Source organism: Gymnoscopelus microlampas, assembly GCF_963454915.1.
Source record: "Gymnoscopelus microlampas genome assembly, chromosome: 11".
NCBI classification, from domain to species: domain Eukaryota; kingdom Metazoa; phylum Chordata; class Actinopteri; order Myctophiformes; family Myctophidae; genus Gymnoscopelus; species Gymnoscopelus microlampas.
The window spans coordinates 29403176-29467196 of record NC_139948.1 but is presented as its reverse complement, the minus strand read 5'-3'; the positions used below and the strand labels follow the sequence as shown (position 1 = coordinate 29467196).

General features: G+C 42.5%; 4 protein-coding genes across 5 annotated transcripts; 3 read left to right on the top strand and 1 right to left on the bottom strand.

Moving 5' to 3' along the window:
• Nucleotides 1-1667: 1667 nt before the first annotated feature.
• ccndx (cyclin Dx) lies at nucleotides 1668-3576 on the top strand (the record flags this gene model as incomplete). Its single annotated transcript, XM_084070707.1, has 4 exons — nucleotides 1668-1940; nucleotides 2125-2340; nucleotides 2466-2786; nucleotides 3424-3576. The coding sequence occupies 4 exons, from the start codon at nucleotides 1668-1670 to the stop codon at nucleotides 3574-3576; spliced, it is 963 nt and encodes a 320-aa protein (XP_083926833.1).
• A 1357-nt stretch (nucleotides 3577-4933) lies between these two features.
• Nucleotides 4934-12059, top strand: nucb1 (nucleobindin 1). Of its 2 annotated transcripts, XM_084071810.1 has the most exons (14): nucleotides 4934-4991; nucleotides 6602-6741; nucleotides 6853-6960; nucleotides 7077-7209; nucleotides 8113-8216; nucleotides 8384-8569; nucleotides 9061-9151; nucleotides 9253-9311; nucleotides 9416-9508; nucleotides 9610-9699; nucleotides 10906-11079; nucleotides 11402-11525; nucleotides 11631-11754; nucleotides 11793-12059. In XM_084071810.1, exons 2-13 carry the CDS (start codon nucleotides 6607-6609, stop codon nucleotides 11720-11722), a joined length of 1389 nt encoding a protein of 462 aa, XP_083927936.1. In that variant the 5' UTR covers nucleotides 4934-4991; nucleotides 6602-6606; the 3' UTR covers nucleotides 11723-11754; nucleotides 11793-12059. The 2 variants fall into 2 exon arrangements, with proteins under 2 accessions (XP_083927936.1, XP_083927935.1); XM_084071809.1 differs by having other exon boundaries at nucleotides 11631-12059.
• A 6837-nt stretch (nucleotides 12060-18896) lies between these two features.
• On the top strand, nucleotides 18897-49914 carry ppfia3 (PTPRF interacting protein alpha 3; the record flags this gene model as incomplete). Its single annotated transcript, XM_084072683.1, has 30 exons — nucleotides 18897-19229; nucleotides 24074-24175; nucleotides 24650-24889; nucleotides 24982-25041; nucleotides 25562-25690; nucleotides 26376-26468; nucleotides 27235-27287; nucleotides 27386-27479; nucleotides 27582-27716; nucleotides 28814-28897; nucleotides 29310-29441; nucleotides 29650-29712; nucleotides 30245-30324; nucleotides 31039-31207; nucleotides 33630-33823; nucleotides 35035-35269; nucleotides 36471-36604; nucleotides 37349-37503; nucleotides 37808-37907; nucleotides 39127-39208; nucleotides 39329-39529; nucleotides 40171-40236; nucleotides 40774-40800; nucleotides 42063-42238; nucleotides 42606-42703; nucleotides 45296-45471; nucleotides 47625-47705; nucleotides 47841-48003; nucleotides 49429-49490; nucleotides 49794-49914. The coding sequence occupies 29 exons, from the start codon at nucleotides 18897-18899 to the stop codon at nucleotides 49479-49481; spliced, it is 3708 nt and encodes a 1235-aa protein (XP_083928809.1). The 3' UTR covers nucleotides 49482-49490; nucleotides 49794-49914.
• A 1883-nt stretch (nucleotides 49915-51797) lies between these two features.
• Nucleotides 51798-61535, bottom strand: ntf4 (neurotrophin 4). The gene is made up of 2 exons (XM_084072674.1): nucleotides 60800-61535; nucleotides 51798-54348 (listed from the first exon to the last, which is right to left on the bottom strand). Exon 2 carries the CDS (start codon nucleotides 54327-54329, stop codon nucleotides 52800-52802), a length of 1530 nt encoding a protein of 509 aa, XP_083928800.1. The 5' UTR covers nucleotides 54330-54348; nucleotides 60800-61535; the 3' UTR covers nucleotides 51798-52799.
• Between the last annotated feature and the right edge of the window lie 2486 nt (nucleotides 61536-64021).

Here is a 64021-nt window from a genome sequence, read left to right as displayed (position 1 = left end):
TGTGTGTGTGTGTGCACAGCAGCAGGCAGAAGGCCAGGGGCTGTTGTCTGACACTGATTTGTAAAGGGAGACAATATGGCTCATTGACCTGCCTGGCTCCACTGTCTGTTGCACATACCTCGCCCTTCCCTCCCCAGTGGATTCACTGCACTTTAAACAGGGGGAGCAGATTGCCACAGGCACAGGGAGGGGAGAGGAGAGAGAACCGGGGGGAGTGTGACAGGCCACAGGTTGCTTTGACAATGAGATTCCACTCAGAATGGTGAGGAGAGACAGAGACACAATCAGAATGTTGAGGCAAATGGAGTCCAAGTCATTTTCTAAGATAGAAGTTTATTACATGAGCTCACGGGTGAAGAACATTAATCACAAAGGTTGGTGGTCAAGTAGTTCTCTATGAAAAGCAGGGATCAGACCATTTAAACATAAATAAGATCTGCAGCCGCAGGCCAAACTGGACTGTAACGATAAATACAGTATATTCGGTATACCAGGCCAGCATACAGTGGAGTCTTGGTTCTAAAATATCCAGATTGCATGGAAATATCAGAAGGAGAAGGACAAATTACAGCTTCATGTCAATGTTGCACAAGACAGCAAATTCCAAGTGAATAATACAAGAAATTATATTATTCTCTCTCTTGAGAAGTAGGGAGAGAGAAGCAAGAGTGAGAGAAAGATAGATTGGGCAAAGAGAGAGACAGAGAGAGAGAAAGAGAGAGAGAGAGAGAGAGAGAGAGAGAGAGAGAGAGAGAGAGAGAGAGAGAGAGAGAGAGAGAGAGAGGGCTCTGTGTGCCAAAACTTTGATGAACACATTTACAGAGACAGATTTATTTTAAGATGATCTCTACAGGATGTTTATTTTCTCAAGGGACTAAGGCAAGGAAACCAATATTTATTGTAGCATCAGAGGCCACTAGATAAGTCACAAATAATTGTTGCATACATACGTAGCTCTTATCTGACAATAGTTTGATGTCACTTTAAAAGAAGAAAAGAAAAACAAAAATATATATATACATTTTGTGCAATCTTATTAATGAATAGTGTATTATCCCACTATCCCAAATGTATATTTTTACACATCGTAAACAAACCCTCATCCTTTTGTATTCCATTCCCATTGTCAGAGTTTGGAGATGACCCTTTCTCTCCCCTCTTCTATGTTTCACCCCATCTCTTTTTCAGTGTCGAGGACAAGCTGTTGCGCTCCTCCCTGCGGGCCACTCCCTCTCTTGTCTGTACATCTCCCTCCCCCTTCCCTCTCTCCTTCTCTTTTTCTCCCTCTGTCCACCTGTTGAAGCAATTGTTGCACAGACTGCATTGTTGTCATCTTATTATTTTTTGTCACTCACTATGTCACCGCCCCTTTCTGCTAACTTTATTGTATCCTCTTCCCTGTCCGTACCCCACCCTCTCAGTCCTCAGGGGGTATAAAACACTGAGAGAAGAGTTGTGGTTCAAGAATCGGCAGAGCACCAGGAGAACACACTCGCACTGAGTTCAGGGCAGCAGGCATTAAGACCACTCCTGGCATATTGGTGTGGAACATCTTGTTTTCTCAGTTGACAGAGAGGGACCACAGCCTTTGACTTTTGATCTCCTCTGCACATAAAAAAAAACGATCCGTCTATCTACTTTACCTGAGTGTGTCGGTAGACAGAGGCATGTCTGTGTCTCTGTGGTGCGAGGAGACAGAGGAGACTCATGGCCAGGTGGAGAAAGTGGAGGGGGATCATGGCCAGGACAGGAGTCAGGGGAAGGGCCAGGCCAGGGGCTCAGCTCAACTCCGGGCCCCCTGGGACCCTACCGTGTCTGGGCATCGTGTGATCCAGCGGCTGCTTCAGATGGAGGAGAGATATATGCCCTCAAACCTTTATATTGCTCTCATCCAGAGAGATCCGGACCGCAGAGAGGAGCTTACAAAATGGTCCCTTGAGGTAAAAATACTTACTCTTATCACAGTAAAATCTGTGTCATTTAACTCTGAGAGCCAGGTCTCACAGAGTCACTGTGATTGCTACAGTTATAAAACAAAATATTCTCTTTTTTCCCCTTGTATTAAAGTTGTAGTAAGTTACTGTGCTAACTGTGATGGCCATTTCTTCACTATCTCTTGTCCAGGTGTGCTGTGACCGGGGCTGTGATGAAGCAGTGTTCCCTCTCTCTGTCTCTTTGATGGACAGGTTCCTATCCGCCTCCTTGTCCTTACCGGTCTCTCCGTACTGTCTGACCGCTGCCTGCATCCTTATCGCCTCAAAACTTACAGAGTGTGAGAACATCACCGCTGATACTCTGTGTGCTGCGGCTGAATACAGCTTTCTGCCCTCCAATCTACGAGTGAGTCGGTCAAATCAAAATGTGATTATCAGAGATAACTTAAATATCTGTTTTGCCATCAGTGATTGTTGTTACCTTTCAATAGACATTTTATTTATGTCTATTTTCTTTCTTTCCTTCACAAGGAAATGGAACGTGTTATCCTTGCAACTCTTCGATGGGACACAGCGGCAGTGACTCCTCAGGACTTCCTCCCACATCTTGTAGCCACTGTGCAGGAGAGGAAAGATGGAGACACTAACTCTCAGGAGCCCCTTTCAGCCTTGCGTCGGCATAGCGATACGCTGGTTGCTATGTGCGTCTGCGACTCTCGTTTCTTGGGAGCACCTCCGTCGCTTATTGCTGCAGCTTCAATGAACTCTGCCCTCCGGGGCCTGAGCACCCAAGGGCCCAGTGTGCTTGCCCATATGAGTGAAAGGCTAGCAGAGCTCTGTCAGACTGACCCTGTAAGTATTGTACCTTAGAGTCTGAAAATCCTTATTTTAGAACAAACTTCAAGCATGAAGCAAGTAGTAACTTATGGCAGTGGTTTTCCCTCTGGGAGCCACGCCAGGGAGGCCAATTAGAAAACATATAATTTAAAAGTATATAAAAAATCGTAGAATTATTGTGCCAGTTCAACTGCTTTCGATCTGTCATTTCTCTTTTGGCAATGCACATCTACAAGCTCACATGTCACACTGCTACAGGTTGTGAGTTTGTAAATCAGCCATATTTGTTTTTTAAAGCCATTTTGCAATAGGGGAACACAGCCAGAGGCTATAGCTATTTGGGGTCCATGGCATGGAACAGTTTGGGAGCTTATGGTGAAAGCAACATTTATTTTTCACATGTTAAACACGACTAATGAAATAATGTGCACACTTACATAGTTAATCAATGTGATTCTAATTCTAAAATATGCAAATTAATAGAATTGGGCAAGAGAAGTGTTTTTGAACCTGTATACAAAACAGCAAGATATTGATGTGGTGCTTGAGTGACATGTAGCAGGTTACTACATGTGACTGTGATTTGTTACCACGGAGTTGCATCTGTTGCAATGATCATACCTTATCTGATGTCTTATCTTTGTCATCACAGGTAGTGCTGGAGTGCTACAGTGAAATGATAGAATCTGTCCTCAGACAACGTTTAAGGAATGGACTTCAAGGAACCCCCATGGGAAAGGATGAAGAGATGGATGAAGATGAACGGGCAGGAACTCCTACTGACATGAGAGAGATTGATTTCTAAACACATCTAAATAAGTAAAGTGCCACATTGATTGTATGAAATCAATCAAAATCTTTCAGGTGCATCAGTCAAACTGATATTAATCTCTCAAGACAGATTCTGCTAACAGCAGAATAAACATAATATGTTTTTCCCTTTTTTTAAAAACTGATTGGGTTCCCAGATTGAACTGATATAAATGCAACGTGACCTCAAAATGTTTGACATATTTAAAATGTTTACAAATAGGCTACTTTATTGGATTATTGTTAATTTATTTTTAACCTTATTTATTGGTGATCATTTTTGTATTTGTGTTATTTGTGCCATATTTTAATATATACAGTACTATTTGTTTTTGTAATTCTAGCTTAGTTTTATTTTAAGTATATTTATACATTGTATTTATTATTATGTGCAATTGATATTTTGTTAATTTATTTCAATACCCTATTGCTTTATGTTCATGTTACAAGAAACTGAAGTAAATATACGACAGATATATTTTTTAAAACAATTAAAAAACATTCATACAACCATTGCTTCCATTAATTATCTATATTTAGTCTAAAACATTTATTTGTCATGCTTTCCATTCAGCTGTCATTGAAAAGTCATGTTTAAAATTGAATCAATATAAATCAGATTGGGAAAACTTTTTTTAATTTTTATTAAAGGAATAACAGCAAATACAGGGCTTGTAACTGAAAGAAAATAGATAACATCATAGGTTAAATGAAAAAAGAAGAAGAAAGAAAGCAAGAAAGTTGGTTGGTCATGGCACCCTGACCAAAGTTAGGTTATAATATAAAATGAAGTGAAACAAAACATTCTGGTAATTCATTTCCCAATATCTCCGAATAAAACGAAACTCTTTACTGTTCAGCTCTTAAAGAAACTGAACTTCCAGGAAGAAACTACAAATCCCATCTCCAGCAAAGCATCGTCTCGTCTTTATGACGTCCATTTCCCGCGACTCAAACGCAAAAGGAAATACACTGGCGGGCGAGGTTCAGTGTTGCCATGTCCGCTTATTATAAGCGACCTTGGGCTTGTTTTTCTGCAAAGTTGCATGTAAACATTGTAGTTGCGGCGGGTTACGGTTTTTTGGGCTTGTTTCTAAATTGTATTGCTTATGTCAATGTGTCCACAGACCCCCACCTGAAAAGAAAATTGTGGCCAGGGGCCCACAAGATTTGTGTTGTTAAAATGTTTCAAACATAATTATTCCAAATTTTCACATAAAAAAAAGGTTTTGAAAATAGCATATCTGCAAGCTCACAACGGGTCACGATGAGACGCGTTGTGAGCTTGTAGATCGGCTATATTTTCAAATAGCCAGTGCTCATGCTTCTTATGGGCTTGTTTCTCTCGCAAAATCTGGCAACACTGGTGAGGTAGGAGGTAGGACTGGTTAAGATAAACACATCATCACGGTAAGAGATGTTCTGCGTTTATGTTTGCTTTAATTTTAATGTATATATCTAAATGATGTTTACGGTGAGGTGACATCATCCAGAAATATGACGTAGCTACCATACAATGTTAGTTATAGCTACGTGGATGTAAATATTTACGTCGCAAAGAGTAACGTTTTGCTTCAGGGGGGGGGGGGGGGAGAATACCAAAACGCTCGCCCCAAAACACAGTCGCCCTGGGGCAAATCCGGCGGTATTCACCTGGTATTCCTAAACGTAACCTCAGTAAACTATGCCTAAAAACCTAACCTTATTCCTAAACGTAACCTCAGTAAACTATGCCTAAACCTAACCGTATACCGAAACGTAACCTCAGTAAACTATGCCTAACCGTAACATTATTTCTAACCTTATCCTCAGTAAAAAAAAAAATACAAGAATACAAGAACCGCTGGTCCGCGAAAAATAATGGGGACGAGCGTGTTTTGGGGCGAGTTTTCCGGTTACCCGGAAGGTTCACAGAGGAAATGCAAGGAAATACGATGTCATGGAAATGAAGACATAACACGTTTGGTACATATATAGTGGGATGTACGTAAATACATAGGTTTTGTGTTGAGCAATTGTATAATCTATTTTCCTGCTGCGTGTTATTCTCACCCATGACGTCCTTATTGCTCCAGTTACCGACATGGCAGTGGTCGTGTAAAGTAACTAAGTACATTTACTCAAGTATTGTACAGTACTGAAGTACAATTTTGAGGTACTGTTGGTTTACTTGAGTATTTCCAATTGTCAATACTTTAACCTCTACTCCACTACAACTCAGAGGCAAATGTTGTACTTTTACCCCACTACAATTATTTGAAAACTAGTTACTAGTTAGTTACTTTGTAGATTTGGATTATTATTACAAACTCACTCACATTACCCACTTCAGCCCTATACATTTTGGCTATTTGAAAATAGCCGATTGTGAGCTTGTAGATCTGCTATTTTCAAAATGTGTTTATATATTTTATACATTTGAAAACATGTGAAATGGGGCATTCTGCAGTGAAAGTTCTTTCAACTTTTGGTACTTAAAGTACATTTTGATAACAATACTTTGTACTTTTACTCAACAACATTTGTAATTCCAGGCTTTTACTTCTAAGTATTTCTACATTGCAGTATTGATACTTTTACTTAAGTAAAACATGTGAATACTTTTTCCACCACTGATACTGTGTCATCCTTACTGGAAGACAGCGGAGTGCCTAAACCCGTGACTAGTAGGGCTGCCATTTCATCATCATCATCATCACCTTTATTTAGACTCTGGAGGACAGTTGAGGGGCAAGCCCTCATTTTCTATGTAGCCGAGGTTACAATAATATTGACAATCAAAATCCATTACAGATTGACAAGGAATGTGAATCAGAGTACAGTTATAAAATAACTTAAACAGTACATTATACAAGTCAACTAAAACAAATTATTTAAGGACAAGCCTGCAAAAAACATATCACTGTCTTTCTCGCTCTTTCCTTGGTTACATTTCACGTTTTAGCCACCAAACAGTGTCTGCCTGAGAGTACTGTCAGACTTGTTGCAGTTCATCATGTGCATTAATGTGTATCCTGTAGGAGGAATGAGGATGAAGTTGAATCCTCGCTGGCTGCTACTTCTGTCCGCCGCGGCTGTTGTCTGCTCGGTGCCTATTGATCGTAATGTGGCACAGCAGGAAGCCCAGCATGTTGAAGAGGAGAAGCAGGAGGAGAATGTGGTACTGCAACTGTAGCACTACATCACCTTATCTCAATTCACTATTAGACACGTTCAACAAGAAAGTCTATTCAATTGTGTTGATGTACTATGTCCATGATATCTATTGCAGGACACAGGCCTGTACTATGACAGGTATTTAAGGGAAGTGATTGAGGTCTTAGAGACAGATCCTCACTTTAGAGAGAAACTCCAGACAGCTAATACAGAGGACATCAAGGTTAGTGTCTGTCTGTCTGTCTGTGTCTCTCTCTCTGTCTGTCTGTCTCTCTGTCTGTCTGTGTGTTTCACAATGAAAATGAATGAAAAGCAATCTGAAGCTCTCCTCTCTGTTAGAATGGTCGTCTCAGCAAGGAGCTGGATCTGGTGGGTCACCACGTCCGTACCCGTCTGGATGAGTTGAAGAGGCAGGAGGTGTCACGCCTCAGGATGCTGCTGAAAGCCAAACTGGACAGCACCAATACACAGAGTGAGTTGTTGTCATTTGAGGAGACCAGTGATGAGTGACTGTGTGCGTACAAGTCTGCTTTGAAGTTGCTGTCCAAAGTAGATGCTTGTGCAGTGTTCGTTTTAGTAGCCTCGATCTCCAGGCTTTTATTGTTTAGTTTTGCTAAAAAATAAAAGCCTGGAGCAGCGCGTTGGTGTACCCGATATAACAGGGGTCGGCAACAGGCGGCCCGCGGGCCGAAATTGGCCCCCCAGAAATAATATCTGGCCCGTGAGATAATTTTGATAAAAAAAAAAATTTGAAAAAAAAATTTTATTTTTTTTTTAGAAAAATATTTTTTGATTTTGAACCCACTTTTGAAATCATGCACTCATAAACACGATGCATTTTAAGGATTTATAACATTTTATAGCTAGATTAGAGGAAAATGGAGAAGAAAAAAAAAATCACCAGAAAAATCGCCTGTGCTGATATTTAAACCGGAAAAAATGTTGATTTATATTGGTCAAACCGAATTAGACCCAAATTAGACCCGAATTAGACTGAGTTAGACCCGAATTAGACCCGAAAAATTTTGCGCCCGCGCGCTTCGCGCGCGGGCGCGTGTTGTGCACGCAGAGGCCCGGCCCGCGATGGAATGTCTGAGAGTGATATTGGCCCTAGGCTTATCTCAGTTGCCTACCCCTGCGATATAGGAAGTGTTTCATTTCCCCAACCAACCAGAGTGCAGTGGGCGTCGCTCGTAATGTTGTGTTGACGGGGCGGGGGCTGACGGACAGATCGGTGAACCAATGGGATCACACGGCTGTTCTCGCCGGAGATGTTTAACACGCCCCTTTAGGTCAGAAAACAGGAGCGCTGATGCAGCCTATCGTTTTAGTGAAGACAAATACAGTATATCTTATGTCTCTGTCTGTTCTCTAGGTCTACAGATGGACCATGCCTCTTTGTTGAAGCAGTTTGAACATCTGGATCCACACAACCAAAACACCTTTGAAGCTAAAGACCTCGAGCTGCTTATTTCAACAGTAACAATTAATTCAAGTCTAACTTTATTTGTTTTATTTCACAATACCGTCCAGATCATATTTGCTGTCTGTTTATTTATTTTTATCCACAGACAATCCCCTCACTGGTATTACAACTGCTTAAATCTGTCTCATTGACTCATTTTTGCTTGTTTTTTTCACTCTAGGCAACCAAGGATCTGGAGAACTATGATGCTGAGAGACATGAGGAGTTCAAACGCTATGAGATGCTGAAGGAGCATGAGCGGAGGGAGTACCTGAAGGGACTGGACGAGGAGAAGAGAGAGAAAGAGGAGAGGAGGATTCAGGAGCTTAAGGAAAAACACAGGCAGCACCCCAAAGTCAACGCTCCAGTAAGCAGAGCTTAAATCCGTCTGGCTCTAATTTTTTCATTCTTGCGTTCCAGCCACACTCTACAGTTACAGAACTGGTTAAGAATTAATTTTTGTCAATGTTCTTTATCAAGTATTCAGCTCTCTACAGCCTTGTTAAGATCCAGTAGCCTCCAGAGATGGATCAAATCACATTAACCTTTCACTAGCATGGCTATAAAATGGGTATAGGGCTGTTCTGCAGCAGCCTTATATAAATCAAAGTGGGTAAGCCTGCCTGACAGATTGTGATAAGAAAAGATGTTCACTGGAAAATAAATTAATTTGTATGTGAATTGTGAAAAATAATGTTATCAACCGATAATGTAAGATTTCAAAGTAACGTTTTTTGTCCGTGCAGCTGATTTCAGGCCCTGTCAGTAAGCAACAAAAAGTCTGACTGAGACACAGCATGTGGCTCTCAGTAGAAGTAAACCAAAATGACTTTCTATTTCTCTCTGTGTCCTGCCCAGGGTAGCGTTGCTCAGCTGCGAGAGGTGTGGGAGGAGACAGACGGCCTGGATCCACAGGAGTTCAACCCCAAAACCTTCTTCAAACTGCATGGTAAGCAGCTCATGTTCCTTTTTACCATATACTGTAACTCTTGGATTCATCACGACCAAGAGGCATTATAAGTTATGTACTTTGGTCTCTGCTGTGCTTAGATACAAATGAAGATGCCGTTTTAGATGAACAGGAACTTGAGGCTCTCTTCACTAAAGAGGTACGGTCAACTTTTTTGAGGAGTCGAGATTTTATCTGAACGCACAATGTGTACAGTATCTTTATTAAGCTGATTTCTTGAACGTATTCTTTACCATCTTTCAGCTGGAGAAGGTCTATGACCCCAAAAACGAGGAGGATGATATGATGGAGATGGAGGAAGAGAGGCTGAGAATGAGGGAGCATGTCATGAAAAATGTTTGTAGTATTTTATTTTTGTATAAAAATGTTTCTCTTCCTGCGTCTTATCTTTCCCATCCACTGCCTGATGCGACCTGTGTATGTCTCCCTTCTTAAAGGTGGATGTCAACAAGGATCGACTTGTCACCCTGGAAGAGTTCCTCAAATCCACAGAAAAGAAGGAGTTCAACAATGCAAAAGAGTGGCAGGTATAGAGCGTAGCCCAAAGTTTAGAGCAGCAAGTTTTCAAAAACTGGTTTTCCTTCAATGTTCCTTCCCCCATTAGCTATTCTGACAGATACTATGAAGACCGTATGAAATCGACTGTCTCAGAGGTCTGTGTACATAAACACACTAGAGGCCGCTAGCCCGCTACCTCCAAGAGAATGTTAATTGCCTTCACCTGTCCACAAGAAGCCTTTAAAAGATAGAATAGTTAAAAAGTAGAAATAAATAAGAAACCAAAAGAAATGTCAACAACTTGAAATCAATTTCAATGTTTGGCATATAGCCACAATTTAACACCAATCCAAAACATACAGATTCTGTTGTATTTTCAGTGGATATATGCAGTTCCATAGTTTCTCTCCAAGGCTGATTGTCCAAAAGAGATTTAGAAGTTACAAACAAGTTAAGTGACATTGCAAATCCACACTAGTCATGACTATCAAACTTTGCCACACAGGATTCACGCAGCTTTTACCTTTTTTTTTTTACTCAACTAATGTTAAACACGTGAGGCCAAAGATTTTGTCAGCTGACAGTCAAATTACTCCACTACATTCAGGGTGCTTGCACAGGTCTGGAAAAGTATGGAATGATGAATTACTGTCTTCTGGGCTTTATAAACAGGGTTGTATTGGTGACGGTAATGGTAATGGTAATGACGTCACACGCACGTCGCTTAACACCTACACACAATGGACAATTGATATGCATCTAGGCTAATTCCTATGTTAATTCATGCTGGTGTGACAACCGGCAGTCGGCAGCCTTTGTTAACTTTGTTGAGGTGTGAATTTAAGGTTGTTTTAGATCTATACATCTGCGTGCGCGTGCTCCTGCTCAAAATAGCGGTTGCACAGTGTGTTAGCCCGTCCCATGACCAACGCAACCCTGCTTATAAAGTATGGGAATTTGGATGAAAGTCTTGAAAAAATCTGGAAGTTTTGTTCATAGTAATACTGAAATAATGTGCAGAAAATATAAAAAAAGATATATCTCCTGCAATTGACAGTCAACATTTTGAAAGGAGGAGAAACTGGTACTGTATGTAACTGGAGGCCCCCTGCTTAATTGCACCAACCAATCGACCAGGCCTTAATTCATGCTTGAATGTGTGCATCCATGTTATCTTGTTACTGTATGTGATATTACGGTACAACCTATATGGTCCTCCCATGCCATCCCTCCAGACCCTGGACGACACCAAGCCTGTGTACACAGAAGAAGAGCTCCAGGGTTTTGAGGTAGAGCTGCGGGGTAAAGAGGAGGAGCTTCAAAGGAGGGCAGCGTCTCTGCAGCAGGAACAGGAGTTGCTTAAAGAGAGGGGCAAGGCCCTGGAGGCACAGAGGAGAGAATACCAACAGGTACTGATCCATCTACATGCTTTATATCAGTGATTCTCAACTGTTTTTTATTTATTTCAAGGACCCCCAGTTTGATATGCATTAGTCCATGGACTCCCATTTAATATTTAATATAGGCTTTCTATTTCTGGAACCCCCAATCTACACTGTAAAAACCCTGGTGTTAATTTACATCTGAAAGTGTATAAATGGAACAGGGTGTATCTTCCATTTGTATGCATACCTCACAGACCCGTAAGGGTTTGTAATCTGTAATTTGCGTTATTTGGTTCCTAACCCCACATTGAGAGCCAGTTGCTACACAATATCTCTGTCCTTTTAGGCAGTGTTAGAGATGTCACAGAGACAGAAGGGCCAACCGGCAGTGGATGGACAGCCTCCAGCAGGTCCTAACGGAGAACTGCAGTTCCATCAAGAACTGAATGAGCAAAAAGCTGAAGATCAAGGTGAAATCTAGATCGGTTTTAGAGATATGTGCTTAGACATCTGATGTTATTTAATTATTCTGTTGTATATGCTTTCAGTAACTGAACCTACTCTGTCCATTTCAGTGGTGAAAGCCCCAGTTGAGCAAGAAGCTGCAGTCCAAAATAATCTACCTGCAGAAGCAGAACCTCCACAGAATCTTCCTTCACACACCTAATGCAGTAAACTCTGACACACACACACACACACACACACACACACACACACACACACACACACACACACACCTGCACACTCTGATTTGCACTGACACACAGTAAAACTCTGAGATTGTACAAATTTAACTAAATGTCTATTTGGGTACATTTGTACAGTCTCTTGAGTTACAGATCGCATAGATTTTACTGTGTATTCACGTGGGCTCTGCAGAATTAATTATGTGAAAATATATGTATAAATTGGGTGAGATTGGCACATTTTATTGTAGCATAATCTCTGCATTTCTGTGGTTTACGTTTCAATAAAGATCTCACATCATTGGATCCTGGTTGTAAGTTATGTGTGCCTTGTCCTTGTTTTTAAATCAAGCATTGTATATCTGAGAGATAATTTTCCCACCCATATACTAGTTCAACTGATTAAACTATTATATTAAGGCACATTAACACTGAGGATTTCTTTGCTCCAATGCCGTAAACGTCAGCTTAATTTCTTATTTTTCTATGACATTCTGTCTTCACCGGTGGCATGGCTCCCTAGAGACTGGTCCTTCTTGTCCCCAGGATTTGGTCCCTCTGGTGCCATACACGGTACATTCCTATCAGCATACCACTAACCCGCTGACCTCTCATGACCCCAACATGACCTCCTCTCCTGGTGGCATGCAGCTGCTCCCTGTCAGTCACTCTGGTGATGTCACTACAGAGGGACTAACCGGGATCATGTCATTGCTGTTTGATCTCCAACAAGATTTAGATGAGAGAAGATGGAAGCGATTCATTTAGTATTTCCTATTTTTGTCTTCATCCACCCAACTTTTACTTCCTTGGGAGTCATATGAAGCTCAGGCTTCATTTGAATAAATGAAAATTGCCACTATACATGATGTTTTGATAAAACTTAATTCAGTGTTAATCTGTAAAAATGCTGTGAAAGACTGTAATTGAGATTTCTTCGCACCTCTCTCACACTTTAAACTTTCCTAATTAGTTTATACAGTATGTGACAGTGGCTTGGATGCAAATGCACTTACCAATCAGTCAGATAGGTATGTATAATTAACATTATGTGTACACAGTCAATGGATATTATGTGCTTGAGGTAAATATTTGGGGAACTGGTGAGTTTCACAGATAAACCATATCATTTAACAGCTCCCCCCCTCGTCACTGTCACCATGCCATGATGACCATGGCAGCCTATATAGTCTATATAAAACGAACATCACTACAATGATAATACTGTGATTTAATATTGTTTCTTACTTTTACACAAATATTTGGAATTGTTTCATTACAATTTTCATTATACCCTGGCCTTCAATCAATCCTATGCAACAGTAATTCTGCAAATGATGCTTCCGTTTGACATTGTGCTGAGCTTTCAGGTTTTGTGTCAAATAGCGTGGGTGTGCTTCTGCTTCCACTGGCCTGAGCTTTTCTGAGAAGACGGATGTCAGCAGTGGTGGAAAGTAGCTAAGTACATGTACTCAAGTACTGTACTTGAGTACAATTTTGAGGTACTTTTACTTTACTGGAGTATTTCCAATTTTCAATACTTTATACTTCTACAAATATTGTACTTTTTACACCACTACAATTATTAGAAAAGTTACTTTGTAGATTTGGATTATTACTAACCACATTCAGCACTATAAAAATGTTGGCTATTTGAAAATAGCGGATCTACAAGCTCATTACGGGTCACATCGCAAAGTGTTGTGAGCTTGTTGATCAGCTATTTTCAAAAGATTTATATACATTTTATACATTTGCAACCTGTGAAATGAGACATTCTGCATAATGAGTACTTTTGATTTTGGTACTTAAAGTATATTTTGATGCCAATAGTTTTGTACTTTTACTCAAGTAAATTTAGAATAGAATGGAATTCTGGACTTTTACTTAAAACAGAGTATTTATATACAGCAGTATTGATACTTTTATTTAAGTAAAACATTTGAGTGCTTGTACCACCACTGGATGTCAGCCATCTCTTTCTCTATGCAATTGAAGCTGCATGTCATGTGACACTTTCTTAATCTTGATTGCTTGTCAGACCTCTTTCTCTCACCTTTCCTGGCTCACTCTCTCTCTCTTGGTCTACTCTCTTTCATTTTCTCTTTTTGGGTATCCCCCCTCCCTCCCCTCATGCAACCAAATATGTTGCCAATCCAATTTAAATGCCTCTGAATCTCAGCCAGTGTTGCCAGATTGTGCAAGAGAAATAAGCAACCAAGTCTAGGAAAACACTTTCGACTATAGTTGTTAGCTTGTAGATTAAAAAACAACCTTGCAATACAGTGTGGAATATTTGGAATTGTTAAAACATTCTAACAACAACACATGCTTCCTGGGCACAACATATTTTAGAACCACTGGTTTAAATAATAATTAAAACATTTGGAAGCAAGCTTGAATAAGCTTGCTTATATAATTATATTCTACACTTTAGAAACAAGACCCAAAAAACTGCAACGCGCAACTACCAATTTTTAACAGCAACTTTACAGAAAAAGAAGCCCAACGTCGCTTATAATAAGCCGACATGGCAACACTGGTCTGAATCTCAGCGTTGGACCTCCGTCTATGGGTACAAACAGACATGTCCGTTCGCGACGGAACGAACGGCCGGAAGTCCCATCCACTCCCATGTTATAAAAAAAACGGAAACGAAACGCGTCCGTCTTTCCGTTTTTTTTTTTAACATGGGAGTGGATGGGACTTCCGGCCGTTCGTTCCGTCGCGAACGGACATGTCTATTTGTACCCTATCAATCTCTGGGTGGGATTACGTCATCTTTTCCGGGACGCTTTTTACCGCCCTGCCCAGCCCTGGGTTTGACTCCGCCTACCGGTGGCATCGATTGGTCGAGGTACTGACGCTTTAGTGACTTGCGATGACGATTGGTCAGTTTCACTGGCTCGTCTGTCAGCCTTCTGTCAAGACTAGCGGGTGATTACATTTTTGAAATTTGGCAGTGATGGAAGAAGTACTCAAATCTTTTACTTAAGTAAAAGTATCAATACTTCAATGTAGATGATATACTCTTTTACAAGTAGAAGTCCCGTATTCAAAATGTACTTGACTTCATCAAAATATACTTAAAGAACCAAAAATAAAAGTACTCATTGTGCAGACATTTCACTGCACAAGTTCAAAATGTAAAAACAATATTTTGAAAATAGCCGATCTACAAGCTCACAATGCGTCGCAAATAGTATCGTGAGCTTGTAGATCTGCTATTTTCAAATGGCCGAAATATATGGGGTTGAAGTGGTTAATGTGTCATGTGTGTTTTGTAATAATAATCAAAATCTACAAAGTAACTGGTAACTAAAGTTTTCATATAATTGTAGTGGAGGAAAAAGTACAACATTTTCCTCTGAGATGTAGTGGGGTAGAAGTAAATATAATGAAATGTGTAAATACTGAAGAAAGTAAAAAAAATACCTCAAAATTGTACTAAAGTACAGACTAGTACTTAGTTACTGATCTTTGGTATGCAGAAAGAAATGTTTACATTTCAACAGATATCATGTACATTCTACACCACACCAATATCCAACCAAAGGCTTAATATAATATGGCAACTTGTGAAACTTCATAAAGTTATCGCAGTCTCGTGGGTGATAAGTTAATGCTTAATATATAATTGAGCTAAACGGTCGTCCAAGCCTTAATGAGAAATTTGCCTAAAACGTCTACATGCAGGTGTATTGCATTTCTCTTATTAAGCACCAGGGGGTGCGATTGCTTAACAATTGCCAATTTACTTTTGCAATATCAGATTTTGATTTTTTTGTTTCTTGGGTGAAAACCGGGTACAAATTTAATGAGTTGAATATGTGTGTGTGTGTGTGTGTGTGTGTGTGTGTGTGTGTGTGTGTGTGTGTGTGTGTGTGTGTGTGTGTGTGTGTGTGTGTGTGTGTGTGTGTGTGTGTTAAGAAACAAAATAACGAGCTGCAGGCACGAGTTTGGTGATACAAAATATCGATATATCTTAAGGAAATGCAGGTTGTTTCTTTAAGAGGCAGCATCTTCCTAGGAGAAGGAGCGCTGAGGAGAGCTAAAACGGTGGGAGGCTGTCCGTGGTGAGGTGTGTGTGTGTGTGTGTGTGTGTGTGTGTGTGTGTGTGTGTGTGTGTGTGTGTGTGTGTGTGTGTGTGTTGCCAGATTGGCCGAGAAAAACAAGCAACCAGGTCTATAAAAACAAGCCAAAAGAAGCAACTATTTTAGGCCACCTGAGCGCTCTATTTGAAAATAGCCGATCTACAAAGCGTCGCAATGTTATGCGACGCGTTGTGAGCGGCTGTTTTCAGAAAAAAATCTTGGGGGAAAAAGTGAAACTTTAGGAATATTCTCAAATCCACAGTTCCACAAATATCTTGTATGGGTCCCTGGCACAAAACATTCTCAGAAGGTTGGGTCTGCAGTCAAATACATATTAATTGGGTTTGGAAATGTTCGAGAACCACTGGCTTAAACAACATTTAGGAAACAAGCCCAATTAAGCAAGTACACTTTAGAAACAAGCCCCAAGAACGCAAACACCAATATTTACAAGCAACTTTACAGAAAAACAAGCCCAAACTAGTTGCTTATAATAAGCCGACATGGCAACACATGCGTGCGTGCGTGTGTGTGTGTGTGTGTGTGTGTGTGTGTGTGTGTGTGTGTGTGTGTGTGTGTGTGTGTGTGTGTGTGTGTGTGTGTGAGAGAGAGAGAGAGAGAGAGAGAGAGAGAGAGAGAGAGAAAGAGAGAGACAGAGCTAGAGAGAGAGAGAGAGGCGAACCGGGCTTCTAACGGGGATAGCCTGCAGCCTCCGTTGGTCAGATGCTCCGATGATGGAGTAATTGGGGATGATAGTGTTTTTTTCTCTCTCCTGACCATGGAAAGGGTAAGAAGATGAAAACCATACAGTATACAGCCGACATCGATAGCGTTTTAGCCGATGTTATGACATGGAGCCGCCGTTGCATTAGAGACCGTCCAGCTGTTTGTGGGGAGGAGGAGGGGGATGCGGGGGGGCGAGGCGACGGGCTGTTGATAGGAAATAAACGCCTTGCAGTCGGAATAGAAAAAAAAAGGAACGACTTGTTTTGTCGACAAATTCAGTGTCGAGCCAAATGGTTGAAATGTTCTATTTGATGTTAAGCTAGGCCTGCACATCATTGACAAAATGATTGGCACTTCCTTTCCTTCCCACAATGATGTGACAGTGTTAACCACTTAAACCCCATATGGGTGACCGGAGTCCCTCAGGGCTCAATACTAGTGTATTTTCGGTTTCCTCTGTTATTGTGGGGAAAGCTTTGGCTCAATAGCCGATCGACAAGCTCACAACGCGACGTCGATCTGCTATTTTCAGCTAAAGCTTTCCCCACAATACCGATGCTGGGGTTTAAGTGGTTAATAAGGGGCTATACCCTATATTGCCTATAAATGCATAACATCGACTGTATTTCATCCAGGCCCTTATTTCATCATGATAACAATGTATTTACCGGCTTAATCAACTACACATAATCAGCAAAATAATCAACAACCTTATCATATCTTGGATAACAGAGGCGTAGAAAGTAGGCTATTTATCGCGGATACAGTCCATAATAATTACAATTCATGATGACACCCTTTTTCATATGAATATATGAAACAGCACCGCATCCTCAACGTTACTAATTGTTCTGATCATTTGTGTTAGAACGTTTTGTAGGCTGATGCTGATGTAAAGGCACCTTTCATGACTCATTTCCGTATATCATGCGCATTCATTATTAGCATTATGACTATGGATCCTCGGAGATATTAAGCGGAGACATGTAGCGATGGATGGATGGATTACTCCCGTGGTTCTCAACCTGTGGGTCGGGACCCCTAGGGGGGTCCCCACATGATTTTGATGAAGTGACAATTTAAGGACTTTTAAGACCAAAATAATTAAGAAAGAAAAGAAAAAGACATTAGGCCTACTGCATCAAAAGTGATCAACAAACTATACTATAAAAACTGGTCAAACATGAGCTAAATTGTAAAATAATCTAAGACAGAGGCAAGCATTTTGAAAATAGCTCATCTACAAGCACTCAACACCTGGCGTTGTGTGCTTGTTCATTTTCACAATATTTATCTGTGGAACCGAGTTAAACTAAATGTAATGCCTGATGCCTCAACTCAAATATGATTATTTTAGGGGGTCCCCAGTTCAAATTATGATTATTTTGGGTGGTCGCGGCCTGAAAAGGTTGAGAACCACTGGATTACTCCAGACGTGTGTATGGAGATGCCAGTGAACACATCAGACCGAATTACTGCAATACCAATTTGACTGATGGTTGTTTGAGGTACAGTAGGCGCATGCATGGCATACCCGTCTCTGGGCGTGCGTAGGAAAACATTGCTATGACTGAAGATATGAGACATTATAGCCTTATTAGCCTATGTGATGGCGGGTGGAAACTATATGCTTACATTATGCAATCATGTTCTGCTATTCCAGAGAGAGTATGTGGCCTCCATGCACAGACAACTCACAACTGTCCATCATCTCAATTCCATGCCTCTTGCACTCTCTCTCTGCCAATCTGTCGCTCACTCACTTACTCGCCCTATCTCCCACTCTGTTCACTCCCATACTGTCTACTATCCTCTCCTCCATAACACCAATTGCCTAATATGACCTATGCCAATCTTCTATTTCCAGGTGCTTCTCTCATCGGTGTGAGGACTGGCCTGGGGGTGCGAGGCCTGCAACACTATGTATGTGCTCTCCTCCCTCTTACCTCTTTCCCTTCAACCATGATCCCAAGTAATCCTGGACTGCATACCACACTACTATCCTGACAACTGGAAACTTTTCCCTCCCCTTGGCCCCTCACTCATAAACACACACCCATGTGCAGGTACATTGATCTTTCTTAAAGCACCCCCTCCCCACAGCACTGGGGCGTTACCTCACCTAATCAGCTTCACTGTTACCTTATGAGCCGATTAACTTTTACTTGAGACAATCAAGTGTTTGCTCAACACATAGGGCTATTCTTGCAGGCTCTATCCGAAAAGCTTCCCAGACTCCCCTCGATCTTGCGGCAGGGGTCCACAGCTTCTTGAGAAACGCCTCAAACACCCCAGTCTCCTCTCTCACTCACGCCTCGCCCTCCCCGGCCTCAAGATGATGTGCGAGGTGATGCCCACCATCTCGGAGGATGGGCGTGGTGGGGGAGGCGGGGGCTCATCTTCCCCGGCGGGGGGCGGGGGAGGGATGGGGGCAGGGATGGGCAGCTTGGGGGGAGGTTACGGGAGTCGAGAGCCCCGGAGCGGCGACGAGGGGGGAAGCACGGGCAACCTGGAGTCTCTGATGGTGAACATGCTGACGGAGAGAGAGAGGCTGCTGGAGAGCCTGAGAGAGACCCAGGACAGTCTGGGGACAGCGCACCTACGTCTCCGAGAGCTGGGCCATGAGAAGGAATCCCTCCAGAGACAACTCTCCATTGCCCTTCCACAGGTACATGAAGAGTGGAGTACTGTACGTTCGTGTGTGTGGGCGCAAGTGTGTGCTTGCGCGTGTGTGTGTACGTGTAGGTGTCCTGACCTGATGGTACTGATGGTACAGGGTCAGTGGCATCATGTCCAGACTTTTTTGACTCGGGTGACCCTATTGTCACCATACGTGTACGCATACGTGCGTGCGCAAACACGCACGCACGTATGCATGCACGTGTGCAGTGCACGCACAGAATTGCATTCATTCCCATTTTTGTCTCCACTACTGCCCAACTCCTCCTATCTCCTCCTATATAATAATTAACATAGGGTCTTACTCTTGTTTAATCTTGTTCAGACAAATGATTCCTTGACAGCACGAGTGTGTAGCACCATACCGATATGTTGAGAATCTCCGATTTCAGAGGGTTCTGTTGACATAGATCGCATAATTTATTTACGTTTAATTTTCCATTTTTGTATTTTGAAATGCATTCAAATTAACGTTAATCTCATGTGTAAACATTATGATTCTTTAGAGTTAGGCTACTGTTGATAGGTTATGAATAGTCTCCAGAGTAGCAAAGAAGCCACAACCATCCCATTTTGCAATGAAACTAATCCGACCGTCATGCTGTCTTGTTGTCACAAATGTTAAACCGGTTAGTGCTGTGCATTTTCCATCGGCGGCGCTCCGAATTTCAGAATGGCCAAGAGAGAGCACCCCGGGTCCATTTCAGTGCCCTCGGAGCAGTATTTCCAAATATGTATTTCCTAAAATGTGTAATGGGATGACACCATGGGTGTGCTGTCAGCCTGGTACAGGGGTGATCTGTGCCCCCTCAGGCCACCCCCTATAGAACCGCCTCTGTACAGGGTTCAAATGCTCTGAGTTTGACTTGAATCTTCTGCCTCAAAGTCAGGAAAAAAGGTGTGCGCATGCACTTTGTGTGCATGCATGCACAGTATGTGTAGCTTATAGGTTTAATAGACCTGAAATTACAATATCAGGCACAGGCCTGATGGTGCTGCGCAGCTTGGGTCCAGGGATATAGAACTTTAAGCTTGAGGACAAAAACTTTGGTCAATAATAGTCAACAAAAAAGGAACACTTGCACTCTGAATGTTGCTCTGAGAATGTTGTAAATGGGCAAGTTTCAGCCTATTGTGGGTCTATTTAGGACTTCTGATAATGAGCTGCAAGCCCTCATCTGTTAAGAACTGGACCGGTACAAACCTTTTCACCTCAAGACCCAAAAGAAAAATGTTGTGTCTCCCCAGGACACAAACGTAAAAAATACTTTATGAATTAATCATTGTGAAAATAGCCGATCTACAAACTCATGTGATGTGTTGTGCATATTGACATATTTCACATATATTGAATATATGTGCAATATGCTTGTTGCATGTTGAGTACAGCTGCATACAACTTGGAGATGGTGACTAAGAGTTGCGCTAATCATTCTGTAATTCCACTCAACATACTACAATGGCTCCATCTCTACTTTCAGACAGACGATATTGTTGCGCGCCTCAGGCATTAGAAACATCTGTGTCTTTGTCAGGAACTACTTTCCTTTGTTGTTGCTATGCCTGACATATCAAAAAAAAGAAATAACAGATACAATAGTAGCAGTGCACATCCTTGCAGAGAATTACTGGACATTAAAAGGCCATATTACCTCGCTGAGAGGAAGATCAATATAGCACACACATGTTCAGTACACACACACACACACACACACACACACACACGTGCGCGCACGCACGCACGCGCACACACACACACACACACACACACACACACACACACACACACACACACACACACACACACACACACACACACACACAGTGGAACACATGGAGTGCTGTGATACATTCTACAGTAGCAGAGTTCATTGAGTGCGTCTGCTGTGTGTGTGCAGATGCTGCCAACATTGAGAAAGAGAGAGAAGGGTGGAAAACGACAACATGGTACAGAGAGAGAGAGAGAGAGAGAGAGAGAGAGAGAGAGAAAGACCTAGCGATATGAAAAACAGAGACCTACAAATCACACCCATTTGCATTCTGCTGCATACTAAAGGTGGCTTCTAAGTTCTGTTTTAGGTATTGAGGATTATGATAGGGCAAATGGAGTTGATTGAAGGGTGAGAATGGCGGTGTTGAGATGGTCGGCGGTTTAGAGATGCAGAATGAGAGAGAGCGGAAAGTGCAGGAGATAAATGCTTAGTACAGTGGGGAAGACAATCATGCTTACATCCTGTATCTGACAGCAGCCTACTGATGGGAACTGAGAGAGACAGAGAGATATGTAGATGATGTGTAAGAGGAGGCCCAGCATAGTGGGGTATTGGTGAGTCACAGGGGTTGTTCCAAGCCATCTTTTGCACAAATAAATCCCAGCGTTAGGCCCAAGTTATACTCTGTAGTACGACAGTGTCACTTGCTGAAGATAACAGATTTTCAAGTTAACAGCGCATCACAAATTGTCGGCAAGAGACACTCATCCAAGCCGCTGATTGCCTGTGGGTTCACTGTGGATCTGACAGTAGCGATGATGGCAACTGAGAGAGAAGGAGAGATATCTAGAGTGTGAGAAGAAGCCCAGCATAGTGGGGTATTGGTAGTTCACAGAGGTTGTCTCAAGCCATCTTTCACACAAATCAATCCCAGAGCTATGAAATTGTTTGGACTCAGCACATGCCATCTGTACATGACAGTTTTCTCTCTTTCATTCCTCATTCCTCTTCTCTACTCCTCCCAATAAGCATCCTCCTTTCACTCTTCCTCTTGACCCTCCCCGGTTGCATCCAAGTTGCTGATAGCCAGTGGGTTCACTGTGTATCTTATAGTTTGTGTACATAAAGCATAATGTGGTTGATGAGAATGTGGGCGATAAAAGTGTTTTGTTGATTCATTGGGAAATTCATCACTGTCAGCCAAGAGCTAAGATAAAAGCACAGCCATGCATTGCTGCTTCTCATAGCATGCGTATGTGAAAACAAACACGAGTCAGTGTACACGTGCTTTCACATTAGCGTAGCAGCAGCATATGGGCTCCATGGCTTGATCACGCATGAGCAGAGACCACAGAGATTGAATGGCAAGCAGAGCATGGCACGGTGGTAAGCGGGCGTGTGCATAGTCATGTGTTAGCTTTACACGCCACAGTGACTTCACAATAGTTAGCCAAACTCGGTTGGAATGTTATGACTTCAGGTATAGAAACACAGGCATTAGCAGATATTCACTTTCACAAGTTAATTGCGTAATGTCAGATTATATCAGTCAAACTCTTTGTTGATGTGTTCCCATAGATACAATGTTGTTAGGAGCAGAGATTATAATCACAGCTATCATGTAGCAACCCTCACAACTATACGTAATTGGAGTAAATTGCAGACAATCACAACTCAGCTGGACTGCCATCAATAGGAATAATAGCAGATTACACGAGATTGGCCTAATTCCTTTGTCCTTTGTTCATGCCTGTTTTACCTCCAGGGTTTCATCTTAATGACAGGCGAACACACACAGTCGGGGACATTAACTCCGCCAGGAGATCATGTTTTTGTGTGTGTGTGTGTGTGTGTGTGTGTGTGTGTGTGTGTGTGTGTGTGTGTGTGTGTGTGTGTGTGTGTGTGTGTGTGTGTGTGTGTGTGTGTGTGTGCGTGCGACGGTGCATGCGTGTGTGTGCTAATATAGCATATTACTAGCTGATCAGCAACTTATTTCTTGTGCAAGCTGACAGTAGGCCAAGGACTTCAATTCTCTAAACAATGATGTCATTTCTGAGAATGGGATACGTGTCCTGTGTAGCTATGGACCGGCACTAGCCAATTGAGCACCTGTTCATCTTTATGGGGTCTATACTACAAACTAGCTAATTACATCACTCCTGTCCCTCCAGCTCATGGGATGTCCGTTGTGCAAAAACAAAGTTCACTCACTTCTTTACACCTGTAAACCAGTGATGTGACACAATAATGTTGATTCTGTCTCTGATTCAGTACTAGCCAGTCACATGTAAATACCCTAGCAGAGACAAAAATAGCCAGCTTATTGTGTAAAACAATTGCATTTTTACCAATTATCCGAATGCCCCCGCCCCCAGTTAACGATAGAAAGCATTACATTATTTTTTTTAACACTCAACTTTTAATTATTATCATTACAAACTAATGAAATAACCCTTGTTGTAAAAGACTAAGTTGTCCTTTAAAGTGAAACTTTAGAAATGTGTAGAAACCCTGTATACAACATACTGTATGTATGTTGGTTTGTTTACTGATGAGTGAGAAAACAATGTTGCACATTAAGCGAATCATTTAGGGACCCTCCAAAATAATTTCCCAGTTTGGGAACCACTGTCATAATATGCCCCAGACAAACAGAAAGATGGAGAGAGGTACGGCATGCCTCCTGGCAGAGTTTTACTGAGCGCCCCTTCACACAATTAAACCACTTTCTGACCGGATTCACGCAATAAACTTAAGAGAATTAAGACTCACTGAGGCCACTGTGTGAGAATGTTCCAGTTATGCCAGTTGCTAGCCAAGCAGTTTTTTGTATGTTTTATGATTGTGTGTGCAGATGCAAAATTCATATGACTATTGCATGAATTGGTCTTTGCAAGTTCCTTACTGCTTCCATGATTCTATGTATGAGTTTTATTTGAACATTTATTCTACATTTCTTGCACTCAACTATTACTTGCTCACTATGTGAGTGCTTGTTTGTTGAAATGATTCATTCTCATGCTGTTTGCACTTTGTTAATTGGGGTATGTGCTAATTTCCATTATCATGACATCATGCAAGAGTATGGAATAAACAGCAGCACCCTCTTGTGTCCTTACAGGAGTTTGCAGTGCTGACCAAAGAGCTGAATGTCTGTCGGGAACAGCTGTTGGAGAGAGAGGAGGAAATAGCAGAGCTGAAAGCAGAGAGAAATAACACACGGGTCAGTACACCTCTTGGTCCATATAGAAATATTACATGCTTACAATAACAACAACCAACTGTGCACTTGCTGTGATTGTTTGCTGATGGGATGCTTACATTTGATAATTATTTTCTTATTAATAATTATAATATGATTATTTTTGCTCTAAAGATTTCACACTATACATATCGTTGCTGTCGGGTGTTAAACGTTTTTATTATTATTTGATGCAACGCCTTTGTGAGCTTGTAGATCGGCTATTTTCACTACTTTTCTGTGATAGGCTACTCTTGTATGATGAAGTAGGGCATTCGTTTTGAAATATGGAGATACAAGGACAACAACAATATGTAATGTACTGTAAAATCTGGAGCGGGTGTCCGTCATAGTTAAAGAGTCACAGACCTCCTCTCAGAGATAAATGAGCACTTTTGCACCAGGCCAACAGAAGCGTATACGTGAGCCATACGTTAAGTGTGTATGCACCAACAGCTTCTGCTGGAGCACCTGGAGTGCCTGGTGTCTCGCCATGAGCGCAGTCTGAGGATGACGGTGGTGAAAAGGCAGGCGCAGTCTCCTGCAGGGGTCTCCAGCGAGGTTGAGGTCCTCAAGGCCCTCAAGTCCCTGTTTGAGCATCACAAAGCGCTGGACGAGAAGGTACGGGAGAGGTTACGCGTAGCTCTGGAGCGGGTGTCTACCCTGGAGGAAGAGCTGCAGACCTCCTCTCAAGAGGTGAGAGGATGTTCCCTCATTCTGGTGTGTCACCATGCACGAGCTGATGAAAGCGCTGCACATGACTGATTCTCTGTCCGTTACTGGTTTAGGTGCTGTCTTTAAGGGACCAAATCAAAAGAAGACAGCAAGGACTAGAAAATGGCAAAGAGGTAATGCAATATAGTTTACTTGCCATTATAGTGCACCAGTAGTAATATTAAAAAGCTTATCTATTTGTTTATTTATTTATTGTATGAACTGTGTGCTCAAAACCCAAACCAAAGCAAAACTGTTTTTGTCCATCATCATTGTATCACACGTTTCGCTGCAGGAACTTTCCCTGGTAGTTAGTTCCCTGTAGTTGCCCGTGCCTCCACCTCTTGTTCTTCTGAAGTGTATTGTAGCTCATACATACTGTATACGGAGTCAAGGAAGTCCAGCTTTATAGTTATTAAGCTTGTATGCAGGTGACATAATTTATGTACACTACTCTAGAACTTTGTGAAGCCTGTTTTGGAGTCATGGGTTGAACTCGCAGCCATACAGTATATTTCATTCATATATATGTCTTCTAAGCTGCATGCCTTCGTCAACTATGTGCATTCATTCCACACAGATCCTACGTACAATCTGAACACTGTGCATAACATTGTGACATCTAACTCCAGTTTTTATTTATTTTGCACACAGCGGCTTCCGAATGGACCTTCCTCCATACTGGATGATGGAGAGGTCGACAGACAGAGAGAAGGAGAGATAGAACGACAGCGATCTGAATTAGGCCAGCTGAAAGAGAGACTGGCCCTAATGTGCAGACAGGTGCTGAGTCTGCTGACGTTTACACACCTTGAGTCTAGGGCAGTGGTTTCAACATGGGGTATGGGGACCCCCAGGGGTCTGAAAAAGTCCAGTTGTGGTTCCCAGCTAACTGATTGACAGGATGAACACTCAGGATTTTCTATTGCAGTTTGTGGTCCAAGAGATCAAAATTGTATCAAATGGGGGTCTGTGGTGTAATGCATATCAAAATCTTTGAAATAAAAAAGATTGAGAATCACTTGTCTAGGGCAGTGGTTTTCAACCTTTTCAGGCCGTGATCCCCAAAATAATCATATTTGAACTGGAAACCCCACAAAATAATTATATTTGAAGTGGGGACCCCCCACCCTGACAAGTACTTGGAATTGTAGGAGTTAAGGCATTACGTACATTTAGTTTGACTCGGTTTCACAGGTAATTATTGTGAAAATAGCAGATATACAAGCTCACAACGCCACCCGTTGTGAGGTGCTGTGAGCTTGTAGATCGTCTATTTTCAAAATATGTGCCTATTTTTTTTAGGTATTAAAAAGGTCTTAAAAGGCCTTAAATTGGCACTTTACTGTCATCTGGGGACCCCCCAAAAATCATGTGGGGATCGCCCTGGGGGTCCCAACCCACAGGTTGAGACAAGGCAACAAACTAAAAATGGAAAACAACAAACTTGTGTCCACCTTTACTCCAGGTTGGGGAGATAGAGGAGCAACTGACATCAGCCAGGAGGGAGCTGACCAGATCAGAAGAAGCCAACCAGAAACTTCAGAGGGACGTGAAAGAGGTGAGCTTCTCTTCTGCTGACGGAAGATAAATCTGCCAGTCTCAGTCACACTGGCACAAATACTCTATTTTGCCACACAGAAATATGTAACAGTTTGCTATGGCAACAAAGCCATTTGCCTACTTGGCAAGAATAATTGCTACTGTACATGAAAGAGTGTCTTCTTGCCCTGCTGTAGTCATGGTGACAGTGCCATTGCTAAAGTGGCAGACATTTTGCATGGAGGTGGCACTGCTAATCGCTCACATTACTGGTTGATTGAAATGCCTGCAGTGCAGTTTGGGATGCAGCTCAGCCAGTTTACCCACCACACCAATTGGCTTTTCCTTTGTTGCATGACCATTCTGACAAACATTATGTGCTGTCGCCCCCAAAAAAGTATAAATGAACCGTAACAAATTACCTCTATTGTTTTGGTCTCTTCCAGTTTACATGTTAATTTCAAATTAATTTCAAAGTTCCCCTAACTTCAAATGAACTTACCCATCCCACTGCTATTCGTCTGTCCTCCGACCCAACTCCATTCCTGGACTTGTGCAACAGCTTCATAAGTGGGAACTCCTGGAAGCTGGCAAACAACAACTCTCAACCAGTCATTATCATTCTTCAGTTAATAGCTGTTCAAATGCTGTGAAATGCTGTGAAACGCTGTGAAACGCTTCTAACACTTCCTATCCATCGTTCCCTCCGTCCTATTTTTATCTCCATGTATAAAACATTTTTTTTGGTTTGTGTTCTTATCTCTTTCCCCTTCTTTCTCTACCAGGCTTTGTGTCAGAGAGAAGACATGGAGGAGCGAATCACCACATTAGAGCGCAGGTTACCGTCTTCTACCATGCCTAGGAACTCTCTGGTATTTCCACTTTTCCTTATTGGTTTGTATTGGATTCATAACTGTCTGTGTGCCTGGCCTGCAGGTACCTGAGTGCCCAGAGGGAGGCGACGTCTCTCCATGACACAAAAGACAAGCTGGAGAATGAATTGGCCAGCAAAGAGTCCCTCCACAGACAGGTTTGGGAATGTGTCTTTCATCTTGCTGTGGCAGAGTGGCAAGTTTAGCCACACTTTGCATTCTCTCCTCTTCTCCTCACCGTCCTCTCCTGTCCACTACAGAGTGAGGAGAAGAACAGGCAGCTACAGGAGCGTCTGGACGATGCCAAGCAGAAACTGCAGCAGACTCTGCAGAGGGCAGAGACCCTGCCTGAGATAGAGGCCCAGCTCGCTCAGAGAGTGGCAGCGCTCAACAAGGTGTGTTTCTGTGCCTGCATGCATATACACCTTGACATTGACATTTGACAATTATGAACATGCCCACAGACTTAAACACCATGAGACGTTCACACAACATTTGCTGTGTAACATGCATTGAGTATGCTCGCATTGATGGCAACTGAAGTAATTGCCATCATTGTTTTTTAGACACAAATAATCAGAAATGGCTATACTGCACGAATAACCATGCACATTGACAAATGACAGTTGCTTTAATATCAGTCTATTAATTTATTTATTTCAAGAACCTAAATATACAGGAAAGTATAAACGCGTCGTATACAGACAAAACCAGTGGCACCCAAAATTACGATATTTATAGGTCCTTCTAAATTTCTCAAATGAGGATTTCTGAGAAGCTTATGTCTCTTTCAGGGGAGCCTGTGCGTGCGTGCGTGCGTGCGTGCGTGCGTGCGTGCGTGCGTGCGTGCGTGCGTGCGTGCGTGCGTGCGTGCGTGCGTGCGTGCGTGCGCGAGTCTGAGTGTGTGTGTGTGTGTGTGGGGGTGTGGGTGTGGGTGTGGGTGTGGGTGTGTGGGGGGGGGGGGCTGATCATGCAATGGATGAAACAGATATTGAGGCAGCCAGTGACAGATACTGTAGATTCCATAAATCTTTATCCTGCTGTGCCAGAAACCCACAGGCAAACAGTCTAATCTGATCGGCATTTCAGATCACAGAATCTGTTTCATCCTTGGGTACTCACCAAGTCATGCACTGTAAGCCGCATAAATTCTTCCCAAACGAGTTAATTGCTCATGTTAACCTCTGTCATTCATGTAAATACACTTTACACAACTGCATGTTAAGTTCTTAAAAGGCTACATTTTGCTTCTACGTGTTGGGACAAGATGGCTTCCATGGAATGATAAAATTGATGTTGTGTAAGACACGCAAACAAGACAAAATTGGAAGAAACAAACTTCCAGCTAACACTGAAATCTGTATGAGCACGTAGTAGCTAATTAGTAGACTGAGTTGACAAGTTACTTCCTGTGTGTTAATTTGTATCGGCGTTTGTTTGTGCCATGATGACACATGTTGTAACCCCGGTTCCTTCCTCTCCAATTATTCAGGCAGAAGAGCGCCATGGCAACTTTGAGGAGCGACTGCGACAGATGGAGGCACAACTGGAGGAGAAAAATCAAGAGCTACAGAGAGTGAGTCATGCTTGTTTCTCTCTCTCTCTCTCTCTCTCTCTCTCTCTCTCTCTCTCTCTCTCTCTCTCTCTCTCTCTCTCTATCTCTCTCTCTCAGTTGTCGTCCTCCCACTCTTTCATTCCACTCCATTGTCAGTTTCTGCTTTCCACAATGGCACCTTAATTTTCTAAACCCTCTATTTGACAGTACACATTCATATCAGAAATGTTTCCCTCTCACACTTTCAGTCAAGCAGAATGCTTGTTATTAACTCTCCACCCACCCTCTCTTTTCTTCCATCCCTTCTCTCTCTCTCTCTCTCTCTCTCTCTCTCTCTCTCTCTCTCTCTCTCTCTCTCTCTCTCTCTCTCTCTCTCTCTCTCTCTCTCTCTTCATTACTCTCTGCTTCTGTTGCTCACCCCTTTCTCCCTCAGGCAAGGCAGAGGGAGAGGATGAACGATGAACACAACAAGCGCCTCTCTGACACAGTGGACAAACTCCTGTCTGAGTCCAACGAGAGACTGCAGCTCCATCTGAAGGAGAGAATGGCTGCCCTGGAGGAGAAGGTTGACCATTCAGACCACTCAAACCACATTCATATCAGCTCCCCCTTTAAATCAGAGGCCATTAAGTGGCGAGAGCTGTCTTGTAAAAAAAAAATTGTCTCCCACTTAAAACAACCAGGACTAGTTGTGTAACCATTATTCTATCCTGCGGTTTATTTCACTGGTTTATTTACACAGTAGTGACGTTTCCCATTTGGTCCCTTTCCAGAATGCCCTGTCTGAGGAGCTGTCCAACATGAAGAAGCTTCAGGACGATCTCTTGGCAAATAAGGTGGCTAATCATACAGAATGTAGTAGAACACAGTAAAAGCTTCAAAGAGCTTTAGTTTAACTCTCAGAATTAAAATGTATTTTACTACAGTATGTAATAGAAACAGCTGGACTCTACTGTTTTAGTCCTATATGAAAGGTCCTGTCACACATTACAAGCTTGTGTTTAAATGGTAAATTATCTAAAAATAGGAAGTGGAGATTCACCCAATCAACTCTGTAGAGTTACGGTAAGGATCTGGAGAGGGTGTTCGGAGCGCCTGATGGCTTTATGGCGTTTCCTGAATATCGACTGCTCATAAAATATTTCATACTGTGTTGTTTATTCCAGAAGCATTTGAAATGGATAATGTGAGGCATAAAATAAACCATATATGGTGATTGTGTCATAAAATGAAATACCAAATATTTGCAAGGAACTGGCCACATTTAAATAAGATTTTTCCAAAGCATTTTCACCTGTCTTATGTGAAATCAACAGGCATAAGTGTATTGTTTGTCCTGACAGTTCCATTTCCCTTCCACTGTTTTAGGACCAGCTGATAGCAGAGCTAGAAAGGATTCAGTTGGAGTTAGACCAGCTGAGAGCCAGACCTGGTGGGTCCTATTCCAGGTATGTCACCGTTCAAAAAAAAAAGAAGCTTGTTGTACAAACACATTGAAGCATGGTTACTTAATATTCAATATGCATCATTGTTTTTCTTTGTCCTTTTTACTGAGAAACAGAAGCCCTCACAAAACATGTTGGTCAGTTGGAACAAAACACAAACTTCTGTATTTGACTCTCTATTAGCTTGCCTTAGTATTATTTCCTCATAAATCATCCAATGCTGGAGGCATAGTTACTACAATGCTGTCACCACCCACCACAGAGATAAAACAGAGTTGATAATTCAATACTGTATGTTGACAGACATCAACAGAGCTCATTGCACAATCACACATGCAGAATCACACAAAGGGCCCGGACGGCTGGCGTTGCGGTCTGGGCACCTTGGCTCCAATGTAGCCTGATAGCGCATTGCGGGTTTGAGTCCCGTTCCCGACGATCTTTGCTGCATGTCTCTCCCCATCTCTCTCTCCCTGTTTCCTGTCTGTCTCTACTGAAAACTATAAAGGCCAAAAAGCCCCCAAAAATATATTTTCTCTCTCTCTCTCTCTCTCTCTCTCTCTCTCTCTCTCTCTCTCTCTCTCTCTCTCTCTCTCTCTCTCTCTCTCTCTCTCTCTCTCTCTCTCTCTCTCTCTCTCTCTCTCTCTCTCTCTCTCTCTCTCTCTTTCTTTCACTCCCTCTGTGATTCTGTCTCCCCTCTTTCATCCCTCCCTCCAGTCGTTCTCTGCCAGGCAGTGCTTTAGAGCTGAGGTATTCCCATGGAGGTGGGTCCCTCCCGGTGGGCTCCGCCACTCACCTGGATCACTACGGCAATAGCTCCACGGGAGGGGTGGTCCGACGGAGTCACCGTGCACGGTGGAGCTCAGGCCGCGAGGACTCAACCAAGGTGAGAGATAGACCCCCAGCTGATCACCCCTGATACTGATTAATGGAATGAAGTATAAGGTTGTTTCATTAGCAAAGGAGACAATCTCCATTTGAACAAAAGTGAATTGTTTTGCAGACAGAGATTTAGTGGCTTATAGCAGTGGTTCTCAAACTTATAGAGACGCAGCTACTGCTATATACTGCCCCCATAGTAGCCCAAATCACAAACCAATCCATCAGCCAGTGTCACGTCCCACAGGATTTCAAATTGGCAAGAGTAATCCCTCTGCATAAAAAAGGAAGCAAATTAGAACCTGGCAACTATAGGCCTGTTTCCATCCTTTATTCCATCTCAAAGGTTGTAGAGCGATTAATTCAAGAACAAATCAACAGCTACCTTAGCGAGCATAAACTGTTGTTTGAATTTCAATCGGGCTTCAGAACCTCCTATTCCACTGACACATGCCTGCTGTATTTGACCGACTACATCAAACGTGAGGTAGACGTGGGCAAATACTGCGGCATGGTCATGTTGGCCCTCCAAAAAGCGTTCGACACTGTAAACCATTCAATTTTACTTGATAAGCTGAGGGCGATTGGTTTTGACTGCACATCACTAAACTGGATGAGATCCTACCTGGAGGGAAGAGAACAAGTGGTTGACATCAACGGAACCATGTCCTCTTCCCTCCCGGTGAGCTGTGGGGTTCCTCAGGGCAGCATTCTAGGGCCGTTACTGTTCCTTTTATACATTAACGACATGAATGCTGCCTGTAACTGCAAATTGTTCCTGTTCGCTGATGACTCGGCACTCCTGATCTCGGGAGAGGACAAGTTGCAAGTTGAGGAGGCGCTCAGCTCCGAACTCTCAAAAATCCGTACTTGGCTTACCGATAACAAACTGTCACTACACCTTGGGAAAACTGAATCCATTCTCTTTGGGACCAAACATTCCCTCAGACAGATGGAGGTAAATGATTTCAAGGTCAAAGTCGATGACACAATAATCTCTAGCAAAGAAGAGATTACCTATTTGGGTTGTATTCTCGACAAATACCTGTCAGGTGAAAGCATGGGGACAAATGTGGTCAAAATAGTAAACCAGAGAACCAAATTTATGGGCAGAGTTTCCTCTTTTGTCAACCCTCAGGCCCTCAGGCCCCTCTCAGGGGCCCTGATTCAACCACATTTTGACTATGCTAGCACCTCCTGGTACTCCAACACCTCAGTGTCACTGAAGACTAAGCTTCAAACCTCCCAAAACAAACTGATTCGGCTACTCATCCTTTCTCCCACCCATTTTGTCAGCCTAGGCTGGAAGACAGGGTTAAACAACTAAAAATGGGACTGGCCTTCAAAATTGTAAATGAAAATTTGCCCGATATGCCCCCTATTCCCGCATATCTGAGTAAATACCTCCAAAAGGTTAGTGACACCCACAGTCACAATACCAGAGGGAGCGTTAACAACATTTGGTACCACCCACCCATAAAACAAACATGGGCAAATTCTCCTTCTACAGCACTGCCACCCAGGATTGGAATGGTCTAACCCCATCCCTCAAAAAATGCAGTTCGCTGGGCTCATTTAAAAGAGCCTTAAAAAATCACCTTTCAGGAGGCCAAAAGAGGAGGTAGTACTATTTTCCCGTTAGACAGCCGCCCCCCCCCCCTGTTCTTGTACATATCTTTCCCCCCTTTTTTCATTTATTTTGTTGTACATAGTGTTATGTGTATATATATATATATATATATATATTTTTTTTTTGCTGTTTTATTTTTATTTTCTTTGTGTAATGATATTCGAACTGTGGTGCCACTATATATGTCTATGAATTGAATACCAAGGCCCTCATTGGAAACAAGTCCGCAAGGACTTTTATGAACGGACCTGTTAGACAAAGTATTTTAAATGTAAATGTGTTGTTTTACATTTTTTTTTGCCTAATAAAATATTCAATCAATCAATTCATCTCAAGGACCCCCAAAATGATATGTATTTGGCTGAGAGAGGCGGGACGGCGAGAGGGGGGAGAGGGAGGCATATTATTTAAATAATATGCCAATTAGTTCCAACCCTGCATTGCGATTGGCTGAGAGGCATTATAACGAGCCAATATCTCCTGATATAGCTTCTGTTTTTAGTATAAGTGTTGCTAATTAAACTGTGGTATAATAATCATAATAAACTCAAGGTTGTGCTATTCCATGATTATGACACTGGTGTGTTCACCCACAGTTACAACCGCGGTATACCACTGTATTATTTCTTAACCACTGTAAACCTGCCGTCCCTATTATGGGCATGATATTATAGGCGCAAAAAAAATGTTTGAGCTTGTAGATCAGCTATTTCCGCTATTCATCATACAGCACACAGGGCTTAATTGGTTAATTGTATTTCTAACCAGATGATGACCGTCTCTTCCCCTTTCTGTGTAGTATACTGATTGGGAGAGTGGAACTTTGCTGGGGAGCGGGTTTAACACGGCCGTGGAGGTGACCTGCTCTGATGAGGAGGAGGACAGGGAGACGCTGTTCGGCTCCGAGCTGCTGTCCCCCAGTGGACAGACGGACGTCCAGACCCTGGCCATCATGCTGCAGGAACAGCTAGAGGCCATCAACAAGGAGATCAAGTAAGACTGAAAGGAGGACAGAGATGTATCTTGCACTGTATCTCTTTCTGTCTCTCCTCTGTCTCTCCCTCTCTCTCTCTTCTTTCCCCCGACACGGTCGAGGCAGAAGGCCACCACCCTAGAGCCTAGGGTCTGCCTGACGTTTCTTCCAGTTAAGCGGGAGTTTTTCGTTGCCACTGTCGCAAAATTGCTTGCTCAGGGTGGGATGTCGGGTCTCTTTTCTCTACATGTAAAGTGTCTTGAGACAACTTGTTGTGATTTGACACTTTAATAAAATTGAATTGAATTGAATTGAATAGATGTGCACAGTAAAACCTTGAGTGTTTTGACAATGGTCAATTTGAATAACTCTCAGGATTGTTTGCCCAGGGATTTTGTAGTGGTTAAGATAAGACCCCACATCTGTGGACTACCCCCCCCCCCCTCTATCCCCTTTTATCTTTCTTTCCCTCTGTTAGTTAGAGGAATAGAAATAATAGAGGTGAAGACTGGAATGTTGGTTTATCGTAAACTGAGACAGTTTTGGGCGACATACACGTTACAGTGTGTTTGATCTTTATTTTCACTTTCTCTTTTGTCTCTCCAGATAGATAGATAGATAGATAGATAGATAGATAGATAGATAGATAGATAGATAGATAGGTAGATAAATTGATCCAAGGACAGAAAAAAAGATACAGCGCATGGCGATTAGGAAATCTGGCCTGGCCCTCTAAAACCTTTGTTCTCAAAGTGGGGTCCGGGGACCCCCAGGGGTCCTTGAGCGAGTTCCAGGGGGTCCCCAGCTAAATGATGGATAGTTAGGAACCAAATGGACCCTTATGGGTCTGTAACTCTGAGAGTGTAGAAATGGAACCAAATGGACCCTAACGGGTCCATTTGGTTCCATTTGCACACTCTCAGAGTTAAATTAACATAGATTTTACGACATAAATTGGGGTCCCAGAGATAGAAATTCCATTAAACGGGGGTCCCGTAGCCTTAATGCATGTCAAACTGGGGGGTCCTTGAAATTAAAGTGGTTGAAAATCACTGCTAGAGCCCTAAAAATCTTCTCTTATGGGGGGTCGCTGGCATATGTTTTCAAATGGGGGTCCGTGGGCTAATAAGTGTCAATTTGGGGGTCCTTGACATGACAAAGTTTGAGAACCACTGCTCTAAAACCCCACTCATCTCTGTTGCTACTTTGCCCTCCCCTCTCTAAACCACAGGCTGATCCAGGAAGAGAAGGAGAACACAGAGCTTCGAGCCGAGGAGATTGAGAGTCGGGTCAGCAACTTGGACGGCCCCCCCATCCCCCCTTCTTCCCTGGGGAGAGAGGGTACGGGACGGGGCTTCATCCCCTCCTCCATCACGTCGTCTACCCTGGCCTCCCCCTCTCCTCCCAGCTCTGGACACTCTACTCCTCGCCTGCCCCACTCGCCCGCCCGGGAGACTGATCGACAGGTACAGATGATGCTCTATGTGACTGTGTGGGTTTCAGCATGACTTCTCTTGCATCTCATTGCAGTCATCTCAAGATACTGTATCATCGCTGTCGCGTGAAAAAACCTTGTATGTCCCAAAACCGTTACTTTTCAGGAAATGGCAAGTCCAGTGTAATTCTTATTAACACATTGATTGCCAAGATCGCATATATGCGTTTTTTCAAATCCATCGCTTGATTGCCGCAATTCAAAAGATTGCATATATGCGTTATTTCGTCTTTTCATTGTTTAATCTGTGATCGCTCTGTTCTGTGAATTTTTCATCATCAGTTTCGTTTTCTGTTTACATCACACTCACGGGTTCCGGATTCATGACGCAGATTCCGTTTCCGGTTCTCGGAAGGCCTTTTTTAGGCATTTTAGGCGAGAATAGGGAAAAACACGTTTTTTCACACGGTATAAAAAACGAACGGAGAGCTCTAGTTCTATTTTCTTTAGTCTGGATGACGCACAGTCATCGTCGTCGTGTATCACATCGAGCTGAATCCCGATCGTCGATCTGCAAAAACGCCACATCCGGTTATGAGCCTGTTTGGGGGGGGTCGAGCGAGTGAGCGTGTGATCAAGGTGTCGATATGCTGCTCTCTGCTGGTCGATCTGTCGTATGTGTTTAAAACCGCAGCCAGACAAACTATTTTAATGAAAAATTACAAAATAAAAAAATATATAAACACCAAAATCGCTGGCATAGGGGTGAGTACATTATGAATAAACTCTGGCAGTCAATGTGTTAAGTCACAAGCTCTTGTTAATTTTTATTGGTTAAATATTTATAAAACACAAAGACACACTTAACCACTTTCAACTTGGCGTCCCTGTTTTGGGCATGTCATTATAGGCAAAATGTTCCAAAAATAGATAAATAGCTGATCTGCAAGCTCACAGCACGCTGCAATTATTTTTTCTACTTTTGTATGACACTTTCATACACTTCAACTCGACTTCAACTTTATTGTCACATCACAGGTTTACAGGTATAAAATAATGGGCGCAGTTCTTTCTCCCATCATTGCAAAGAGTATAAAATAGGGTATTAATTCATGGAAGAAAAAGAAACACAAAAAGATGAAAGGTGCAGGGTTTCTGCCCGACAATGACAATATATTATGCATGCACACCATTGCAATCCCTTTAATTAGAGAGATTTGATTCTCTTCCAGAACAACAAAGAAGACGATCGTTCCCTCGCTCTACTTGACTCTACGCCTCCCCCCACGCCTCGAGCGCTGCGATTGGACAGAATGACGCTCACCCATCCTGGGGCAATGCTTGATGACCCCCGGGAATTTCGCAGGTAACCAGAATTCACATGGTGGCCAATTTTCCCTTACATCACACTCGGGGTAGGACACCCCGATATGGACAATAGTGCATGTTTTCAACAGCGAGATCCCAATACTACTTCCATCATCACGTCCTCCACTCGCAACGTTTCCTTGTGCCTTAGCCCCAACTCTGAGCAAGGAAGCGAGGAGGAGGGCCAAGGTTGGAGCAGAGCCCTGCAGGCCCGTCAGGACCTGACCAGAGCTAGGGAGGTTTTTTTATTTGACCATCGGCCATTGACCATTTGACCCAGGGGCGGGCTTAGGCTCACAGACCCCATTATATTAATAAGGTAAACATTTTTGCGCAGTGAATTTCACCACCTAGACATGTGGGCATGTCTCAGCATGTGTGTTAGTCAGTGCACGCTGACACACACGCTAAAAAAATATTAATTAATAATAATAAATAAATAAAAAGGTGTCGGCTTCGGGCCGGGCCCGAGCTGTAAAATTGCGGCACTATGTCGGGCCAGGGGCCGGGCCGGGTTGAATTCCATAGACCAGGGCCGGGCCAGGGCCTTCATTTTCGGCCCGTGCAGGGCTCTAGGTTGGAGGAATTGTTCAGGTTCGCTTTAAGGACGGGAACGATTTCCGGGTTATGCTGGAGGATGGAGGATGGAGGAGGCAAGGAGGCGAGGAGGCAGATATTTGAATATTGGGATTTAGCTAATGTGTTAAGATTTTCCCCTTTATGCTTCTTGTCTTGATTCCAGTCTGTCAGCAGATGGCAGCAGTTCCAACAGCAGTCAGGATTCCCTACACAAGTCCAGCAAGAAGAAGAGCATCAAGTCTTCCATCGGTCGGCTGTTTGGAAAGAAAGAGAAAGGGAGGATGGGCCAGCCTGGGCGAGATGGATCAGCTTCTCTCGGTAGGCAGATGGAGGAGAAGGTTAAATATGTGTCAACAGAGAAAGTGGTATACATTTACTGTGTTCACATGTATATGTCAGAGCTGGTGAGGCTGATGATTTGTGAAACCTTCATTATGGAACAATGACATATTTAGAGTGTTTTTTGAAAGGTAACTGAGTTGTTCCAGCTTTTATTAGGCAGGAGGACTGTGTCGTGGGACAGGAAAGGAGTCTAGAGATGGGAAAATATGAGAAACATGATAAGTGTTGGACTCCATGTTTAGAGTACCTTTGACCCCTGACCTTTCTGTGTGTCTTATAGCCTCTACACCCTCTGAGGAGCTGGCGTCTGGGGATCCTATGGGGTTGAACAAAACTGGGACCCTGGGACCAGCAGACAAGGACCGCCGCAGCAAAAAGAAGTGCGTATCAGCAGGGGTCATCACCATGGCAGCTTGTGATGGACATTTTCATTAATATTTCATTTTTGTCACGGACATGCAAAATAATACTTTTTGTCAAAAACACACTGGCCTAGCCCTAAATGTATACCCGACTCCTAATGGGTCATAGGGTCTATTCCAATGTGCTGCACATTTTAAAACAATAGTATGTCTGCATTAACTACTGAGCCACTTGACCACCAAAAAGTACAGTACAGACAGTGCTTCCATCGCAAAAGGACCACTTAGACGCAAAGGTAGGGGGTGCGTATTATACATCATATGGCTATAATAGAGATTGCTGGCTTTTCAAAGGACAGTGTTACTTGAGTACAGAAGGAGATCAAGTTCTACCAGCTGAACCATTGGTTCGGTTTGGCAAGGTACGGTAGCTAGTTGTTGATTACATTGAGATGATCAGGTATTCTGCTGTTGATGGGAAAGCCCAAGGCATGCCAATGGAAAAAAGACACACACGACAAGCTTATTGATTTGATTTATTAGATGTAATAATTCATGTTAAATCCTTCTCACATAAACGTCAAGGATTAATCCAAATGGAACACTGGAACAAGAATACTTATAAAAAGATGTGTAGGCCAACATGATGAGTGATTAATGAAGGGCATGCCATTTAATTGAATGCAGTCAGAATAGTTTAATGTGAAGGCACCTAACTGTCATGATTTATGACCTTTATCTAGCAAATAGCTCCTTCTGAACAGATGACATGCCTTCTGTTTTTGCATCATTGTCTGACCACACCAAATTGTCTGACCTGTACACAATGCAATTGTGTGCAGGTACCATGTGATGTGCAATACAAATCTCCTTCACATATTAATGAGCACCACTCAAAAAGTGCCACGGACATAGTCATGTCTTGCCACGGACACGTTTGTCCATGTACGGACATGTTGATGACCTCTGCGTGTCAGGGAAGCGTGGTCTGTTTTGCTGTGACAATGATGTTTTTGTTAACAATTTACCGTAGGCGTTTAGCTGACACCTCAGCTTAATCCAGAGTGACCCTGACAATATTCCTGTCATCCTAGAATGATCATGTAAGAAAGAATAGAGACTATAAGAGTATATAAACATGTTAATAACAGATGTTTAAATGAACATGTCCATATTCTCTCAGTAGAAAGGTATCCAACACCAGCTCAGTGTCTGTCTCTCTTTTATTTCATACCAGGCACGAGCTTCTGGAGGAGGCATGTCGCCAAGGGCTTCCCTTTGCATCTTGGGACGGCCCTACTGTGGTCTCCTGGCTAGAGGTACTATATTCACCCAAAAAATAGATTATTCTGGAAAAGATTAAGCAACACATGTTTCAAGATGGTTGATGTCTTATCTGTCCCTCATTCCCCACCCTCTGCTCTTCACTCCCGCCACAGTTATGGGTGGGAATGCCGGCGTGGTACGTGGCAGCCTGCCGTGCCAACGTGAAGAGCGGTGCCATCATGGCCAACCTGTCGGACACTGAGATCCAGAGGGAGATTGGCATCAGTAACCCGCTGCACCGCCTCAAACTCCGACTGGCTATCCAGGAGATGGTGTCGCTCACCAGCCCCTCGGCTCCGGCCAGCACCCGCTCTGTGAGGACGCACACCAACACACTGTGGCACCCTACATTGTTGTCATTTAAGAAATGAATAAGTTGAATTTACAGAATTACATAAGAGATAAAGAAGAGAATGGAATAGAATCTTTATCGTCCACACAAATTGTGCCTTCACTTTGGCAGGGCTCACAGACACATAAATACGTGAAGACAGGCGGCATACACATCACAGAGAGACGCACTTAACCCATAAACACTTCTAATTTTATTACGCAGGAAGTATGATAGTGCTTTGTGCAAAAGAAGCAAAACCAGAGCGTGCAGTATAACCACACACATTCTGTGGTTGGAATATTACATGTTGTTTTGAAATGTTACATTTCTTTTAAGACATGCATGAATTAAAAGGAAAGGGGGCAATGTCAATTGTCCTGTGTGGAGTATAGCCTTATGTAGCGATAACACACTCTCTAGTAGACATTTATTTTATGAATGCACTTTTCACACAACAAGCGTGATGTGCCAGTCAGACCACTGCGATTAAAACGTTATAATGCTTACATTTATGCTCCATTGTAAGACGATGCACGACACCTGATCTAGGCTTTACATAACACACTTTCAGGTTGATTTCTTTTCCAATAGTTGCGTTTCTCTCTTCATTTCATGACACAGTCGACCAGTAATGTGTGGATGACCCATGCAGAGATGGAGACTCTCAATGCTGCCATCAAGCCTCCGGTTAGTGTGTTATTTGTCCTGTCTGTGTCTCATAAACCCCATTATATCTGCTGCTACCTGTCAGTCACACTTTGACAATGTTTCACTCAGTATTGAATCATATTCAGGGTCTGTCTGGTCTGAATCATGTTGATGAGTCTCTCCTCCCCCCTCCTCCTCTTCTCCCTCGCTCTTTCTCTCTCTTTTTTCTTCTCTCTCTTTCTATTTGTGGGCCCAGGCCATAGTGTTGAGCATCTTCGTCTGTCCCTCCGGTTGCTGTTTCGGTGTGAACTGCTTCCAACTAATTACCCGTTCACTAACACACTGTTCCTCCCTTTGTCCCCCCTTTCCTGTCGCTGCTCTTCCCTCCTGCTCCTCCCTCCCTCTGCGACATCCGTCCATCCATCCATCCATCCAACCGGCTTCTCCTGTCCTGCTTCCTGACCCCTCCGCCTTTTCTCTCTCCACGTCCATATTACTCTCTTCTATCTCTCTCTCTCTCTCTCTCTCTCTCTCTCTCTCTCTGTGTCTACCTCTTTTACTTTCTCTGCACCCAAGGAGCTGAAAGAGTTCAGCTGGGATCAGGTAAGACACCACCAGGTTAGAGACAAACTGAGCATTACAGCACATATACAGTACATGTCAACTTCCTTAAAGAACCATCCTGGCATCAATACATTGTCTATTCACAAGGAAAAAATATTAATTAACCACTTAAACCCAAAAATAGCATATCTACAAGCTTGTAGATCTGCTATTTTCACATTTTTTTATATTTTTCTTTGTTTAAATTTCTGGGGAAAATGTCAACATTTCAACACAGAAATGCATTGATATCAAAAAGCACATGTACGAATTTGCACTTTTGAATACTTGATTACTATTTTTAAAAGCAAGTACTTTAACTCAAGTACAAATGTAACTGTGCAACCTTCACTTCTAGTTGAGTAATATTTACCAGAAGTATCTTTACTTTGACTCAAGTACTGGGTTTGAGTACTTTGTCCAGCACTGCCTAATGCCTATATATATATATATATATATATACACATACCATACCATAGAATATTTTCCCTTTAAAGCTACAATCTATATGTTTTATGTTTGTTGTCTCCCTCTCCTGATGGAGAGAAGTAATTGCAACATTGTCCGAATTACAATAAAGATGGCGGGGTATCTAGGTTACAATCTGGTGAACCGTCTGGTTCAAATAACATATTATTGACATCGTCAAACAGTAGATGCCCTACCTGACGCAAGGGTCAAAATTTCACAATGGAAGAGTAGGGTGACCACCTCCAATCACTGCAGATGTGCTAATTATATTATATTAATATACTCTACCATATACATTGGTTAGAATAACGTTAATATAATCAAATGTATTATTTATTATCATAATATTTGATTCATTATTTAATTTATTCATTAAAACAAGTACCAGAGTATAGCTTTAATGGTTATTATTTTTTGACTTTTTGTAGGTTATTAAAACATTATAGTAATTTAATGAATAAATCAAACCTTTTCCCTGGGGCATTTCAATATAATCCGCAACAACATAACCACACTGTTATTGCTTTTATAAAACGTTTCTAAATATATATGGCAACATGAAAGCCATAGTCATAAACCTGGAATCCAACAGGCAAACAATAAACAAACCAAAAACCACAGAATGCTTTTGAAAATGGTTGGAAGGAATGTCAAGCCAGACCTGCCAGACAACCAGTATGGTTCTTTAACAAGGGCTCCACTGAGACTTCACTAACGAGTTATATTAAGCCACTGACTTGCACCACCAACAGGTACTGTATGAATCACCGTGTTGATCATGTACCTTTCAGATCCTGGCCTATGGAGATATGAATCATGAGTGGGTGGGCAATGACTGGCTGCCAAGCCTGGGTCTGCCTCAGTATCGCAGCTACTTCATGGAGTCCCTTGTGGATGCACGCATGCTGGACCACCTGACCAAGAAAGAGCTGAGAGGACAGCTCAAGATGGTGGACAGCTTCCACAGGTAGAACTCACCTTCTGTTTACTGTTTACTCTTCTCACAACCTTGGGACCGCTTACAGACATGGCCATTATCTTCTCACGTATATGTTCTCTCACACTTCTCATTGTCTGACTCATTCTTTTCTGCTGGCTCCCTGTCTATTTGTCATTAACAAATGTGTTAAAAGAGATATGAGATGTGGTGTTGGTGTTGTTGTCACTCTCGTTCTGCAGGTGCATGTCCCCAGGGGCCTCTGTACAGGCTTAAAGAGTTGAGGGGTCAAAGACACAGAATTGTGTTAATGCTCTCTGAATACATGTGAGAGTGGAGATATGCCCTCAGTTGACCTGCTGACCTCCTGACCTTTTGACTCTTTGACCTTTCCCAGGGTCAGTTTGCATTACGGCATCATGTGCCTGAAGCGTTTGAACTACGATCGCAAAGAGCTGGAGAGGAGGCGAGAGGACAGTGTGCACCATAACAAAGGTGACTGCTTCTTCCCTGACATTACGTACATCTCACCTTCAATTTTAAGGCTATTTTCATGCCTCTCATTCCTACCTTGGTCCACCCCTCTTATTATTTACCAGCTTAGAGGGTTTTTGAGGAACATATATCTTAGATTATTATAAACTCTTGATTCAGATCTGTTATTAGTGTGGTTACTAGGGGCAACACAGTACAGTATTTGGGCGACTTTATTATAGAGCAACCTCCAAAGTTCGGCACACTACTCCTCCCACAGTTTTGGCGGCACACACAAGTCATGTCAAATCGACCGGCTTCATCGGGAATCGTGTCCTTGCATTTTGCTAAGCAATATGTCACATAGTTTCATTGATATTAATTTCCGCTCCCATTGAAGTATGTTTCTCTCTGAAACCGTATGGGCTACAGTTACCACACTTGGTAGAGAGGTTCAAAGTCCAGTGGCCTATGCAGGAAAAAAATATTACACCGTCGGCCTCATGGTAAATGGTAAAAATGGTAAATGGTGTATTTAGATTGTGCATTACATTCACACACCGATGGCGGAGGAAACCATGCAAGGCACCAGCCTGCTCATCGGGAGCAATTAGGGGCTCAGTGTCTTGCTCAAGGACACTTCGACACTAACTCTGGGGGAGACCGGGATCGAACTGGGAACCTTGCGGTTCCCATCCGGCCGCTCTACCGGCCACTCTACCCCTGAGCCACTGCCGCCCCCATGGCGGTGCTATAACAGCCAACTTTACTTTTCGGCCTATAACTCTTGAACCGTAGGACATAGAATAGAAACGTTTCCCCTGGATTCCTTGGCTCATGACGCAACTCCACATATAGGCCACGCCCATTTGCGTCCGACTAGATTTTCCACCATTCAGAATTTAATTCATAACACACTTTTTGCTCCTACTACAAATGTTCTCCAAATTTCACAAACGTTTGTACACATGATCTCTGGACCCATGTGATAAAAATGTATAGTCCGTACCGTTTGTCTGTAATTGCAAATTTGAATCGCATGTTGCACGGACTCCGACACTATTCCTCCCAGCATATTCCTAGGGTCCAGGCGGCCGCAAGTTAACCCACGACTCACATTGGGGGCCTCGGGGCAACCACACTTGCAATTTCCCAAAATTGCGTGTCTCTAGTTAGGATAATTACTTGTCAAACTTTTTTTTTCCCACAGCGAGGTTGAAAAGAAAGCAGAGGATACTTTTGTTTACCTATGAACCTTAGATTCTTAGGATGAACTCGTCACAAAAATATGTTTTTGAAAAAACGTGTTTAAATCACATGTCATACATTCTCATGTTATGACCTCATTCAGAATAATTTCATGGAAAACAAATGTTTGTCTCCGACAATGCGGCTGGCAACAAAGACGAAATGCTTCCTAAATGTGTTGGCTTAGACAAAACAAATGACCTACCAGCAACCTTTCACATTGCTGGAAGAAGTTCTGAACCACTCCTACCCATTTTTCATGCCTTGAGCAGATTCTAGACCACAGCACTCAAGCAGCTATGTGGTTTACACATGGCTCAATGATTAGATAAATGTCAACTTTCCCAGTTATTAAACAAACCTAAATCTCTCCCTCGCTCTCTATTGCACCTAGGGAGATCATTTGTTCAGCTAATCTTTGCTGATTTCCCCAAAGCAGAATTTATCCCGATGACTACATTTATGCTTTTTTGGGCTTGTCTGCTGGCTGTGAATGTTGATGGTACACTGTATATTCCTGCGTGTTGATTTAACTCAGAGGAGAGTCTACAATTGTAACCAAATGGACCCGTAAGGTTATAGTTGTACACGTTCTGATTTACAATTGGATAAATTAAGACTGAGGATTTATTGTGTTGATAAGATCAGTGATCTGTGAATTCATAGGACCACAATGGAAACAAGTCCCCAGGACTTTTTTGTGTTATCTTCTTTTAGCCTTGATGTCTGACTTTTAACATTTCTAACAAATAAAGTATTCAATCAATCACTAGACTAGAGAACGCCATCAAAGAATCTTTTTCTTTTGATGAGCTTTACTTGAGCAGTGCCAAGATATGGTTTACGAGAATCACTCCAGCTTTTCTTAACCACAATGTCGACACTTTTCAACATTTCTAGGCGATATTGTTTGTTTTAGTTTTAGATGAGTCATTTTCTGTACTAAAGAATGTGTCTCATCCAAGACATTACCTCTCTTACTAAATACTAAGCATATAAAACATATATACCATTAAATATTAAGAACATATTTTCTTAATTAATTCTTACTTAATTCTTAATGTTATTACATTTTTGTTAAACATTTTTACATATGCGTGTATGTTAAACCATAAGTTTAATGAATTTGAATAACAGTTTGTGAGGTTGATTTTTGATGTATGCTTAATAATACAAAATGGATTTGTATGTTTGCCCTCGGCTGACCTCAGCCTAATGACTAGAATATTGCAAAACATTTCAACAAGCACATTAAAATGGTTTACAACTGTATGGGCCAACGGATGTGTGGATCGCCATAGTTGGGGGCGGCTGTTTTCAGACTATCATTTCTCATCGCCGTGCTCTTTCTTTTCTGTGACCCAGATGTAATGGTATGGTCCAATGAACGTGTGATGTGCTGGGTGCAGACGATTGGCCTGAAGGAGTATGCTGACAACCTGACAGAGAGTGGCGTCCACGGGGCGCTGCTGGCTCTTGATGATACCTTCGATTACACTGACTTGGCCCTGCTGCTGCAGGTCCCCAATCAGCACGTACAGGTAATAGAATGTACCCTGTAAAATTGTGAGTGTTAATCTAAGTTACAAATGCATAAGTTAATGCTGAGAGTCTTACATGAGAATGCATTCATTGTGTACAGAGTGCCATAACCCTTTAAAATCGGGAAAGCATCCGTGTCATTTTAGATGTTTGCGTTGGCTATTCAAAAATTATATTTTGGAACATTTTTGAAAAATCTTGAAAGTGTGAGAACTACTGATCTTGAAGGCATATGTCGAATCGGCCTCAGGTCTTAATGGGTTAAACTTAAAGTATAAGACCTTTTGTACTTAGTGAAGGGCTGGTGCATACCTAGGTTGATGTATCCTACTTAGCTGTATGACAGTCCTGGCCCACACGGAGTATGTGCATACCTTCCAGGCGCAAAGTGACTGTCAAAATAAGTACACTACCCAGCTTCTCTCAAAACATTACAGGTAGCTTTATACAGAGATCCAATAGTGTTATAAAGAACTGTCTTGAATGCCGGCGTTGCGCTTTTACACAGTACCAAACAAAGCCGCCCAATGTGTGGTTTTACATGGGATGCCGGCATTCAGAAATCAGAGGTGTGACGCAGTGGCAATTTTATAGGCCAGTCCAGTTCTGATCTATTGATTAATAAATAAATAAAATAATAATGAAAAAAAAAGAAAAATGTATTTTTTCTGATTAATTAATTCATCTAGCTATTTATTGAGTTTTCATACGGATTTGTCATTTGCATACAAGTGGCATTAGGCATTGTAAATAGATGGTGTATGAAATGAAAGCATGCCAGGGCATTAATAAAGTGACCACCATGGCTGGAGCTCTCTCTCTTTGATCTCTGCTATGCCCTGCAGGAGTTAATGAGCATAGTTTCCCCTCTGAAAATCGATCAAATACAATAATAAGGACGGTCTATCTGTCACCCTGACATGTGTGTGAAGGATATAACATGTAAGCAAGCTGTGACACTTAAATGGAATGTTACATTATTAGTTACATTATTATGCAACTCTCTGGTAGAAAGGATTCTTTTACTGGTATTATTGCCATAGTGTTCTAAGCCATTAACCATACCATACTATGCACTTCCTCACAGATGGTGTTTTTTGTCCCCCACATGACAAAATCTTGCCCCCCCTCCTGACAGAGGCTAAAATCGCCTATGGTGTGACGTGTACACAACACAACACAACACAACAGCATCAGCGTCTAGTGTTACACTATGCTGTTTACGATTACTGCAATTGTCCAGTAGATTCTATACATTTACAACTATAGTCTACACACATCTATTTAACAAAATACAGACACAAAATGGACTGATGATGTAGCAGGCCGCAGTCACAGAAGATCTATTACTGAAGAATTTTCCTTAAACGTATTAATTAACTTACCTTATTAATTTAAGGTCATTGATTTAAATCTATAGTTGTTGCCACTGTAAGGTGAAAGAAACAAGTATGAAAAAAAGACAAAGACACGCATCACTAGTGTGCGTGTGTGAGAGAAAGAAAGGGACAACATGCTGATGATGCGTAACATTACAATGGCAGATCCGTACGAGCAACATGTTTGAGATCATAAATACACTGGAGGAGAAATTGAAGAGAAACAAGGAGCGGTTTGAGGCATAAAGGTGTGTAGATCTTAGACGTCACACCCCTGTCCCTCCATGCCAGCTGCCTTTTTTACACAGACGTTGATTTGGCTCTGTGACTACCTCCACTGTGTTGACATTTCCATTGCCCATTCGCCACTGTCGGGTGGAAACCTTGTATGTCCTAAACTTTTATTTTTCTTGAAATGGACAAAAGGAACATGTGTTCCAATGAATCCAATGTAGTTATTATTTGGTCACAAGCTCTTACTTTTCATTGGTTAAATATTTGTAAAACCCATAGACATATCTAACCACTTTCACTTTCAAACGTTTTCAGAAATAGTGAAAATAGCAGGTTAACAAGGTTAACAAGGTCCTGACAAGCTTATAGAGTGGCTACAGTATTTTCACTACTTTTGCGTGACACGGTTATATGATGAAGTAGAGCATTCATTTATGGTAAAAACTTAAAAAGTTGAAATATGTAGATACAAGGTTTTTGTCCGACAGTGGCACATTGCAATACAATACTATGTGTAGTTTTCCTTCCATCCTTTCTAGGCCAGACAACTCCTGGAGCAGGAGTACAACTCCCTCATCCTCATGGGAACAGAGAGACGACCTGAAGAGGTCAATATGTTGGTAAGCATTCTTTTGAAATGTTAAAACAGTGCTGTTGGTTGACTGTGTGTTTTATCAGATAGCTGTATGTGTACGCTCTTCACTCCACTCCACTATATTCCCCTCTCTCTCTCTCTCTCTCTCTCTCTCTGTCAGGATGGAACTAAGACGTTCACCCGCTCCCCCTCCTGGAGGAAGATGTTTAGAGAGAAGGATCTTCGGGGCGTGACCTCTGACTCTGCGGAGACCCTGCCTGCTAACTTCCGTGCCTCAGCTATCTCCACACCCTCTGTGACCCTGAGAAAGGTTCAGAGTGATGGTGAGTCCATGGCTACGCCAATTCACCTCTGACTCCTTCCTATGGCCATCCTCTCAGATTCCCAATTGTTTCCCTTTTTGCTACCTCCAAGGCATATCTCATATTAAGCCATGGCATTCTTTACTGTTGTCAACACCATGGCATGACTCTTACAAGGTTCACAAGAATGTTACACACATCCTTTTTAACGCTAGCGCTGATGCAGGACAAAACTAGTTGCAAGATCAAAAGGAAAAGTCTGCACAACAGCTTGCTGCTCCACATTTTTTTGTGCAAAATACAAACACAACACTAACGTTTCGACCATAAGTAGACCTTGTGGTCAAAATGTTGTGTTGTGTTTGTATTTTGCGCAGTAAATGCGGTAGAGCAGCAAGCTGTTGTGTGGACTTTTCCTTTTGATCTCATGACTCTAAAGCTGGGAGCATACTTCAAAAGAAGTGTAGTTTTTTTGGCCACACACGTTCTCTGGAAACAAAATAGTTTTTCTGCTTTGAGTGCTGAAGGTTAGACCTCTATACAGTGCTGGAATGGTGGACCTGGATCTCCGCTGTTTGTTTTCAGCTCCCTCTGACGTACTTTTCCACTGTGTCTGTTGCCAGAAATCTCTGTCATACTATGTCAAAGTGTGTGTTATCTCTCTCCATTAATTAATTTGGTTGTGTTTGTAGTCCCTCAGAGAGGGATTATAGAGGTTTGTACCTCCTAACCTACCTTGCCTTTCTTCAAAACTGTCCATGGGACGTTGCTAGCAGATTGCAGAAATAAAACAATATGAGCACATTGAGTTTCTGACAAATAACACACAATGTACTGCAGTGATGTTCAGCTATTTAGAAAATCTTAGATGTGCAAGAACTGGCTAAATGAAGTTCGGCAAGGCAATGTGTTTATTCGTCCGAATTGACGTAATTCTGTTTTCATTACCTCAATGGATTTTGTTTTCGGCAAGAATTTCGCTGCATCCCAAGGAACATGATTGGAAAAAAGGAAACAGTTTGAGGAGATAGGCGAGCATGCTCTGCAACGTTCTACAATGTTGTCATGATCCATACAGTATTTTATGAAAGTGAGGCAAAAACAGCAATATATACTTCAGGCTGCCTGCTTCACATGTAATTTAAGACACTGAATGCATCACATTGCACAGAGCACTACACTCCCAGGTTGTTCTCATGGTAGTCTGCCATTAGTTTCGCGGTGGAATTTTTGTGTTTCCTTTAGCAAAGAAACTGGCATTAACAAGGAACAGATGCTGTCTAAGTACAGATGAGTACCATTATCCCCCCATTGCACTACTTTATAATAATGCCTGTAGAAGGTCAATGTTATTTAGACATGGCAGCCGTGATAATGACTCCATCTGTGTTTCTCCGTCTCCCTGCGTGTGTACCGCACGTTTCATCCTCGCCATGTCTTCCGCAGCTAACTCTGGTGCCCGCGGTGAATCCGCCTCGGTAAGGACCTACTCCTGCTGAGTGGCTGAGGTGAGAAATGGCTCCTTAAACTCTGCCTTGCAACATTTCTTTTGCAGGGAGAATGATTTCTCCTTGCCTCCGAGATAGCTTGCACATTTGCTTACAACATTCTTTTGTACCACTGCTATTTTATGCATTAGCTTGCTGTGGGGGATTGGTTGGAGCTCTGGGTTTTAGGAGTTTCACTACACAGTAAAATCTTCAATGCATGGTCTCCAGAGTCCAGCGGTTGGCATTTGGTCAGGATTTGGGCAACGATTAAATGAGGCCATGAAGGCAGTGGCGTGGGAGTAACGTTGTTTCTCTCTGTAGGGCAGCAGCTGGACTGGGACTGGAAGACCCTCTCACTCATCCATGGAGAAAGAAGATGAATATAACCCTCTCGTTAAATATACAGTAAATCTATTGGTCTGACCATTCTGCAATAACAGAAATAGAGCGTGTAAAGCTGGAAGGAACAAAAGGGAAAATGACGTGAAGAATGTAAGAAGTTTTATCAGAAATAGATGTTCTCTTGAGAAGTAGAATGAGGTCAGCTGTTTTATCTCTCTCTCTCTCTGTCATTTCTTTGTTCTCTTTCTCTATGTGACTGTGTGCTGTGGAGTTGAGTCTGCTGATGAGGCGACTGGTGTCCAGTGTCAGCCATTGTGGCTCCATTGTTGGCTTCTATGGTGCTGTCAGGGGTATCCCTAAAGCCTAATTTATACTTAGTGCACAGTGTTGCTCCCAACAAATAACAGATTTTCAAGTGAGCGGCTTGAAAATAATTGATTTTCAAGCGAGCAGCTTGAAAATCAATTATTTTCCGCCAAGTATAAATTAGGCTTAAGTGTCCCTGATTGGTCAGAATGGTGTAGCAAAATATGTCCCCATTCAGGCCATCATTTTCACTCCAGCCACATCAGACGGACCCTCCTCGTAGTTTGTCTATTGGCACCTTGAAAGCCGAGAGGCTCCAGGCTGAGTAATCTCTTTTGAAGGGACCCCATTATGGAGATCAAAGGCCAAGGAATAGAAGTGGAGGGGACAGAGGGGCCACACAGAGGCATTGTGTTCAGTGGCTGTGATGTCATTCAGTGGCTAGTTGGAATCCATAAAGTCAGTTTTAAGTGTAGCGGGGGTGGTTATTCTTTCCAAGGCCAGGTTACCGGCTCCTGTAGCACTAATTGAAAGGCCTGGCATCCATTCCTCTACATGTGGTCGTGCAGTTTATGACTTGTAATCATCAGCTCAGGTTCTTGGGGAACTCCTGATGACATAAAAGGTGTCAGAGAGATAAAACAGCCCAAGCGACCTGAAGGAAATAGGACGGAGCGGACAGTCAGTCATTTTACTGCACACACAAGCCATAAGGGAGAACTCTACAGTGAGGGAAGAGAAGAAACTGGAAGAGAGGGCAATACTGAAGAGGTCCAGGAGAAACCTTTAGCCTCTGTGTTTACGATGCATGTCCAACAACCAAGATGACAATGAACTCAACTTTTTTTCGGTGGTGAAGATGATATGAGGTGTCATAAAAAAGAAAACGGAAAAAAACAACAACTATATATCTGTATAATAAACCTATGGGGGTGGGAGCCTGGGGATCAATTTGTAAAATGTGTGTATTTTTTTCAGTTGTATTTTTTATTTTTTACAATAACTATATTTATTTTATTTATGTATGTATTGGATAAATGTATGTACATGTTCCGTTCCTTCTCAATTCTGACTTGATTTGAACTAGTTAAAAAAAAAAGTCAATATGAAACAATGATCTCAAATGGTCATTCAAATACGCTCCTGTATGTGTACATTTTGAGAACAAATTGTGCAAAAATGTCCATGATTTAAAAGAAGTGACAGTAATACAAATTGAAAATATCATCTGAAAATTAAACAATGATGATGATGATGATGATGGTGATGTAATAGAAAAAATAAAGTGATCCCAGTGGATCCACTGATCATCGCAAAAGGGCATTTTCTCACCTCAGTCAATCAATTTACAATTTAGGCATTTAACTCTGTCATTTGGCTGTCCTACTCTGTCTGTGTGTGCGTGCGTGCGTGCGTTCTACTATTGGCAGTCAAGTAAAGAAATGCATTTACATATTAATCCACATATATACTGTATAGTATATATCAATTGTGTATACATCTGTGAAGAGGAATTGCAGCTCGGGTTTTGAACTGTTTGAATACGAATATATAATAACAGCACAACAACAAATGATATTCACGATATCCTGATCCAGATCAAACTCCAGCCATTTATTGTACTGTATACAGTAGTTAACCTGTATGACTAATTAAGTTAGTTGTATGAAAATAATATGAAATACAAAGATCCTTTATTACAGTGTTTGGTAGGCAAATCGAACAAAGCAGCAGCTGAAGAAGTTAACTCGGTCATATAATTTAACAGAGGAGGACTGCCGGGTTCTGAGATCACTTGGATCCATAAATCATGTTACGCAAAAGTGAGGTTACGAGGGTGGAGGGGGAATTTGTAACACAAAATGCCAACTGACTACTTGTTTGTATGCAGCATCAAAGTTCCCCATAATGCCCAGATTTAACAGCTCTCCTGTGACAGATCCATGGTAGTCCACACATGCAAACAGTATGGAACAGTAAAAACATACCCCAGTAGGTGGCGCTCTTTCCTCTAAGAACCAGAGAAGACCAGAGGCTGGAATTATCATCAGTTGCGCAGTGTAGTAACCTACCACTCCATGAAACCTTCTATAAATACACACAGATATACATAGCTTTATACATAAAGGCATACTGTTCTCATATTGTACACATATGAAGTAATATATTAATATCAAAGGCATACACATGCTTACATACTAATCAGCAATAACTTACATTATGTAGATAATAGCCCATAAAAAACAGTACTTTTTTAAAAAGTAAAATCACTATCTTTATATATGACAATTTTCCCTAAGATCTAGTATTGAGGTCTTCTTGTTTTTCATGTAGTCATTTTCGATTAGGGCCAAGGGAGGGACAGGAAAGGAGAGAGAGACACCTTGAAAATGTGGGGAAAGGCCACTTACAGTAAGCCTAATATTACTTAGTCACATGACGGTGTCACTTGACACATTGTTGTTAGCTTGGAAATCTGTATTTTTGGTGAGTGCCACTGCCACGCGACAAAGTATAAATTAGGCTTTAGTCCAGAAACTGAGAGAGCATATAGAAAGACATCACAGTAGCAGCAGCTCTGTTCTGTGTCAGATTCCACTTCCCTTTTCTACCAAACACTCTCATCCTCTCTTCGCCTCTCTCTCTCTCTCACTCACTCGTCCTCTCTCCTCCTCCCTGTCATACCCTCCCTGCCCACTGCCGGTTCACGCGGGACAGTAGCACGCACACGCAGGACGAGTCGAGACGGATCCACCTCCAACCAGTTCTGTTGTTGGCGTCTTTGGTGAGTGCTCGGACGTACGACTGCTTGGCTTTGCATTCACTCACCCACTGTTTCTTATCAACCCCCAGGCAGCTCTCCCCAGCCACGCCCTGACCCGTTAACCCCGCAGCCCCGCTGGCGTCTCTGGACCCACGTGATCGCCCCGCCGCTGAGTCCCTCTGTGGCTCTGCCCGGCGGCAGCGGGTCTCGTAAAAGTACTGCTTGAGCGGCCCCGTTTGCGTCTGGATCACTGGCAAGATGGTGACCGTCCGACCGTGGGAGTCGATGGCCGTCTTCTTGTCCGTGACCCAAACGCTCTCCGTCTCACACACCGACCGTTCCCCTCTCCTGGCCTCCGTCATATGTGAGCGTTTATTTCTTTTAATGTGTTGGACGGGATCACTGCCGCCTCCGAGATCGTCCGTCCCCATCGGCAGCCCGCTCCTGTCGATTGCCCTGTCGCCATGACCCTCGATGTATCTATCCGCCTCCTCCTCCTCCTCGTCCTCCCCATCCTCTTGCAGCACACCGGTCTCTAACATGAGGAGGAGAGGTGGGTGCTTTGGAGGCAAGGGGGACGGGGAGAACAGAACCCGTGGATGTGCATCCAAAAACAGCATCTCGTCCCCTTTCGGTATACCGTCCACTCCGAAGCCTAGACCCAGTCCGGCTTCCATGCCCTGTCTCTCCTGAGACTGCTCTTGACCTAGCCCAATTTCTGGTGACCCATGACTCCCTTCTCCCCCGTTCACATTGCTCCCCTGCTCTGCGCTGCCACTCGACTGCTCCAAGGGGACTGGGGATTGTGGTCCTTTTCCATCCGGGAGACTAGCAGCATGACTGGCGGCACTGTGGGCTCCTCCTCCAGAAACCTGTAAAGGTCCGATGTCATTTTTCTCTATGGTTCCGCTGTATAGAGAGGAACGAAGTTTGTCACCCACAGCAAAGTCTGCATAGTTCATGTCCTTCCGTCTGCTGTGGCTGTGAGTTTGGTAGTCCTCTGCTACAGAATTATCTGTGGAAACAGAGTCTTTTTGACTATTATTGTTGGAAGTCCTGAGTTTTCCTTCCCCTGTGGGTACATGTACATCTAAACTGATTTCATTCATGTTACCACTGTCTGAGTTGGTTGAAAGCCCTTCATGTACTGAGGTTTTGACATAGTCCTTATTATGCATTGCACTGCGGCTTTGCTCTCTGGCATCTTCGCCACGAGCTGCAGCCATGTTGTAGTCCATTTGTGAGGCTTTGCGAAGTAGTAAGTTGTAGTCCACAGGAGGCTGAGCAGGGGCTGCAAAGTGACTGGCAGAGACATTGTGGTCCTCTCCACGGCTGTCAATGCGCGGGCCAGGCTCTGTCGATGCTGCAACAATTCTGGACACAGGGCTGTGAGGGAAGGGCAGGGCCGAGGCAATCACCATGGCAACCAGGGGAAGCCAGTGCATCACTCCCAAGACGTATCAACTGATGGAGAGAGAGAGAGAGACCATAGATGAGAGGGATAGAGGAGACAGACAGAAAAGGCAGTTGGGAGGGAAAGAAAACAGTAAGACACTGTTACATACTGTATGTTAACAAGGCAAATTATGGCATATACTTTTAGATGGGAAACTGTAAGCTTGCACCTCGAATAAAATGTGAAATTAGCCTTTTTATTGCTGGCCTCCAGCTTTATGACCCTGGTCTTTTAACCGCCAAGGTATGGCTTTAAAATCCTTGGCAGAACTCTTGGAAAATAAAAGCTAGTTCAGCATGGTGGCCCTCATTCTCTGTGTTAGGAGATGGCGCTGTAGATTCTGGTGTCTGAGGGGCTGACCTTCAAATGGAGACACTGACAACCTGGTATGCAATCAAGTTATAAATTGTATAAATTGTAACATCCAAAGGAGCTGGATTAGAGAAATACCAGCCACACAAGATAACTTCTGTTTCAGCTTTTAAGGACATGAATGTTTTGGTTACTGTTGTTCAAGCTTCTTCTGGAATTCACAGTTTTTGTTAAGAATTCTCTTTGACTCAGTCATTGGTGACAGATATGGTTTGGATTGTATCTGCCAAAACATACACGTCAGAAGGAAACATGTTGTTATTTCTGAGACAGACCTACTCAATTATTCTACCTGATCAAACCTGAACTGGAGTTAAATCTTTTCCTTACAGCAGGGGCACCTGACTGTGATATGACCCAGCTGCTGCCCCCAATAGGATATTTTACTCTTTATGTAAAGTAAAGTGAAAAGGTTTTTTTCTTCTTTTCTTTTTTTTTTTAAATACAGGGCAACAAAGACAATACACAAGCTATCTGAACAAGCACCAAATCAGTTACCCAATGTTTCCTCTTTCTTTCTTTCTTTAGAAAAGAACAAAGACTACGAACAACGCCAACAAAACAAACATGTATGAAAAGAAAAGAAAAAACATTAACTTGTATTAACTGATAACAAAGCAAATTCCAAAGTGTCACTACTCACTGCTGTTCTAAAAGAATATCCTGTCATCTGCCATTGACCAAACCTTTACTAAACTAAATACACACTCTCTTCTGTAATATGTTCATACAGTATAATAACAAGCAAATCATCATAATTACGGCAGTAAAGTAATACTGTACACAAACTGACTGACTACAGTATAATTGCTCTGTGTTACTATAAATAGATCCTGGCATGCGGAAGACCTCTAAAAGTAATTGGTTCATCAGCCCTGACATGATCTATACATAAAAAGTAGCAGATAATTGTTTTGGCTTTTACAGTGAGTCTTCCCCCTGACTAACAGGTAAGACATTTGTGTCACATGTCCCATGTGGCAGCTCAGCATTCATTATGCATGTCAAGCAAGATGAGGTTCCTAACAGGAAAGGAACCCTTTAGCAGAGGTGAGCGTCAAGTTTGTTATTTGTGTGAAAGCAGGGAGGAGGTCATTTAGACAGAGTTAAAGCAGCTGGAATGCTCAGAATGTCAGTGATGTGGCTTTACTAGGCAGGCGCCATCGAGGTGTCTTCACGCAGTGAAGAGCAACGAGGCAACACTGCAACAAGTGTGAATATGTCCATTTAGTCTGTGTGTGTGTGTGTGTGTGTGTGTGTGTGCGTGCGTGCGTGCGTGCGTGCGTGCGTGCGTGCGTGCGTGCGTGTGTGTGTGACAGAGAGAGAGAGAGAGAGGGTGAGTGTGGGTGAGTGAGTGAGTGAGTGAGTGAGTGAGTGAGGGAGTATGTTAGTGTAGTGACTGACAGACAGACAGCCAGTGTTAAAGAAGGGTCATGGTGAAAGGATGTGCACTGAACATGGTCACACCCAACAACACAGCTCCTGGAGAGTTTGGTTGACAAATCACTCAAGCAGCTGTCCCAGGTATTCAAAGAGAGCGCTTGTCTTGACTTCCTTGACAGCAAATCACATCAAAGCGCTCACCTCAACTCTTACATTTTTTGTTTTTTTCTTTTACTACTGCTTTGCATACAGGTATCATGCCAGTTGACTCAGGTGTGCAATTTAAACGACAATCTAGGTTGTTCCAGCAGATAGGGGTTGAAGACTTTCTGGCACTGACAGAAACTGTAATAGTATAGATAAAAATACATGTTCAAATGAGGCAAGAGAAAGCAAACTGGTCAGGAGATGTGGAAAAGGGCGTAAGAATCAATAACACAAAAATCTCTGCGATCTGTAATATGTAAGTGTGTGTCTGTGTGCCTGGTACGAGAGTTGGCTTAGCTTAAGTGTTTCTATGGAACCCTTGGAGGAGTCAAACAGGAGACATGCGCTGGCAGGCACACACACATGCAGAGAGAGAGAGAGAGCGAGAGAGATGCCGTATCAGTGCCTTTTCTGGCACAGGGGCAACACTTCATCATCATGCTCCATTTGCTGCAGGGACATGCATCATTTGCGTTCTCTCCAAAGCAGACAAGGACCTCCACACACCATCACACCTCCCCACCTGCCCTCAACCAGACCATGACATCCCCAGATTCCCCAAAGGACACAGAGCAGAGTTTCTAAAAAAAACTGATGAATTCTTGTAGATAAAAGCCACTTAACTTTCCAAATGCATGCTAATAGGAAATGATGCTGCCTTGTTGTCGCCAACACAATTCACATCCCTCACCTGCGGCTGCGAGGCAGTGCAAGCTACTAGAACAGTGGTTTTGGCATTTGGCATTTGAGCCACAGACCACCATGAGATTTAGCCTCTCAGACCCAAAACTTAGAATATTTTGTTATCGTTGGATAAGATTTTGTCCACAGTTCCATGCTGTATTGATGTGGCAACATTGAATAGATTGATTGAAATAACAATTCTTCTACATTCTCTAATTGTGTAGACTTCTTGTAAATTAAGTAATGCAGTAAGATGTTTAACAATAATTTCACTTTTGAGAGTGTAAGGGTCCATTTGGTTTCATGTTATGCTCTCAAGAGTTAAAGATCTATAATGGTCCATTTGGTTACCAGCTCTCCATCATTTAATTTTAGCTGGTAACCACCTGGAACCACTGGTTGAGAACAACTGTACTAGAGCTATGTTAGCAGCAGCCAGCCAATGAATGAGTAGCTAGCTAGCTTGTCAAACCTTTTCTAGAAACAAATATAAATAATGTTGATTTATGAATTAATATTTCTATTAAACACAGTAAAGAGGAGAAGTTTTACATTTACAAATGATACCATTGCCAATAAAACAAATAACTTAAAACTGGCTAAACTCGTCTGAAGTTTCGAAGTGTCAAACACCCAAAATAGCCGATCTACAAGGTTGCGACCCTTCCTGAACTTGAAGACTTGCTATTTTCGGCACGTCACGCCGCCGTACGATGAAGTGTAAATCAGGCTTCACTTTGTAGTTAAAGACAACAGGTCAAACGAAAATAACGAAGTAGGTGGCCCGGTGGCCCACTAGATTTTAAAGTTAACTTAAGTGCTGAGTCATGCCCGCGGCCCAGCAGCCTAAAGGAAAGGAATGGAAGACGAACGTGAATTCAAGGAAGGAATATCAAAATGCTCGCCCCAAAACACAGTCGCCCCGGGGCAAATCCGGCGTATTCACCTGGTATTCCTAAACGTAACCTCAGTAAACTATGCCTAAACCTAACGATATTCCTAAACTTATCCTCAGTAAAACTAAGGCTAACCCTAAACGTATTTCTAACCAGTAAAACAAATACGAGAATACAAGAACCGCTGGGGGCGAGCGTGTTTTGGAGTGAGTCTTTCGGTTAACGAAGGGAGACTTTGCCCAGAAGGTAGTCTATTTGTGGAGCTCCACGGCGGTTGGTGTCGCTTGCCGACCAGCTTAAAAATCACAAATAAATAATTTTCTGCAAGCAACACCGTCGTAATACGGATATAGCTAAATGATTAAGCTGAAGGGACAAAGTTGATGGAAAACAGACATTTCACAACACAATTAAGTGTCACAAGATATTCCATCCATGTATAGCATGTATAGCCATGAAGAATATGGACTGGAAAAGGTAAGTGTTGGCTTGTTTACTTCCATATAGGTTACATGTAAATATTTATGTTTATTTCTGTTATTTATGTGTGTGATGTAGCATTGATATGAAGTAGGATAGCGGCAATTGTAACCAAACCGGAAGAGTGGGCACCTCAATGTTATATTGGCTAATCCCCCCATATAAAAAAGTAAATAATTTAGAAAATGGTCTGAACTGAAGTGGTCTTGAACATTTGACATTTAAGGCCTAATATTTCTACAATTGCTACAAAACCTGTGGCTCATTATGTAATTATTAAGTCATTATGGGCATAAACAAGAAGTTGAAGGGTAAATTGAATTCTGATAATCATGTGCTGTGCATGTTCAAATCATAAATCACTTGGCATATTAAGACTATTCTCAAAATTATTATTCTTTTTCCCCTCTTTTTTTGTTTTTGTTTTTACAAAAACAATAGCCAAAAAATGTCAGATTTAACATTGAGGTGCCCACAATGTACCTGTATCCTGTAGCAATATATAATGTATGGTATTATTGGGTCTGAATGGATAGATTTGATAAAGCTATATCAAAGTAGCTCATTGTGTTGATTGTTTCGCACTCAAAGTAGACTAGGCCTATGTTTGAGCCTATAGCTCTCACAATGAGGTTGGAGGCCTAAACTGATAGGAAAACACAACTAGTAATTAAACATGAATGAATGAATGAATAAACAAACCATGATCTAACCATCCTTGTTCATATACAACCACAAATGCCTTGATGATCTCTCCAAAAACAGCCAATGCTTTCACACTTATAACAAGGGAAAGTTATTTGTAAGTAAATGTGGCACCTGCCTCGCTATTGGTTTGACTTCCAATTGAATGCTGCTAGTGTAAGCCATGGAGGGTAGAGCCTGAGAGAATCAGGGGAATTATGAGACTAGAGGGGCCTTGGATGTTAGACCCTCCCCAGGAAACAGATGCTATAGGGCATCCCACACCTGGCAATGGCTACTGTGCTATTAGGCTGTTAACAACTAATCCCCCCTCATGTGTGGCTAATGTCAGAAATGTCCACCTGACAGAGAGATAATGCACTGTGTTGAGGATCAGGCCCAGTTGTCCTAATCCTGACTCTTTGAAGTCATGTAACCCAATGAATTTGGGTTAAGAGGAAGTCTGGATCCTAGTGAGCACTATTCCCAAAAGATTATAGTCCCAACAGTCTACAGTTGTTCTACAGTTGATAGGCTCGTCCCCATGAAGCTCACCTCAGACTTTCAGTGGCTCAACTGTGTCGGTTCATTTGACCATGGAAACTATGAGAGGACAGGTCACCACTCACCAGTGTGGCCATGGCACATCGGATGAGAAAACATTGGCAAGTAAATGTTTGTCTCCATTTCTCTCTCTCGCTCTCTCTCTCTCCGTCTCGGGCTAAGTAAAAAGCCCTGGCCTAACACGTGCTCATTTACAATGCCTTGCTGTCCCACTGTGCAAACAACCATTAATTCCAGGTCTATGATTGTTTCATGCCAGGCACTGTCTGCAATGTCTAACCCCCCACAACTCTTTTTACTTCTGTAACCTTGCTCTATATGGGCAACTCAGTGATGGTCTCTCTCTCTCTCTCATAAACACACTATACAGAAGATGACAATGATGATGAGGCACTGTACATACACTACAGTTTCAGCCACTGAATTCACATAACATGATTTTACTTTTAAGTGGTAGCTACTAGCTTGTTCAACCATTTAAGTTCCCCTCACTCACTCCCCCCCCCCCCCCCCCCCCCGCACACGCACACGCACGCACGCACGCACACACGCACACACACACACACACACACACACACACACACACACACACACACACACACACACACACACACACACACACACACACACACACAAATAATAATTATGAAACCTATTGAAAAATTACCATACAATTCTTTATAGATTTTCCCTCTCCAGTAGCCTAGTAATAGAATTACTATAGCATGGGGAACTCAATTCGGAGATCTGTAAGTCAGCCTAATACCATAATAACACACTTGCAGATGAAGTAAGTAACATAAACTTCAAGTGTCTTTTTGGACAAATCTGTTTGCAAGATTTGATCAAGAGATCAGGAGGCAACTTGTGTGATCTCAACATGCGGATTTGGATCATGACGAGGCGGTAGCTTTCACTTAATTCTGACTGATTGCCAATACAAACAAACGTGAAATATGACAGCACGATTGCCAAGGAAAACAAAAAAGTGAAATGTGAGTGACTGGCTACCATTACGGTGAGCCTCCGGATATTGTGGTGCGGAGGCACAAGTTAGAGTTGCGAATGGCTAAGACTTTACTAGTGAAGTGTCCAAACAGATTGTGCTCACTGTGGACTGCACAGGTATAGTAAAACACAACATATTATTTAGGTTGGTAAATAAGAGCCGCTTCATTTCTTCCCATACCGTTTAGGTGAGACCCGGACCACGCGTCCTGCCAGCTGACACCACATTGGTTATGAAGTCCGGTTGCCAGGTTCCCCGACTGGTTAAAAACTGTCAAAAACACTTTATATCTGTGACCACAAACCAACAAATCTAATAGCAGACGCTTCTATCGTGTCTTCTTTTAATAGTCCGTGACAACATGGCATGTTTGAATTCGACGAATGACAAACGAGAAAGTAGTATTCGGAGAGCAGCGCTTCCAACAGGAAAGCATTACATGCCAAATACTGTCAAAATGCAATGTCCCACAATTTAGATATTATTAGAGGCTGGTATTCCTTGGTAGACGATGCAAAAATGTTTCACTTCAAATTACTGAACGGCGAACTACCGATACATACAAAAAAAAGACGTAGTTTATTAGAGAAGTTTTCCAAATGTTTAGAGTTATCTGAACTCCGCCTGTAACGCGGATCGACTCTGGTTTCTTCTGAAGCGGAGAGAGAAGACAAGACGGAGCAAGATGTTTTTTTTTCTTTCAAAAAGTAATGGACATAGGGGTAGATCCAAGTCGCGAAAACAAGAGGAGTAACATCTGTGAGGGTTGAGTTATCCAATTCCCAGTTCCCTCAAAATGATATGATGACAAGATCTAACATCTTAATGAGAGAAAAATGACAATTACAATCCAGATTTCAAAACAAAACGGAGCCATTCAAGTGTCATTTCCAGAGAGGTAGTTGCAGTGCAGACAGTCCAGCTGTTGTAATGGTTTTGGGAAGTCGGGCTAAGATGTGCGTGACTGGATCATTTACCTTTTACCTCCTCCTCCTGACGTCCACCCCGCCCAGGATCCAAGAAAAATAGTTTAATCATGGAGGTGTCTTGGCTTTGCTCCATAAAGTTGTGCGTAAATTGCTCTCAAATTTCCAAAGTTAGCCCATAATGCAGGGGGGTCTTCAACGTTTTTCAGGTGAAGGACCCCTTTTGCTGAGAGACAGATGAAGCAGGGACCCCCACTACATATTGTGTTGCAGATTTAACTTTTTCATAGATTTCATAGATAGTTGGATGCACCCTATTGTGTATTTTCAGATAGTTTTAAACCCTCAAAATCTAGTCAACTTGACCATTGGCTCTGTGCTTGGTCTGCTGTTTTTTCCCTCTACACCCACTCTCCAAAAATAGCCGATCTACAAGCTCACAACGCCTTGCAGCACGAGGCGTTGTGAGCTTGTAGATCTGCTATTTTCGGGTAATGTTCCCCATCACACAAAGATTTGGCGGACCCCCTGTAGTAACCCTGAGGACCCCCTAGGGGTCCCAGACCCCCTGCCATAATGCATATGCCAAACAAGATTAGGTTAATTGGATGACATGATTGGATTCATGTCTCTGGGAGTGCACCTTGCAACATGAGCCTTTTGGCACGATAAACTTTTTGGATGTTAGTTTTTCCTAATTGCCAAATGCAGTTTTACATTGCTGCTAGATTGATCTTGAGCCAGGTTGTATTTGCTCAGCATTGGTTTGGACATGGTTTGAAATACAGTTATGGTTTGTAATCAGCAAAAAAGGAGGGATAATTGCCAACAAATATATAGTTGCGGATGTATGTTCTCTCAGTGCTCTTTTGCAATTAACAGTGTTGTTCTACAGTATAGAGACTATAGCTCATACTCTGGTTGCTCAAACATCAGTGTGTGTTTGGTGGGGGAATTCATTGTAGGCCGGCAGACACATGGACACAATGAGGGGGGGGCTATGGAGGACACAGGTACAGACAGACAGACAGACAGACAGACAGTTCAACGGGTCCTCTGAGTTAAGTAGGCCCTATGTAGACTAGACGAGGCCGCACTCCTATTGACCCGTAGGAACAGCGTGTCCACTGAGTCTCCCCACCTTGAATGGCCTTGCTGAAAAGGAGAACCATAAATTGGTAGATGAGCAGCACTGTGACTCTGCCTTCCCCTGTCTCTCCCTCTTTCACATTCTATGTCTTTCTTTCCTTTACCCAAGTAGTGGTTTCCATCTCACCAAAAACCCTTTCCCCCCTGAATGTTTAAAAAGATGAAAGGATAAGGAAAAGAATGGGCACAAAGGAGGGGAGGGTTGTGTTACAACCCTGCCCCTGAGAGACTGCTCATGAAAGAGTTTTGGGATGGGAGAGATAGGGACCAGAGAGGAGACAGAGAAAGAGAGGGCATAATGAAAAGAGGGTTTTCAAACTCCCGACCGCTAAACGGGTCAGTTCTGTGCAGAGGAAGGCTAAAGTGCAGTATTCACTCAAAGATGGAGGTATATGCACTGTCAGTAGCGTCAGTACTGCCAGACGCAAGAGTGTTGATATATTTGCAGTCATTGACCGATTGCGCAAACACACATGATCACAGACTGAAAGTCTGACTGTCTGTCTCTCCATTTTCTCTACCTCTATGCTCTCCTGTCATTTCCACTCGCTGTCTTACTCACTCTCTTACTCAGTGCCAGTGGGTGGTTTATTTATTCATTCATTCACACTCACTGAGTCACATGTGCCAAACAGGAGCGGCATTCAAATTATTTACTTTTTTTATTGTTTTTTAACCCCTGGTGTCTCCCTCACGGCATTCTTGCCATTCAGTGTCAAGTCACTCAAAATCCTCGTAACCCTCCCACCATTCTCTCTTCTCTCTCCTTCTTTGTCTGAACTTGCCCTGCGTGCACTTAGATATTTCCGCCTTAAGGTACATCAGTGAGAGTGGGAGAGCGCAAGACTGAGACAGAGAGACAGAGAGAGTGAAATTGTTTTCTAAGTATTGCCAGGGGTGATGGTCACACAACGACAGTGAGAGAAAGGGTAACACCAAACATGCAGAACGTTTTCCTGCTCACTTTCCCAGATTGTGTCTTGACCACCCACTCTCTTTCTCTCTCGGTCTCTCTCTGCCTCTCTCTCTCTCTCTCAAACACAACAGTGGTTTCCAGCCACCCTAACATACAGTACAAGATTATAGATGTTTACTTAAGACACCCATTCAGAGAACAAGTTTTCATTCATACTTTCACAGTCTATATTGCACATAGAAAAAACATATTTCCTATATCATAAATCATAATACTGTATTTCAAAATACCTCTAATGGTCCAGATGTGTCAGGCATTATAACAATGTTTATCCTTTTTTATGGCTATAGGCCACATCATTTTATTCAGTGTAGTCTTTCAATGACTTGTGAAGGGGTTGGAGGCACAGCA

What these genes read in the sequence shown, in the direction of transcription:
- ntf4 (XM_084072674.1), bottom strand. Translation starts at nt 54,329, where the DNA reads ATGCACTGGCTTCCCCTGGTTGCCATGGTGATTGCCTCGGCCCTGCCC.
- nucb1 (XM_084071810.1), top strand. Translation starts at nt 6,607, where the DNA reads ATGAGGATGAAGTTGAATCCTCGCTGGCTGCTACTTCTGTCCGCCGCG. An exon ending in GGACAGCACCAATACACAGA is followed by an intron (nt 7,210 to 8,112) that starts GTGAGTTGTTGT and finishes TCTGTTCTCTAG; the next exon opens with GTCTACAGATGGACCATGCC. An exon ending in ACCCCAAAGTCAACGCTCCA is followed by an intron (nt 8,570 to 9,060) that starts GTAAGCAGAGCT and finishes TGTCCTGCCCAG; the next exon opens with GGTAGCGTTGCTCAGCTGCG.